This window comes from Jaculus jaculus, chromosome 1 (genome assembly GCF_020740685.1).
Source record: "Jaculus jaculus isolate mJacJac1 chromosome 1, mJacJac1.mat.Y.cur, whole genome shotgun sequence".
Classification (NCBI taxonomy): domain Eukaryota; kingdom Metazoa; phylum Chordata; class Mammalia; order Rodentia; family Dipodidae; genus Jaculus; species Jaculus jaculus.
The window spans coordinates 158753168-158822669 of record NC_059102.1 but is presented as its reverse complement, the minus strand read 5'-3'; the positions used below and the strand labels follow the sequence as shown (position 1 = coordinate 158822669).

Sequence of the window (69502 nt, the reverse complement as noted above, 5' to 3'; positions counted from 1 at the left end):
GACTACATAGTGAATTCCAGGTCAGCCTGAGCTAGACTGAAACTCTACCTTGAAAAACCATAAATAAATAAAATTAAAAACAAAAAAAAAACATAAAATAAAAAGCAACAGGATGCTGGACATGGTGGTACACACCTTTAATCCCAGCACTTGGGAGGCAGAGTAGGAGGATCACTGTGAGTTTGAGGTCACCCTGTGAATGAATTACAGGTCAACCTGAGCTGGAGTGAGATCCTACCTCGAAAAACCAAAAAACAAACAAAAAGCAGCAGAAACATCTACATTGAAAGCCAGAGCACTGGGTTGGCTCAGTGATAAGGAGCATGCCTATGAAGCCTAAGGATCCAGGTTCAATTCCCCATTACCCACATAAGCCAGATGGACAAGGTGGCACGTGCGTCTGGAGTTCATTTACAGTAGCTGGAAGCCCTAGTGTGCCCATTCTCTCTCTTTCTCCCTCTCTAATAAGTAAAAAAAAAAAAAAAAAAAAAAATTGCCAGACTTAGTGGTGCACACCTTTAATCCCAACACTTGGTAGGCAGATGTAGGAGGTTCACCTTGAGTTCAAGGCCACCCTGAGATGAGATAGTGAATTCCAGGTGAGCCTGAGCTAGAGTGAAACCTTACCTCAAAAATCCAGAGAATGCAGTTTCAAAGGGGAAAGTAGGGGGAGGGAGGGCATTACATGGTATATTTTTTATAATCATGGAAGTTGTTAATTAAAAAATAATTGGAAAAAAAACCCAGAGCATTGTCAAGTGTGGTGATGCATGCACACCTGTCTTCTCAGTGATCAGGGGGGTGGGGCATCTTGAGGATCTTGAGTTTAGGACAATCTGGGCTACATAGGGATATACAATCTCAAAAAAGCAAGGCTTGGCCGGGCGTGGTGGCACACACCTTTAATTCCAGTACTTGGGAGGCAGAGGTAGGAGGATTGCCAAGAGTTCGAAATCACCCTGAGTCTACATAGTGAATTCCAGGTCAGCCTGAGCTCCTCGGAAAACCAAAATAATAATAATAAATAAATAAAAAAGTTTAAAAATATAAAGCAAGGATTGGGGTGTGGCTTAGTGGTAGAGTACTTACGAGCATGTGCAAGGCCCTGAGTTCAATCCTCAGCACTGCCAAACAAGAGCAAACAAAACCCCAATACCATGAGACTTAAAGGACCACATCAGAGCAAAACATCGCCCACTTAGGTGAAAGCCAGCCTCAGCAGGAACCTGGCAGTAGGGGCAGAATCTGCCTCCTTCCTCCTCTTGTTTCCTCCTGCCATCCCCAGGAGCTCTTTAAGATCATAAAACCAGCCTGGTATGGTGGCACATGACTTTAATCCCAGCATTTAATCCCAGGCTGAGTTAGGAGTATTGCTATGAGTTTGAGACCACCCTGAGACTACATAGTGAATTCCAGGTCAGCATGGTCTAGAGTGAGACCCTACCTCGAAAAACCAAAATAAAATAAAATAAAGTAAAAATAAACATATAAATATATAAAATAAAATAAATAAATAAAAAGCATAAAATAAAAGGCTCACCTCTTTAGTCCTAGCACTCTGGAGACTGACGTAGGAGGATCACTGAGTTTGAGGCCAATCTGGGCTACAGTGAGTTCCATCCAGGTCAGCCTGGGTTGAAGTAAGACCCTGACTTAAAAATAAAATAAAATGAAATGAAATAAAATAAAATAAAATAAAATAAAATAAAATAAAATAAAATAAAATAAAATAAAATAAAATAAAAGTGTAGCTAGGCATGGTGGCTCAGGGTGTTTTTTTTTTTTTCTTCCTTGGTCTTGTTTTATTTCAATTCTCTCGTAACACAGACACGAGCTCAGGTATGGGGTTTGCGCTGGAACCGCCAAAATTAAGATTAAAAACCCCAGCGACTTGGACCCGATAGTGACCTTGGCGGGGACGCCATAGGTGGCCGCTGAACCCCCCCCCACTCCCTCCGTAGCCCTTGGCCCGAAAGTCCCGTCCACCCTGGTCATCCGGTGCCCAGGTGGCGCGGCCTTGCCCGCACATCTACTACCTGACTTGCCCGTTTTTGCCCAGGATGCGCAAAACCAACCCAAAGCCACCCCGGACGCCTCACGCGCCGCGAGGCGCAGTCCACGAACCGCCGCGCCTGGCTTGGGTTTTTAATCCCAGCACTCAGGAGGCAGAGGTAGCAGGATCGCTGTGAGTTCGAGGCCACCCTGAGACTACATAGTGAATTCCAGGTCAGCCTGAGCTAGAGTGAGACCTTACCTTGAAAAACAAAACAAAACTAACTAACTAACTAAATAAATAAAAGTAAAAGCACAAATATTTATAAATAAATAATAAACAAATGAACCAGGCTTGATGGCATGTGCCTTTAATCTCAGCACCTTGGGGGCAGACATAGGTGGATCGTGGTGAGTTTGAGGCCAGTTTGAGACTACATCATAGAGAATTCCAGGTCAGCCTGGGATAGAGTGAGATTCCTATGGGGCCCTGAGGAGTCTACTGTGTCCCCTTCCCTTCCTCTAGGCTCCTCCCTGCCAGCTCACCATGGTCAGCATCCTGCCCTGTCCTTTACATACCTTGAACCTGCCCTGTGGCCCACTATTCCCTTTACGCCAAACCTCTGCTGTCATGTTGCCTCTTCTCCCAGAGAGCCTCCCTGATTGCCTCATTTGAAGACATCCTGCCATGCATGTGTGTGTGTGTGCATGTGCGTGCCTTTCACATTTCAGATATCATTCATTTGCCATACAATTTGCCCTCTTAGACTGGAGAGATGGCTCAATCATATGCATTCATGAGAACCTGAGTGCAGATCCCAGCACCTATGTAAAAATTCCAAGCATGAAGAGATATAAAGGGAAGAGAAAGGAAGGGAAGGGGTGCTTAATAGGATAGTTTTGTATATATGTAAGTAGAAAAATAGGTTAATGGGGGTGAAAAGGCCCCAAGGGAAAGAGATTGAGTAAAGGCAAGGTGGAGGGAGGGCTAATCAAAATCTAAGAGGATATAAATAAATCATATGGAAACCTACATTTTTGGACAATGGAACATGAACACTCAGGAGCTGTAGATTGTTGCTAGAAAACTTTCAGTGCCAGGGATGGGATACCTTCCAGTGAGTTGTTGGCCAGGGAGGTCCCTGATGCCCCTAAAACATTATAGGCCATTACCGAGGCCTTTGGTTTCCCACCAGGAATAGATAGTGTAGCAGACAGCTTCAGGTTCACTGAGATGAACTTCCAGACCAGGCACAGTTATGGAGGAAGGGATATTTATTGACGCTTATAGATCCAGGGGAAGTTCCATAATGGCACCTGCCTTTATAGGCCCAAACAGAGAGAGAGAAGTACAAGCCTAAAGGTCAAAAGCCACAGCACACTTCAGAAATTCCAGCTAGGCACACTTTGCATATCTTTAGATTGAAATCTGAAACCCACCACCACACCTAAAGACCCACCCAGTGACACTGCCTCCAGCCAGGTGGCTGCAGAATGCAAACTACAAACAATAAAGAACTGAATATATTGGGGGCCATCTATTCAAACCACCACAGATATAAGACCCTATTGCTGAAGACTCCACTTACTTGGGCTGAAAACACCCTCCATGTAGACCAGCTGACAGAAAGCTAGAAGAAGCCATTCTGCATGCAGTTTAATGGGAGAAGGAGAAATCATCAGTGAAGATACTCATCAGTGGACACTGCAAGCCTTATATTTGGCCAGCCAGGCCAAATGAGCCAATGGGTGCAATAGTGGCACGTCTGTCATAGTGGAAACCAACTGCCCTCTAATTGGACTAGAGGCCTGCTCCATGGGAGGGAATACATCCCTGATACTGAAAACTTTAAACATGAGCCCTAGGGGTGTAACATCTGCTGCTGTCTGGCTAAATGTATATATTATGCTTATCAAACGGCCCAGTAAGCACTTCTGTTAATGTTCATACCTGTATATTAATGCTACTTACTCTCACTTTTGGTAAAGAACCTTCTCTGTTCAGATGGCAGTGACCTTGGGATGACTCAGAAGGCATCATGATGCTGGAAAGAAGTGACAGGAGGGCTGGAGAGATGGCTTAGCGGTTAAGCGCTTGCCTGTGAAACCTAAGGACCCCGGTTCGAGGCTCGGTTCCCCAGGTCCCACGTTAGCCAGATGCACAAGGGGGCGCACGTGTCTGGAGTTCATTTGCAGAGGCTGGAAGCCCTAGCACGCCCATTCTCTCTCTCTCCCTCTATCTGTCTTTCTCTCTGTGTCTGTCGCTCTCAAATAAATAAATAAATAAAAAATATAAAAAAAAAAAAAGAAGTGACAGGAGTGCTCAGTACTGCAATATCTCTATCACACCTTCCAAGGCTCAGGGTCTATTGCGGAAGAGGTGGCAGAAAGAACGTAAGAGCCAAAGGAAGGGTAGGACTCCTTACAACGTGCTCCCCCAGACACAAAATGGCCTGGATATCCATGACCTCACAGTGCCTGACACTACCTACACAAGACCATCATAATAGGAGGAAAAGATCATGACATCAAAATAAAAGAGACTGATTGAGAGGGGGAGGGGATATGATGGAGAGTGGAGTTTCAAAGGGGAAAGTGGGGGTGGGAGGAAGGGCATTATCATGGGATAGTTTTTATAATCATGGAAGTTGGTAATAAAAAAAATTGAAAAGAAAAAATTCCAAGACTGGTGGTGCCTACTTGTGATGTCAACACTAATGGGACAGAGACAGGAGGGTTCCCAGAGCTTGCTGGCTGGCTGGTCTAGGCTCATCAACGAGCTCTAGGTTCAGTGAGATATCTTGTCTCAAGAAGAAAAATGTGGGGGGTGGAAAGATGGCTTGTGAAGCCTGAAGGCCTGGGTTCAGTTCCCCAGTACCTAGGCAAAGCCAGGTGCACAGAGTAGTGCATGCGTCTGGAGTTCATCTGTGGTGGCAGGAGGCCCTGGCCCATTCATTCTCAATATCTAGCTCTCTCTCTATGTCTCAAATAAATTAAAAAAAAATTAAATAAAAATGTGGGTCTTGAGAGATGGCTTTGTGGTTAAGGTGCTTGCCTGTGAAGTCTAAGGACCCAGGTTTGATTCCCTAGTACCCACATAAACCAGATGCACAAGGCGGCACATGCGTCTGGAGTTCATTTGCAGTGGCTAGAATGTCCTGGCGTGCCCATTCTCTCTCTCTCAAATTAAAGAAAGAAAGAAGCTGGGCGTGGTGATGCACGCCTTTAGTCCCAGCACTCGGGAGTCAGAGGTAGGAGAATCGCTGTGAGTTCGAGGCCACCCTGATACTACATGTGAATTCCAGGTCAGCCTGGGCTAGAGTGAGACCCTACTTAAAAAAAAAAAAAAAAATAGAAGAGGAAAGGAAAGGAAATGTGGAGAGGGATAGAGGAAGACACTTGACATTGACCTTTGGCCTCTGCAAGTGCGTGTGCATATATGCACACATAGTGCACCTGCACACACATGTGTCTACATACATACAAATGTGCCTACACATGCCACACATATGCAGAAAAAAAAAATCAGCCTCTTGAAGCTCACAGGGAGGTGGCTTTCAGCACACCTACAAGATTGGGCTGACACCGCCACCTTCAAATTTCAGGCGTTTTCCTGAGGAAAAGGCCTGTGCCCGTTAGCATCTTCTCTCACCCGCCCCCTCTCCCCAGTTCCCGATGGCCACGCACTTGCCTTGTGTTCCGTGCATATGCTTGTCCCAGACATTTCATGTAAATGGAATCAAGTAGGTGGCTTCCCTCACGTAGTGTAATGCTTTCAAGTTCTGCTATGATGTGGCATCTAAGTGATGTGTGCAGGCCGCACTATGTTGAACTGGTGCCCAGTCCATGGTGGCATGGGTCCGGTGTGTGCCCTGTGTCTCTTCTTTTCGGTCTCCTGGATGGGCTGAGGCCTTCTGAGAGGGAAACGACTGACTGTGTGCATTCCTGGCTATGCCTCTGGGACGTTGGCACATGCTGGTTTCTGGAAATAGGTGCCTGAGAAAGGTCTCAGCCTGGCACTGCCATGGGTTCCCCCGGGACATGACCCGCCTGTTTACTTCCCAACTCCTGCTCTGCCCAGAGCTCCTGACCTACGAACGCTTGTGCAGAGGAAGGGAGCCTGGCCTTTTTTTTTTTTTTTTTTTAAATTTATTTGAGAGCGACAGACACAGAGAGAAAGACAGATAGAGGGAGAGAGAGAGAATGGGTGCGCCAGGGCTTCCAGCCTCTGCAAACGAACTCCAGATGCGTGCGCCCCCTTGTGCATCTGGCTAACGTGGGACCTGGGGAACCGAGCCTCGAACCGGGGTCCTTAGGCTTCACAGGCAAGCGCTTAACCGCTAAGCCATCTCTCCAGCCCGAGCCTGGCCTTTTGAAGCCCCCGATCCTCCTGCCTACCGCTGGCCTTCTGGGCAGCCCAGTCGGGCCTGCCTCTCCCACAGCCCCTACGCATGCCTCCCAGGCCTAGAACCCTCAGCCCTCTTCCCCACCCTCGTGACTTCTCATTCCCAGCATAACAAGCCAGTTGGGTGTCCCTGGTTTCATGGTGAAAGGAGCCCAAAATAACAAGTACCACCCAAGCCTGGGAAGGAACTGGTTTTCCCAGGGGTGAGCCCCCAGGGTAGGAATGTGGGGATTTATCCCCCAGCTCCGGACTCTGGGCTCAGTGCCTGGCGTACATGTTCTCCTTCCAGACCTGGGCCAGCCTGGGTGTCCACTGGGTGATGTTGGACAAAGCTCGGGACCCTCTGTTTCCCAAATACAACAGAGACGCCGTTGCTGGGCAGCTCCTGGGCAGAGTGTGAAGGCTGAAGTGTGACAAGGGATTAGAGAAGGGAATGTGATTTTATTTTATTTTTTTTCCAGACAGAGTATTATGAAGCACAGATTGGCCTTGAACTCACTACACAGTCAAGGATGACCTTGAATTTACAATCTTTTCTGTCTCTACCTTTGAGTGCTGGGATACCCATTGATCACCACACCTGGTGTATGCATTGGTGGGCATTGAACCCACAACTTCATACATGCAAGGCAGGCACTCTACCAACTGCTACATCCCCAGTCCGTGTGTGTTTGTGTGCATGCACATACACGCATGCATGCACGTATGTGGAGGTCGGAGGACAACTTTGGGTGCTGGTCTGTGTCCTGACTCACCATGGATGTACTGAGATTACTATTGTGTCTGGCTTTATGTGAGTGCTGAGTAACCAAACTCAGGCTCTCATACTTGTACAGCAAGCACTTATTTTTTTACCCACTGAACCATCTCCCCAGCTCCTTATTAAAAAAAAAATATATTGAGCTGGGTGTGGTGGCGCACACGCCTTTAATCCCAGCCCTTGGGAGGCAGAGGTAGGAGGACTGCCATGAGTTCGAGGCCACCTTGGGACTACATAGTGAATTCCAGGTCAGCCTGAGCTAGTGAGACTCTACCTCGAAAAACCAGAAAAAAATTTTCTTGAGCCGGGCAGTGGCGGCACACACCTTTAATCCCAGCACTCGGGAGGCAGAGGTAGGAGGATCGCTATGAGTTCAAGGCCACCCTGAGACTTCATAGTGAATTCCATACCTCAAAAACCAAAAGAAGAAAAAAAAAATTTTTTTTTTGAGGTAGAGTCTCCCTCTAGACCAGTCTAGATCAAAGGTGTGTGCCACCATGCCCAGCTTTTGAAAGAAAAAATATATTATTGGGCTGGAGAGATGGCTCAGTGCTTAAGGTGCTTGCCTGTGAAGCCTAAGGATCCAGGTTCAACTCCCTAGAACCCACATAAGCCAGATGTACATGGTGGCACATGCGTCTGGGGTTCATTTGCAGTGGCTAGAGGTCCTGGCATGCCCATTCCCCCTCTCTCTTTAATAACTAAATAAATAATTTAAAATATTTTGACTTGAGCCGGGCGTGGTGGCGCACGCCTTTAATCCCAGCACTCGGGAGGCAGAGGTAGGAGGATTGCCATGAGTTCAAGGCCACCCTGAGATGACAGAGTTAATTCCAGGTCAGCCTGGACCAGAGTGAGACCCTACCTCAAAAAAAAAAAAAAAACAAACCAAAATATTTTGATTTATTTATTTTTAAAGAGAGAGATAGAAGAGAGACAGACAGAATGGGCATGCCAGGTCCTCTTGCCACTGCAAACGGACTCCAGATGTATGTGCCATTTGTGCATCCAGCTCCATGTGGGCACAGGGAAATTGAACTCTGGTCATTCAGCTTTGCAGGCAGGTGCCTTAACTGCTGAGCCGTCTCTCCAGCCTTTACTTTGTTTTGAGAAGTATCTTCCTCTGTAGCCCCATGCTGGCCTTGAACATGTGCCTCCTGCTTCAGCCTGAGTCCTGGGATTACAGACTAGATTTGGCTAGATAATGTGATTGTTTTTGTTTTTGTTTTTGAGGTAGGGTCTGGCCCAGCCTGACCTGGAATTCAGTATGTAGTCTCAGGGTGGCCTCGAACTCATGGCAATCCTCCTACCTCTGCCTCCCGAATGCTGGGATTAAAAGCATGCGCCACCACACCTGGCAATGTCTCACTCTGCATCATAGGTTGACCTGGAACTACCTCAGCCTCCCAAGTGAAAGGATTATAGGCATGAGCCAACATGCCTGTCTGATAATGTGACTTTTAAACACCTCTTGACTATTTACCCAGAGATGGGTGTGAAGGGAAGAGGAGTGATTTTAGAAATCACTTGAAACTATCATAAAGAGCTTTGTCTCTGTTATTCAAGAGCTCCTAGGATAATTCCTGGTATGCAGTAGGTGCCCAATAAGTACATATGTAATTAACGATGATAAATAATAATAAAACTAACTGTACAGAGAGCCATGTAAGCCTGTACTTGATGCTGGGGCAGCCAGACAGGAAAGCCAGCTCCCCTGTGTGGTAGGGGCTGGTGTAATGCTCCAAGTGGCAAAGTGTACCGGGAAGTGGCCATGATGCCTCCCCTGGGCTTTCTCTGTCTCCAGGAACACCCGCTGGGCTGTATGCTGGCTGCTTTGGTGTTGGGTTCCTTTCCTGGAGGGTCCCTTTCAAGGCCAGGAGACTGTGATGTGGACTTGTGGACACTTCCCCAGCAGTGCTGGGAAGCTAAGGGCGTTTCCTTACATTCCAGCTGCATTTGACACCATCTCCCAGGCTCTCTGGAGAGGAAGTTGGCAGTCACTGGCACAAGCCTCCAGCAGTGGCCCTGGGAGGACCCACAGCTGTCCTTGGTCTGAGCCAGAGAGTCAATGTACCTCCTCTATCTGCAACACAGGAGAACAACTGCAGCCTCCAAGGCAGCCTCCAAGGCAGACATGTGGTCCTCTGGAGACTGTACCCTGGGACATGATCTTATGGAGCCACAGAAACAATGGTTAGCATAAAGTCTTGCAAAGGCATGGAGCCTGTGATTCCAGCACTTTGGAGGGTGAGACAGAAGGATTGCTGTTAGTTTGAGGCTAGACTGGGCTACATAAAAAAATCTTATCTCACCGGGTGTGGTGGTTCATGTCTTTAATCCCAGCACTTGGGAGGCGGAGGTAGGAGAATTGCCATGAGTTGAAGGCCACCCTGAGACTACGTAGTTAATTCCAGGTCAGCCTGGGCCAGGGTGAGACCCTACCTCGAAAAAAAAAAAAAAAAAAATCTTATTTCTTAAAAAAAAAATCTAAAAGGCTGAGGAGATTGCTCAACCAGCTGTTAAAGGTACAAACTTTTTATTTTATTTTACTTTTGTTTTTTGAGGTAGGGGCTCACTCTACCACAGGCTGACCTGGAATTCACTATATGGTCTCAGGGTAGCTTCAAACTCATGGCGATCCTCCTACCTCTGCCTCCTGAATGCTAGGATTAAAGGTGTGTGCCACCAGACCCCACCCATTTTTCCATTTTCTTTTCTTTTAGGCTTTTCCATGTAGGGCCTCGCTTTGCTGATCTGGAATTCACTACATAGTCTCAGGGTGGCCTTGGTCACAGGTGCCACCATACCATGCTTATTTATATATATAGGATCTCATTGTGGATCCAGGCTAGTCTTGAACTTGTTTATTCTGGTTTCTGGCCCAGAGCTTCTAACACACTTTTTTTTTTTTTTGAGTTAGGGTCTCCCTCTAGCCCAGGCTGACTTGGAATTCACTATGGAGTCTCAGGGTGGCCTTGAACTCACGGCAATCCTCCTACCTCTGCCTCCAGAGTGCTGGGATTAAAGGTGTGTGCCACCACGCCCGGCTCCTGAGTTTAATTTTATTATTTACTGGGGAGGGGACTATGGGCACATCAGGGCCTCCTGCCACAGCAAACTACAGACACAGGCACCACTTTGTTCAGCTGGCTTTAGGTGGGTTGTGGGGAACTGAACTCTGGCCAGCAGGCTCTGCCAGTGCACTTTAGCCACTGAGCCATCTTCCCAGCTCCCATCTCTGAGTTTATACTAATAAAGGGGCTCTTGGAGGGTGAGGCCTGATTGCCATGGGGACGAGCCATGTGACTGGTGGGTTGGAACTTTTGGCCCTCCACACTCCCACTTCCACGGAGCTGGAGATTGGGCTCAGCCATCCATGACGGATGATTTATTTATCGCATTTACGTAACAGGGCCCTCATTAAAAAAAACAAAAACAAACAAAAAAAAACAAACTCTGATCAACAGAACACAGAGAGCTTCCACGTCGATCTAGAACACATGGAGTGCGGCATATGAAGAGAGGGCAAGGACACTCCTGTCCAAGTACACGCTAGGCCCCTCTATGGGCTGTTCTTGAGCCCTCTGCTTTATAACGAGTAATAGTTAAGTAAATGTTTTCCTGAGTTCTGTGAGCCATTCTAGCAAACCGTTTAACTTGAGGAGGCTTTGTGGAAACCCTCGGCTTCAAAGCCAATCAGCCCAAAGTCCAGGAGGCCCGAGGTTGGCTCTAGCACCTGAGCTGGTGGGTCTGTTGATCCCGGCAAAACCGTGTGGAGGAAACGAGCCAGTTAAAATCAGTCTGAAGAGGACTGCAATGGTAGTGGTGGATGGGACCCCCAAAAATCAGGAGGTAGAGGGATAAGAACTGCAGCTAGGTGAGCACGGATTGACCTGACACGATGATAATTTTAAAGGCACGGTGGGCACGTTCAGCCTTGAAAATCATGAGGACCCGTGTCTGTCTGTCCATGTGGGTTCCGCAGGGCTCAGCTAGGGCTGAGGTGCGCTGCACATGAAAATCATCATCTGGGTCCGACTGTCCTTCCTCCTCTGCTCCTCTTCCCTGCCCCACCTCTGGACTCAGCACCTTGCAAAGCCCACATCCTCCATGCATTCACCAGGGAATTATTAGATGAGCCAGGCAATCTAGCCATGACCGTCTGGAGGTCTGAGCCTGGAGGCCTGGAGCGTTCCTGGAGAGCCAGGGGTCTCCGGTCCACGTCAGAAGGCTGAGGAAGCTGGGTTCGGATGGCAGCGAAGATCAGCAACAACAGGGTAGCTACTCTCACCAGCCAGAGGCAAAGGCTGTCAGGGAAAAACGGGGTGCCTTTCCCTGGAACCTCTTTTTTTGTTTGTTTGTTTTGTCAAGGTAGGGTCTCACTTTAGCCCAGGCTGACCTGGAATTCACTATGTAGGCTCAGGCTGGCTTCAAACTCATGACGATCCTCCTACTCCGCTTCCCAAGTGCTGGGATTAAAGGTGTGCGCCACCCCTGCACTGAAACCTCCATATATAGGCTACCACTGGAAGGGCTGTGCACTCTGCGGGAGGAGCTTCCCCCTCGGTTAATCCTTCCTGGGAACACCCTCACAGACTTGCCCAAGAGGGGTGTCTGTTACTTGATTCCTGATCTGATCAACTTGCCCATAGAGATGAACTGTCACACTCCATTGGGGAGGCCTGTTTGTCTGATGTCTAGGGCACTGAGGGGGCAGAAGATCTGGAATCTTGGTTTTAGGACAGCTTTGCCACAACCTGGACAGAGGACTGAAGGAGGATGACTTCTGTTTTCTGGGCTGAGGAAGAGGGCAGTGTGTGCGCGTGCGTGTGTGCATGTGTGCGTGTGTATGGTGGTGGTGGGGGGGGAGATATTGGTAGACCAGGAAGGAGAGAGGGAAGCAGAGTAGGGAGAGGCTATCAGAGATCAGAGGATGCTGTAGGCATGTCTCATTTGGACCAGGCAGGCAGAAAGTCCTGCAGCTCATCCAGCTTCCACACAACTTCCAATGGGGGAGACGTTGGTAGATGCCATCCCAAGCCAGGCTCAGCCTCCTCTTCCCTGTGCCAGAGGAGGGCCAAAGCCCCTTCTATCCCAGAGAGCCTATTAGCAGCAGGGGCGGGGGGGGGGGCATGGTGCCTGCACCCCTTCCTCTCCAGACATGGGAAATGCTGTCATAGCTTCTGGATTCCTAGACCAATGAGGAGGTCTGAGGATGGACAACATCCTGGTCACCGAGTGGCCAGATCACTTTACACATGGAGAACCAAGGTTGGGGGAAGGATTTGCTGTGCCCAGGCTCTCACAGGCGAGCCCTTCTAGGAGTGGAAGCAGCAGGACCAGCATGCTTGCCCGTTTGTTCCCTGTTGTACCCACGGAATCTAGAATAGCCCCTGCTATGACGTGGGTGTTCACTAAATGCTTGCTGGGCTCGCTGGGTTGATCCTCACAGAGCAGCCAGACCTAAGGAGGGTGCTGGAGCCAGGGCTAGGACCCCAGCCCGGGCACCCTCAACATGAGGTGGGCCAGGCAAGATCCCTTTCACTCTTCATAGGAGGCTTGGGTCTTGTATGAGCCCACTTCACAGAGGATGAAACTGAGGCAAGGAGAAGAGTTGTGACCTGCCTGAAGTCACTTCAGAGGTCGGGTTGGCATCTCTGCTCTCAACCCAAGGCCAGTATTGCTCCTCAGTGCTGCATCCCTGAGCCAGGGTGTGGAGAACCACAAACAGGGATGGCCAGGCTCATGTGAGGACAGGGCCCAGGGCCCGTGGAAACTCTCTCTCTCCTTCTGGCACTTGTGAGTACTAGATGACAGACTTCGGGTGTGCTGTCATGGACACAGCTTAGATGCCATCTGTCTCCACACAGCGGGACATTCAGGGCTGAATTAGAGACAGACCCAGCGCCCTCTTGTGGGGCCTCGCTGCTTGCTATAGTTTATTTCTATCGCCCCTCTGTGACTGCAACAAGGCCCCTTCTGTGACTGTGACAAGGCCTCCCTGTGAAGAGGTTCCCCTGTAACAAAGTCCCCTCTGTTACAAGGCTCCCCTCCCCCATGACAAGCCTCCCTTTGATGAGATACTCCCTGTGACGAGACCCCCCTGCCCCCCGTGATGAGGGTCCCCTCTGTGACAAGGTCTGCTCTGTGACGAGATCTTCCCATGATGAGGTGTCCCTCTGATGAGCTCCCCCTGATGACGAGGTACGCTCTGTCACAAGGTCCGTCTGTGACGAGGCCCTCTGTGTTGAGGTTCCTCTATGACAAGATCCCCCTGTGATGAAGCCCCCCCCCCCAATAAGGTCCCTTCTGTGAGGAGGCCCCTTGTCACAATGTCCCCCATGACTGGTGTCCCCTCTGTGATGGGACCCCTCTGAGACAAGGTTTCTCCTGTGACGAGACCCTCCTGTTGTGAGACTCCTCTGTGACAATGTCTCCTGTGAGAAGGTCCCCTCTGGGATGAGACCCCTTTGTTACTAGGTCCTCTTTGATACAAGGCTCCCTGTGACAAAGTTCCCCCTGTGATGGGAGGGGCCCCCTATTGAGCCTTGTCTGTATTCAAATCAGGCTTAGTGGCATTTGCTTTTGACTCAGGCCTCTGAAAGTTCTAGACGCTTCTGGGGAATTTTTTAGTTGCCAGAGACACCTTTTTGTGGCTACATGCACCCATTATTTCCTTTATCTTGGGGCTGGGCATGGTGCTCAGTCAGTGGTATGGTTGCCCACCATGCACGAATCCCTGGCTTTGATTCCCAACACAGCACAAACCAGGCATGGGTGCACGCCTGCGGTTCCAGCCCCGGGGAGGTGGAAGCAGAAGGACCAGAAATTCACAGGAGTTTGAGGCCAGCCTGGGCTACAGGAGACACTGTCTCAAAAATGAATAAATAGGGCGGGAGAGATGGCTTAGCAGTTAATGTGTTTGCCCACAAAGCCAAAGGGCCTCTGTTCGATTCCCCAAGACCCATCTAAGATGGCACATGCGTCTGGAGTTTGTTTATAGTGGCTGCTGAAGACCCTGGCGTGCCCATTCTCTCTCTCTGTCTCTTTCTATCTCTCTCTCAAATAAATAAAATAAAAATTAAAAACTTTTAAATATTTTTTCAATGAATAAATGAATGAGTGAATGAATAAATAAAAATAACTAAAATGGTCTTACTTCTGTCAAGGTCTAAAAGCAAACTAAAACGAGCAAATGAGCATGTGGTCCCACCCTGCTTCCCTCCATCTCTCGGGGACGAGCACGTTCCTGCCTTCTGGATATCTGCTGACTTAGGGGTCAGAGCCAGAGCTGCCGCCCCGTCCTCTTCTGAAATGCTGGGGCCCCCTGCAGGCTAGGCAACCTCTGAACCAGAGTCATATCCCCGGCCCCTTTGTTGATAGTTCTTTTCTGTGAACTTTGGGGTGTCAGTCCCCTTCTTCCACCTTCCTTATTTGAGGCAGGGTCTCTCTTGTTTGCCACTAGGAAGGCCAGTCTAGCTGGCCTTAGAGCTCCAGGACTGTCTTGACTCCACCTCACATTGCTGTAAATTCCTTGGGAGCCACTCTGGATATGGCTTTTTGTGGGTGCTGGGGATGGAAGCACCTTTTAACTAGCCCCTCATCAGAATTTCTTTGAAAGAGAGAGAGAGGAGAAAGAGAATGTGTGCTCAGGGCCTCTTGCTACTGCAGACACATGTGCCACTTTGTACACCTGGTTTTACATGGGTACTGGAGAAATGAACCCAGGCTGTCAGGCTTTGCAAGCAAACACCTTTAACTGCTATGCCATCTCTCCAGCCCAACCAGCTCCCACTTCTCACCCCACCCCTCTTTTTTTATTTTTTGTTTTTGTTCTTCAAGGCAGAGACTCACTCTAGCCCAGGCTAACCTGGAACTCACTCTCTAGTTAGTCTCAGGCTGGCTTTGGACTCACAGTAATCCTCCTGTCTCAGCCTCTCAAGTGCTGGGATTAAAGGAATGCACACCAAGCCTGGCTCTATGTTTCTTTAATTTAATTAATTAATTTTTCTCTTTTTTTGTTTGTTTGTTTGTTTTGGTTTTTCGAGGTAGGGTCTCACTCTGGCTCAAGCTGACCTGGAATTCACTATGTAGTCTCAGGGTGGCCTCGAACTCACGGCGATCCTCCTACCTTTGCCTCCCGAGTGCTGGGATTAAAGGCGTGCACCACCATGCCCGGCTCTATGATATTTTTTTTTAAATTATTTATTTGAGAGCGACAGACACAGAGAGAAAGACAGATAGAGGGAGAGAGAGAGAATGGGCGCGCCAGGGCCTCCAGCCTCTGCAAACGAACTCCAGATGCGTGCGCCCCCTTGCACATCTGGCTAACGTGGGACCTGGGGAACCGAGCCTCGAACCGGGGTCCTTAGGCTTCACAGGCAAGTGCTTAACCGCTAAGCCATCTCTCCAGCCCTGGCTCTATGATTTTTTAAATTGACTTTCACTCACTGATGTTATGACCCTGGTTACCTCAGGTCACATGGCCAAGCAAACAAAAAGCTCAGAAGTGAAGTTGCAAATTGCCTGATCTTTTTTTTTTTTTTTTCTTTGAGCTAGAGTCTCACTCTAGCCCAGGCTGACCTGGAATTCACTATGTAGTCTCAGGATGGCCTCAAACTCATGGCGATCCTCCTACCTCTGTCTCCCGAGTGTTGGGATTAAAGGCGTGCGCCACCACACCTGGCAATTACCTGATTTTAAAGTAGGTAGACATCCTGGGTCACTGGTGGGCCCAGTATCATCACGGAGTCCTTAAATCAGAGAGATCCCTAGAGGTTCCTGGCTGGAGTTAGCAATGAGCTTCTGGATCTGATGGTAAAGGTACAAACAACAACAGACACTGGACTTCATGACAATTTAAAAAGTGACCAGGAGTGGTGGTTCATACCTTTGATCCCAGCACTCAGGAGACAGAGGTAGGAGGATTGCTATGAGTTCGAGGCACCCTGAGACTACATAATGAATTCCAGGTCAGCCTGGGCTACAGCGAGACCCTGCCTAAAAAAAAAAAAAACAAAAAACAAAAAACAAAAAACACCAAAAACTGAAAAAAAAAAATCTCAGGCTGGAGAGATGGCTTAGAGGTTAAGGTGCATGCCCGTAAAGCCTAAGGACACAGGTTTGATTCTCCAGGTCCCATGTAAGCCAGATGAACATGGTGGTGCGTGTGTCTGAGGTTCGTTTACAGTGGCTGAAGGCCCTGACATGCCCACGCTCTCTCTCTTGTTTCTCTTTCTCTCTCTCTCAAATTAAAATAAATAAATATTTGGGCTGGAGAAATGTCTTAGTGGTTAAGGTGTTTTCCTGTAAAGCCAAAGGACCCAGGTTTGATTCCCCAGGACCCACGTAAACCAGACGCACAAGGGGGCACATGCATCTGGAGTTTGTAGTGGCTGGAGGTCCTAGTGTGCCCATTCTCTCTCGCTCTCCCTCTCTCTCTCAAATAAGTAAAAATGATAAAAAGAGAACAATAAAAAATAAAATATTAAAAAAAAGAAAATTTAAAATAAAAAATGCTCATATAGAGATGGTATCCATAAAAAGATAACCTGTAGAATTAGGAAAAAGATTTGCAAGTCATATTTCTCTCTTTTATATTTTTATTATTTTCTCTTTTAAAAAAATGTTTATTTTTATTTATTTATTTGAAAGTGACATACAGAGAGACAGAAAGAGGCAGAGAGAGAGAGAGAGAGAGAGAGAGAGAGAGAGAATGGGCGTGCCAGGGCTTCCAGCCACTGCAAGTGAACTCCAGACATATGCGCTCCCTTGTGCATCTGGCTAACGTGGGTCCTGGGGAATCGAGCCTCGAACTGGGTCCTTAGGCTTCACAGGCAAGTGCTTAACTGCTAAGCCATCTCTCCAGACCTATTTTTATTATTTTCAAGGAGAGAGAGCAAACATGTTAGGACCTCTAGCCTCTGCAAATGAATTCTAGATGCATGTATCACTTTGTGCATCTGGATTTATGTGGGTATTGGGGATCAAACCCTGGTTGTTAGGCTTTGCAGGTGAATATCTTAACTTAAACACTGAGCAATCTCTCCAGCCCCATATTTCTGTCTTTGAAACAGTTGCATGGAGCCCAAGGTGGCCTCAAACTTGTGTAGTTCAAGTTGACCTTGGACTCCTATTTCTCCTGGTCTCTACCTCCCAGGTGCTGGGATTATAGGCCCGCACCCCCACACCTGGCTTTGCTCTGTCTGATAAAAGATTATTATCTAGAATATGTAGAGCACTCATAAAATTCAACAATAAAACTCCAAGCAATCTTGCTCAAAAGTCTACAGAAGGACTTGGCTAGATTTTCTCATGGATGACACACAGGGACAATTACGTGAACGGTCACCCCACATCACTGACTCTCAGCGAAAGGACACCCCACATCACTCACCATCAGGGAAAGGCAAACCAGGACTGTGGTGAGATACTACACCATTCCCATTAACATGGCTAACATGGAAAAGCAGAAAAGAGTAATTGTTGGCAAGCATGTAGAGACCTTGACCCTCTTGTGCGCTGGTGGGAATGCAAAGTCATACCATTACTGTGGAAAACAATATGGTGGGTCCCAAAAACTTCAAAACAGAATTACCATATGAAGCTGGGTGTGGTGCACACGCCTTTTTTTTTGGTTTTTGGAGGTAGGGTCTCACTCTAGCCAGGTTGACCTGGAATTCACTATATAGTCTCAGGGTGGTATTGAACTCAACAGCCATCCTCCTACCTCTGCCTCCCAAGTGTTGGGATTAAAGGCATGCACCACCACGCCTGGCTGATGTGTGGGTTTTCAACTTGCTTGTTTGAGATATCTTTAGGAAAACATGCATTATCTCTGAAGGCAATTTTGTCTTTATCAGTTGCTTTGACATTTCTTGACTTTCAGCAAAGGCAAACGGGATCCTAGGGCTCGGGCTCGGGGAGTCTTTCCCTCCTCATGTGCCCTTAACTTTCACTCTTTCTATCCTGCCTCAGCTACAGCAAGAGAATATGAAATGTCCCTCACAGTCTCATGTTTGGGTCCTGGGGGCTCCGAATAATCAGTGCATTAATCTTTTGATGGATTCATGATAGAAGCACGGTATTGGTAGGTCAAGTGGAAAGTAGAAGATGGGGCCTGGTTGGAAGACATAGGTTACTGCGGGGTTACATCTTGGCTTTGTCCCTTCCTGGATTCATATTTCCTTTCTGTTCACTTCTTATCTTTTCCACCCATCCCCCCCCCCACCACTCACAGCTTTGTTAAATAGCACAGGCTGGTCTCAAGCTCAAGGCAATCCTTCTACCTCAGCCTTCTCAGTCCTGGGATTTAAGTTGTGGGTGACCATGCCCGGCTTTTTTTTTTTTCTTTTTTTGACAGCTTCCATAATTATAGACAATAAGCCATGATAATTCTCCATAACCCCTATTCGACCCCTCTCAAATCCACCCTCCATCAAATGTCCTCTCCTTTTCAGTTAGTCTCCCTTTTTTTAAAATTATTTTTGTTTATTTATTTATTTATTTGAGAGTGACAGAGAGGAGGAGGAGAGAGAGACTGAGAGAGAGAGAGAGAAAGAGTGGGCACGCCAGGGCTTCCAGCCTCTGCAAACGAACTCCAGACGCGTGCGCCCCCTTGTGCATCTGGCTAACGTGGGTCCTGGGGAATCGAGCCTCGAACCGGGGTCCTTAGGCTTCACAGGCAAGCGCTTAACTGCTAAGCCATCTCTCCAGCCCTAGTCTCCCTTTTTTAATAGTCTGTTTATTTTATTTGCAAGGAGAGAGAGACAGACAGACAGACAGACTGAATGGGCACACCAGGGCCTCCAGCCACTGCAAACAGACCCCAGACACATGTGCCACTTTGTGCATCTGGCTTTATGTGGGTACTGGGAAATCAAACTCAGGTCTTTAAGCTTTGCAGGCAAGAGCCTTAACTGCTGCGCCATTTCTCTAGTCCCAGTCTATCTTTTCTTTTTTATGTCACCACTTTTTCCTCCTATTATGAAGGTCTTGGGTAGGTAGTGTAGGCACTGTGAGGTCATGGGTAGTCAGGCCATTTCGTATTGTAAGCAGTCCTACCCTTCTTTGTCTCTTACATTCTTTCTGCCACCTCTTCCAACATGGACCCTGAACTTTGGAAGAGGTGATAGAGATGTCTCACTGCTGAACACTCCATTGTCACTTCTTAGCACTATGGTGATTTGAGTCATCCCAGAGCTCACTGCCATCTGAAAACAGAAGCTTCTCTAACCAAAAGTGAGTGTAGCATTAACATATGGGTATGAACATTAAGAGAAGTGCTTACAGGGTAGTTTAGTGAGAATATGTTGTGCATTTAGCCACACTGCAGCAGGCAATACCCCTCCAGGGCTCATGACCTGCCCAGCCATGGGATTTTTGATTAGGTTTTCAGTACCAGTCATGTATTTCTTCCCATGGAGCAGGCCTACAGTCCAATTAAGAGAGTTTAGTTTCCCCTATACCAGACATGCCACTCTTGCACCGGTTGGTACATTTGGCCTGGCTGGCCAGTCTTAAGGTTTGCAAGGTCCACTGCTGTGTACCACTGTTGATGACTTCTTTTTTCCCAGATGAGTGTATGCATCCAGCTTCTTGTCAGTTGGTCCACAGGGAGTAGGTTTCCAGCTCAGCTCCAGCTTGATTTCTCAGTGACCTGCATCACACATGTGGAGTCTTCAGCAATAGGGTCTTACCATCTGGAGCCTTGGCAATGGCCTGTAATATTTTGGAGGCATCAGGGACCTCCCTGACCAACAACTCGCTGGAAGGTATCCCATCCCCATCACTGAAAATTTTCTAGTAACAATCTATGGCTTCAGGGTGTGCCATTTATACAAAACAGTGGGCTTTCATTTGTTCTATTCAGAATATTTTGAATTTTGATTGACCCTCACCCTCACTCTTCTCTTAATCTCTTCCCCTGGCCTTGCTTGGGCCATTTTGCTCCCTGTAATCTGTTTTTCTACTTACATATATACAATACCATCTCCTTAAGTCCTTCCCTCTCCTCCTTCCCTATAGCCTTTCTCTAGCTTACGGGCCTCTGCTACTGATTTTGGTTCCAGCTCACACACAAGTCTAAACATTTGTAGGTAGGATCCACATATGAGAGAGAACATGTGATGTTTGGCTTTTTGGGCCTATGTTACTTCACTTAGTATAATCCTTTCCAGACCGTTCGAGTTTCCTGCAAATTTCATTTTTCTTTACTGCTGAGTAGAACTTGTGTAAATGTACCACATCTTCATTATCCACTCATCAGTTGAGGGACACCTAGGCTGGTTCCTTTTCCTAGCTATTGTGAATAGGGTGACAATAAACATGGTTGTGCAATTATCTCTAAGGTAGTAAGATGAGTCCTTAGGATATATGCCTAGGAGTGCTATAGCTGGGTCATGTGGTAAATCTATTTTTAGCTGTTATGACATTTTTTAAACAGTCTTGCTCTGTAGCTCTGGTTAGCCTTGAACTTGCATTGATCATTCTGCTTCTGTCTCCTGAGTGCTGGGATCACAGGTGTGCACTACCATTCTTGGCTTCATCTGAGTTCTTAATTAAAAAAAAAAGATTTTATTATTTATTTATTAGACAGAAAGAGAGGGAGAGAAAGAGACATAGTGAGAATGGGCACACCAGGGCCTCTAGCCACTGCAAACGAACTCCAGATGCATGTGCCACCATGTGTGGTGGAGACCTGGAGAATCGAACCTGGGCCCTTAGGCTTTGCAGGCATGCACCTTAACCACTAAGCCATCTCTCCAGCCCCGAGTTCTTAATTTTTTAATTAATTAATTTATCAGAGAGAAAGAAAGAGCATGGGCATGTTAAAGCCTCTTCCTGCTGCAAATGAACTCCAGACACATGCTTCACTTTGTGCATCTGGCTTTAGGTGGGTGCTGGGGAATTAGGTCCTAGATTTATTTATTTAAAAATATTTTAATTTATTTGAGACAGGGAGAGGGGGGGGGTAGGGAGGGATGGAGGGAGGGAGGAGAATGGGCACGCCAGGGACTCTAGCCACTGCAAACAAACTCCAGATGCATGCGCCCCCTTGTGCATCTGGCTTTATGGTACTAGGTGAGTATTAGGAAATCAAACCTAGGTCCTTAGGCTTTGCAGGCAAACACCTTAACCGCTACATCATATCTCCAGCTCTAAACTTTATTCTTTTCCTTTTTTTTGGGCTTTCAAGGTAGGGTCTCACTCTAGCCCAGGCTGACCTGGAATTCACTATGTCATCTCACGTGTCATCTCAGAGTGGCCTTGAACTCACCTTGATCCTCCTACCTCTTGCCTCCCGCTAGTGCTGGGATTAAAGGCAACCACGCCTGGCTACCTGAACTTCATTCTTTTCTTTCTTTTTCTTTTTGTTTTTTCGAGGTAGGGTCTCACTCTGGTCCAGGCTGACCCGGAATTAACTCTGTCATCTCAGGGTGGCCTTGAACTCATGGCAATCCTCCTACCTCTGCCTCCCGAGTGCTGGGATTAAAGGCGGGCGCCACCACGCCCAGCTCTTGAACTTCATTTTTTTTTTTAAAATTATTTATTTGAGAGCGACAGACACAGGGAGAAAGACAGATAGAGGGAGAGAGACAGAATGGGCGCGCCAGGGCTTCCAGCCTCTGCAAACGAACTCCAGACGCGTGCATCTGGCTAACGTGGGACCTGGGGAACCGAGCCTCGAACCGGGGTCCTTAGGCTTCACAGGCAAGCGCTTAACTGCTAAGCCATCTCTCCAGCCCTTTAACTTCATTCTTAATTGTATTTAGTTTTCCTTATTTCACTATCAGAATTTTGTGGGTGGGCTTTGAGGTCATACCGTGGTATCCAGTGCCCATGTGCATCAGAACAGCTCAAATAATTAGGACATTCTTGGGGCTTGGGCTGTAGTTTAGGGGTACAGTAGAGCTCCTGCCTAGCATATGCAAGGCCCTCTGGAAGCAAACAAAAGAAACATACCACACACACACACACACACACACACACACACACACAAGCAACAACAACAAAAAAAAAGCAAAACAACAACAACAACAGAAAAAAAAAAAACAACCCAACCCTTACCAAAACAAACCGCAACACAAGACCCTGGGACTCTGCCTACGAGTTTCTGACTCTGGGTCTGGCCCCAGGCCACTGCTGGTCCTCGATGGAAGGAAGCTGAGCTCCACCCCGGAGTGGGCGGGGTTTGGAAGCCCCGCCTCCGCGCACGAGACCGTCTTTCTCATAGGCTGTTGGGGGGAGTCATCACGGGCGGTCTCTCCGCCTCCCGCCGCCGCGCCTGCGCCGTGGTGCTCGCGGGGCTCCCGCTTCTAGAGGGTCTCGTCCCGGGGCTGGCAAGACCATGGCGACGGAGTCAGAGCCCCTTCTGAGTCGGGCCCATGGCAGCGAGTACCCGCCGGGGTCTCTCTCATGTCGCGGCGTCCAGGTCGGCCCTGGTGAGTGGCCGAGGCCCAGGTGAAGGCGAGGGCTGGCCGGAGATCCGCCGGGTCCTGGCTGTCCTAAGCAAGCAGTAGCACTTTCCTTTTTAACGTTTCTTCTTCCTTGTGCCTCTTGTAGTCTCGTGTAGCCTAGGCTGGCCCTGAACTGGTCCTCCTGCCTTCCCAAGTGCCAGGGTCACAGGGGCGCACGCACTTCCCCACCTGGCTGTTTCCCACAGTTCCCAGCTAGCCACCCAGCCCAGGAGTGGCTTTGGAATCCTGGTCCCACTGCGGGGGACTGAGGCAGGTGTCCTGAGGCCATGGTGTTCCTCCGCCTACCCCCTGCCCTGCTGCCCTGGCCTTCTGCCATTCTCCTGGCCCTTCCTGTTTATGGTCAGAGAGATTACTGGGTCCCCGGAGGGCAGTGAGAGTGGAGTCTGTGTCCTGGTCCAGGGGCTTAGGTGCTGGCTTGGAGGCTGATTGGTCTCATTGTCCAAAGGGGGAAACTGAGGCCTAGAGCAGATCTCTGCCCAAGGTCACAGCCACGCCTGACTTCTGGCGTGGTCACTGTCAGTGTCACACTGGGTGTGTGGGCCTGGCCACTTCCCTCTCTGGGCTTCGCTTTCTTCCTCTGTCTGGGAGGGGCTTGGGTGGGCAGTCCCCATAGTGTGTGTGGCCATCTTTGGAATCCTGGGGAACTGGGGCAGAAGATGAGGAATCTGGAGGTTGACTAGGCTATATGTTCATCTGCCTCCCCCCTAGGTTCTTCATTGCTTCCTGGACCAGGCCCCTCAATAGGAGTTCGGGGGGGGGGGGTCGGGGAACACAGGCTTTGTGTCGGGACATGTGGGGCCGATGCCTGCTGGCTGTATGATGTTGGAAGCATAGCCTGAGTCTGAATCAAAGGGGGATAGTAGAAGACTGGAGAGGACATGTTCTGAAGACAGGGCCTGGCATGCTGTACTGTTGCTGTCCAGGGTAGCAGTCCTGTGATGTGGGCAGGTCCTGGGCCCTGGCAGGATGGGCATGTAGCAGGCGTGGTCTGCTCCATGGAGACAGCATCCAAGGCCAGGCAGTGGGGCCCTTAGAGGGGCTCTCTGGAGGGCTCTTTGTCCTAATGCTGTGGCCTCGGCGAGGGCTGCTGAGAAGACAGACAGCAAGCCCTGTGTTTGCAGCTCCTCAGCCGGGCTGCCCTTGAGAATGGCTCATTCGGCCTCCACTGCAGCACCGTGTGGGCTTGGAGGTGGGCCCTGGGCTCCTGGGGTTGTTTGTCCTGGGTTTGGACGCTCTTGCTACTCAGCAGGGAGCTACTGCCCCCAGGACCCAGGGAACCCTGAAGTCAGTCCTGCTAACTCAGCTTCACCTGACTGGCCCTGGCCAAAGGTTGGGGAGAGTGCTTTGTCTTGTTCCTGAGTCAGGCAGTGAGCCTTGCTCTGGTTGTGAAACGGGATGAGGGATTACCACGTGGGCCAGGCTCTCTGTGTTTCCAGAGGGTTTATCCTCAAAGCCCAGGAGCCCCTACCCGTGCACCTCCTACTGGGAAGGGTCTGGGCGCTGGAACAGGCGCTGAGGGGATTGGGGTTTGCCTGGGGTCCCACAGCGTGCTTGGCGGGACTATATGCAGGTTGTGCAATATGGAGGGTGTAGTAAAAGGCAGAGTGACTTTACACGTGGGTGTTTGGAGACCATAGGCTGTTGTTCCGGCCTCCATCTTGCTGCTTCATTCTGACCTGTTGTGGACCTCGTGTGCTTGGCAGAATCTGCCAGCCTTAGATGGGGTGGTGGGTGTGGATGTGTGATTGCCACTCAGAGTGATGAGCTCAGGGCAGCATGATCTGCCCTGGTGGAGCCTCCTGGATCCATCCATTGGGCAGTGGTGCCCTGGAAGAGACAACAACGTGGGTGAGGGCTTGGAGGCTCTGGAGAGCCAGGCCCAGGCAGGGGTGGAGACAGGATGTGTAAGCGGCAGGGGAGAGGGTACGTGAGAGTGGGATGCCTAGCTGGGATGGAGTGTGGACCTGGAGTACCAGGGGTCCCCAGAAAGCTGTGGCGAGTTCTCTTCGTCTGGTCTGGCAGAGTAGGAAGGATGCCATAGGGTGGGAGGATCTTCTTCCAGCACCCGAGGCCCTGAGTCTTCTGGGTTAGCAACCGGAAGCCGGGTAAAAGGAACCTGGTGTCGCAGGGCCCCGAGGTGCTGGCCCCATGCCCGTGATGGCTGGGGTGTGTGAACATGAGCCTTGGCTGGCTTCTTATTTGAGGAGCTTGTGTGGCTCATTGCTCTAGGTTCCCTCCGTGTCTTCCCAGCAAGGTAAGGGCTCCTGAACCCCTGCTGCCCAGGCTGTGCCTTGCCCGCTGGGTCAGCCGGCTCTCAGGTCCGCCATGCTGGGGATCTTAGCAGTTCACAGGTCATCCCACCTCACCTGTCACGAGATCTCAGCCTCCCTTGAAATGTCTAGGGGTCCTCAAGATGAGCCTTGTGGTGGTACAGGTGGGGAAACTGAGGCCCAGGATGAGGAAGGTGTTGGTCTAGGTGGCACAGCGTGGCTGGGACTGAGCCAGGAGCAGGCACAACTCTGGCCACTCCTTGGGCTCTGCCGGCCCTTCTGTCACTAGGCCTAAGCTCAAGCACCAGAGCAGGTGGCTCCCTGCCGCGGGATGGGGGGGGGTGCCGCCAGGCTTCTTGCCTTTGGCAGCTGTGTCCTGACTGAGCAGGGCATGTCACTGTGTTGTTGAGATGAAGCTGTGGGCCTCCAGAGGCCAGATTTTGGGAAGAAAAGAAGAAAAACAAATTGAAACAGAGGCTGAACTCATTTCCAAGCCTGATGTTAGTTGCTGGGGCTACACAGGCCAGGGTCCCCCAGGATGCCACTGTGTTTCTGCGGCAGGAAGTGGACCTGAGCCTTGTGCCTCCCAGCCCCCCCACCCCCGTGTAGTTTTGTGCCTCACTTTTCCCTGATTTTTTTTGTTATTGTTGTTTGTTTTTGTTTTTTTTTTTTTTAAACTTTTTTTACTAACAACTTCCGTGATTATAAAAACTACCCCATGGTAATACTCTTCCTCCCCGCCACTTGTCCCTTTGAAACTCCACTCTCCATCATACCCCCTCCCCCTCTCAATCAGTCTCTCTGTTATTTTGATGTCGTGGTCTTTTCCTCCTCTTATGATGGTCTTGTGTAGGTAGTGTCAGGCACTATGAGGTCATGGATCTCCAGGCCATTTTGTGTCTGGAGGGAGCACGTTGTAAGGAGTCCTGTCCTTCCTTTGGCTTTTACATTCTTTCCGCCACCTCCTCTGCATTAGACCCTGAGCCTTGGAAGGTGTGATACAGATATTGCAGTACTGAGCACTGCGGTCATTTCTTTCCATCACCATGATACCTTCTGAGTTGTCCCAAGGTCACTGCCATCTGAAAAGAGAAGATTCTCAACCAAAAGGAGAGTAGCATTAATATAAGGGTGTGAACATTAACAAGTGCTTACTGGGCAGTTTGATAAGCATAGTGGTGAGGGAACCTTATGGTCTTTGGTGTTTGTTAAAGAGTCAGGGTGCTTGCCTTTGGCTCAGTTGTATTTCCTGTGTTTGTGTGAAATTGTGTTCTCGCAGTATTAAAACATGTATTAGGTGAGAATAGCATTACCCTTTAGAATCAAGGATGCTGGGCTGGAGAGATAGCTTAGCGGTTAAAGCACTTGCCTGACAAGCTTTAAGGACTCATGTTCGACTCTCCAGATCCCACATAAGCCAATTTGTACAAGGTGATGGGAGTATGCAAGACTGCACATGCGCACAAGGTGGCACATGTATCTGGAGTTTGATTATAGTGACTGGAGGCCCTGGCGTACCAGTTCTCTCTCTCCTCTTTCTCTCTCTCTCTCTCTCTTGCATTAAAAAAAAAAAAAAGGCTAGTCTTTTGGGCTTTCCTCAAAAAAAAGAATCAAGGATGCTGGTGCCACCCAGGAAGCAAAGACAGGTGGACCAGCAGCCTCTTCAACTGAGCCCAGCCAAGTGCCAGGCTGCAGAGGCTCCTGCACCCTCACATTACACTTCATAGTAGCCATTTAGGAGCCAAGCCGGTGACTGCTGGCACTCACTTGGAAGGGTGGCCACACTTGCATGTTCCATGCCAACCAGTATGGGCTGGCTTTGAGCCCGAGTCTGGTGTTGGGCTCTGCAGAATACTGCTGCCTCTCATGTGTCCTCACTGCACTGTCTCCTGGGCAGCAGTGGTCATGGGGGCAGAGCTGCCCCTGCTCTGGGCTTGGTGTGCTTTTTTAAAAAAATTATTTATTTACACACACACAGAGAGAGAGAAAGAGAGGGGGGGGGGAGGGAGGGAGAGGTGCAGATATATAAAGAATAGAATGGGGGCTGGAGGCCTGGCTTAGTGGTTAAGGCTAAGGTTTTCTAGCAAAGCCAAAGGACCCAGGTTCAATTCCCCAGGACCCATGTAAACCAGCTGCACAAGGTGGCACATGCATCTGGAGTTCATTTGCAGTGGCTGGAGTTCCTGGCACACTCATTCTCTCTGTCTGTCTGTCTGTCCCTCTCTCTCTCTGATTCTCTCAAATAAATAAATAAAACTTAAAAAAAAAAAAAAGAATAAGCCGGGCGTGGTGGCGCACGCCTTTAATCCCAGCACTCGGGAGGCAGAGGTAGGAGGATCGCTGTGAGTTCAAGGCCACCCTGGGACTACAGAGTTAATTCCAGGTCAGCCTGGACCAGAGTGAGACCCTACCTCGAAAAACCAAAAAAAAAAAAAAAAAAAAAAAAAAAGAATAGACAGATGTGCCAGGGCCTCCAGCCACAGTAAAGGCACTCCAGGTACATGTGTGCCACCCTGTGTATCTGGCTTATGTGGGCACTGAGGAATTGAACCTGGATCCTTAGGCTTTACAGGCAAGCACCTTAACCACTGAGCCATCTCTCCAGCCCACCATTGCGTTCTTTATCTGGTTGGGACCTTGGCCCAAGGTCGAGGGCCTTTAGTTGCAACCACCCACTGTGTGTTTCCATCTTTGAGAGCTAGTCCTGTAGGGGTAAGACTACCCAACTCTGCTTGCTTACTTAGCATGTCTCCTTTGCCCACAGCTGCCACAGCCAGGCACGACCTCTGCATAGACCAGGCTGTGGTCTTCATTGAAGATGCCATCCAGGTGTGTGGTGGTTACCCAGCCACATGGGGGTCTCCTCTGCCACCTCGTTCCATGCCGTCCTGGGATAGAGGCCTCAGCAGCTGGCCTGTGGGTTAGGACCCCTGTGATGATGGGCCTCTTGGCCTGGCTGTCCTCTTGTCCTGTCTGATGGTGGTCATGGAGTTCACTTCCTGTGAACTGAGGCCTGTCCTGGGCTACCCTGAACTAGGTTGGGGGTGGCATCGGAGAATGACACAGCCGGCCTGGGGGAGGTGGGCCGGCCTTGCATGGAGAGGAGGGCACCTCACACTCAGGCTGAAGGCACACATGGGGAGCCCTGCAGCTTGTGGCAGTCAGAGCCTGCAGGGCCGGGGACCCCCTGTAGCCCATGTCCTGGGTTGGGCCAGTCTCTGGGGAAGACGGGAGCGCTGAATTGGGCCGTGTGTGTGTGTGTGTGTGTGTGTGTGTGGTGTAGGGCCGCAGGTTAGGACACACGTGTAGGACTGAGGGGACCCTGCTCACACCCTTGTGGGTGTCCTTTTGCTTTCAGTACCGCTCCATCTACCACCGCATGGATGCCAGCTCTATGTGGCTTTACCGGCTGTATTACTCCCGCGCGTGCCAACGGTGAGCGCACACCCATGTAGACCTTGGGTTCTACGGGCCAGCATGGTGGAGTTGGGCTGGCCCCACACCTGCCTCAGGGGCCAGGTGGGCTCCCCCTCTCATGGGCACTAAGGCACCCCTATTTCCTCTTCCAGGGAGGAGCCAGCTGTGGATGGAGGGTGGCTGGTGGTGAGGGTTTTCTTCTCAGAACACTGGGCCAGCCCAGGCTGTTGAGCTGTGGGCAGGGCGGTGCTGTTTGACCAGACACGGTGACCACAGGCGATAGAGAAGCGTTATTTGACCAGCCTGGTGGCCGCAGCCGGGCAGAGCAAGCTTCTGCCATCCATCCCTCGGGGGCACGGGGCACGTGTTCCGGCCCTGAGGTCAGCTGCCCCTCACCCTTTGACGGGAGTTGTCTCCTTTCCAGGGCCCTGGGCTTTGCCATTTTCTTGATCCTGGCCTTAGCTTTTCTGGAGACCCCATCTTCATTTACGAGGACCTCAGACGTGCGCTACCGCTCCCCACCCTGGCAGCCGCCGTGCGGCCTGACTGAGTCCCTGGAGGCGCTCTGCCTGCTGGTCTTCCTGGCCGATGTCTCTGTGAAGGTAAGATGGGTGACTCGGCCCCGAGTGTCTTTCTGACATGCCAGGCTGGCTGTCTCTGTTCTTGCCTGGGTGCTTGGCCCTCTGAGCAAAGGCCTTGTGGCAGAGGCCACGGCTTTCCTCCCCTCCCAGTGAAACTAGGTTGTGCTGTTGGGGCCGGGCAGCCTGGAGGGTACAGTGGTCTGTGGGAGCAGTCGTGGGCCTGATCCTTGTGAGGGGAGACCTTAACTTCATGAGAGGATATTTGGTCTCCCCTCACAGCCCACACTGCCATCCCCTAAGAGGACAGGAGTTGGTGTGGAGAGGCCTACACAGTTATGTCTGACTCTGGGTCCTTGTGCTGATGATTAGCCTCTCTGTGCATTTAAGCTTGTGGGTCATATCTGTCCAGAGGCCTTAGTGACTTTCCAGTGACGTGCAGTGGGCCTGGGTCTCCCCGGGCCACAAAGTCTGCCATTATTATTATTATTATTATTATTATTATTATTATTATTATTATCATCGTTTTTTTTTTGAGGTAGGGTCTCACTCTGGCCCAGGCTGGCCTGGAATTCACTATGTAGTCTCAGGGTGGCCTTAAACTCATGGCGATCCTCCTGCCTCTGCCTCCCGAGTGCTGGGATTAAAGGCGTGCACCATCACGCCTGGCAAGTCTGTTCTTTTTTTGTCAGCTATTCTGGAACTGCAATCCTATGGGCTCCCAGACCCACAGTGCTGGAGGACACCTGTGGCTTTCTTGCTTTCTGTCAGCCCAGCTGCTTTGTGGCCTGGGCTCGGTTACCATGCTTCTTGTGAAGCCCCTGTGGCTTCTCAGTTAGATGATACTTTTGTCTGGTACCTTGCTCTGCGGTCCCAAGGGGGAAGGGGACCCTGTTGCCTGAGGAGTGTGGCGGCACGCTGGTGTTTGTCTTTAAGAATGTGTGTGAACGTGCGATATTATAGGCTCCGGGCCATTTCTCATTTCTTCATTTTTCCCTCTAATGTGGTTTGGTAGGCCTGGGGTTTTTCAGCTGGAACTGAAACTGGTGATAAATTGTCATTTGCTGGTCTGAGTGGCTGTCATTTTGGGTGCCTCAAGGTGAGAGAGAGCCCAGGTGTTCATCCATAGGTTGGTTGTGTGACCTCTGAAGGCTGTCCTGATGGTGGGACGGGATGTGGCAGTATGAGGCAGACCCACCTCTCAAACTGTCCCACTGAAGTGGCTGGCCACGCCCAAGCTCAAGTCTGTCTGATGCCCTGTCTTCTGAAATGTTTTCCTGAACCTTCCTGCTTGTGCTGTACACAGTGGTGGTTTAAGTAGACAAAGCCTCTTGTCAGCAGCGAGGCAGTCCAGGAAGGCTCTGTGCCCCTCCTGAGGGTGCATGGCGAGTCGCAAGTGTGTGCTTCCGCACCCGCTCAGCGCCTGCTCCCCCCAGCGTCGGGTGGATAGATACTGCTCTGCCCGTTGACCCCCCTGTGCCATCTGGCTGCGGGCTTGTGTTTGTGCCCCTCACTCGCTGTCACTCCTCCTTGTCTCTTGCAGTGCTACCTGGTCGGGCGGGCCCAGTTTCAGAAGAACCTATGGTTGCTGGCCTACCTCGTGGTGCTAATCGTGTCCTTTGTGGACTGGTCTGTGTCCCTGAGCCTCTCTTGTCAGGAGGTAGGTGGTGGGCCAGCTCTGAGACGGTGGGCCCCTGTGGGGGTTGAGGTGTGGGTGCATCTGAGCCCCGCAACTACGCGGTCCATCGTCCACATCTGAAGTGCTTTGGCTCCCACCTCGCTGGAGAAGGCCAAGGATTCCCTTGGGATGCACCCCTGTGGTGCGAGAGGGCCCCGAGGCAAGGTTCAGGTTGTTCCAATTCTTGGTCCTGTGTGTTGCCCTGAACTCACTTGGCAGGGTCTCTCACAGGACCTCCCTCTGCCCGGTAACACCCAGAGCTGTTTAAAGTCTGATGCTAAGAAAACCCATTCACTCAGCTGCCTCAGTTCTGACCACAATATCCATGTTTCTTCTCTCTCTCTTTTTGGTTTTACGAGGTTAGGGTCTAACTAGCCCAGGCTGACCTGGAATTCACTATGTAGTCTCAGGGTAGCCTTGAATTTATGGTGATCCTCCTACCTTTGCCCCCCAAATGCTGGGATTAAAGGCGTGCGCCACCACACCCAGTCTTCTTTCTCTTCTTAAAAAATTTCAATGATTTATGCTTTATTTATTTGGAGAGAGAGAGATTGAGAGATTGAGAAAGGATGGGCATACCTGACCCTCCTGCCACTACAAACTCCAGATGCATGTGCCACTTTGTGCATCAGGCTTTATGTGGGTACTGGGAAATCAAACCTAGGCTGTCAGGCTTTGGCAAGCAAGCTCTTTAAGTGCTGAGCCACCTCTCCAGCCTTAGCATCCATGCTTCCTGAAAGCACTGGGAGCCCTGAGTGGGAGAGCAGGGCAGGGCAGGGCAGGTTTGATGTCAGTGTATGGCCAGGGTGTGCTGGGGAGGCAGAACCCTGCCAAGTGCTTTAGTAGAGAATCCCATAGAAGGACTTACACAGGGATTGAGGAAACCAGTGGAGCATAGAGAGCAGGTGGGGAGCTTCTGGCACCTGGAAGCCCAGGGGACGGCTGTAGAGCTGGCACTCTGTCCTGTGCCCTCTGGGTGGGTGTTGCCTGGGAGAGCTATAGCAAGGCTGGGAGCCATAGGTGCTTTCAGTGGGACAGCCAGTAAAGGAAAGGGACAGTGCCCATGTCCCACCTCCCCGGGGTCCCCTGGCAAGACCCTGGAAGCCTCTGTGAGGGAAATATGAGTGGTGTCCCTGCCTCCACAGCCAGCAGAGGTTGGAAGTAGATGGGGCAGAACCCTGAGCCGTTGGCCATCGGCTGCCTCCCATGACTGTGTGTGGCAGCGTCCTTCTCCTTGGATAAGATGCAGCCCTCCTCCAGTCGAGGAAGAGGCGCCCATGCCCCCCCCCCCCCCCAGGCTGCAACGAGGTGGGCCACACCGGCATTTCTCACCAGTAGTCCCTGTGTTTATGGCCTGACCAGAAAACCTGCACCTCACAGGCTCGGTTGTTAACCTGATCTCCACCATGGATACTTAGGTGACTTTGGGGGGTGGGGGATGACAGAGGGCGAAGGATGGAGGAAGAGCCTTGTTGAGATGTGCAACTATGTTTGAACTGGTGAGAGAGCTGGCACGGAGCGTGCACAGCCAGAGTGGCCAGGGCCATCTGAACCTTCTGTCACCCCCTGCTGTCCCTACGCCCCTTCTGATCCTCGTTGTAGCCACCCACCGCTATGCCTGTCTTTATGTGGTGCTGGGGACCCAGACTCAGGGCTTTGTGCACACTAAGTAGGAGCTCTGCCCACTGAGCTACATGCCCCCAGCCCTCTGCCCTGCCTCCTTTGGATGCCTGGAATGTGTTGAGGCTCAAGGTCTGTCAGGAGGGCTGAGGGCATCTGGGAAGGCTGGAGAGCCTTGGGGTGCTGGGCCATAAGACCACTGCTGCTGCCTGTGGGCAGTGTGGGAAGGGTCCACGAAGCCAAGGGGCGCCTCCTCTTTGGGTGTGTGTGGGGGTCCAGGGTCTGGGCCAAAACCCTGATCAGTTTTCTGGTTGCCGTTCACGTTGTCTTCTCAGTTTGTGCCAGACACTGGTCTCTTCAAAGGGGGGTGAATGCAGCCCAGGAAGACCGGTAGGAAGGGTCCCTGGGGAGGCCTGCGCTGCTCGGGTGCTGGCACCAGGTTCTGAAGGGAGCTGCCTGGCATCTCCCGTAATTCCAGAGTGTGGTGGGTGTCATGATTGGGCAGGATGGGGGCTGAGGGTGGGGCACAGGGCCGGCCCAGACGGAAGACTAGGCTGCTGAAACCGACAGGCCAGTGATGAGCAGGCTCAGGATGGGCTGGGGTGCACCCCAGGGCAGCACCTGTTCCCTCCCCTGGTGTCCAGGGACCCGGATGGAAGGTGCGGGTAGGATGGAAGGTGCGGGTAGCGCGGGCCCAGCAGCTGCCCCTGCTGTCTTGCAGCCCCTGCGCGTGCGCCGCCTGCTCCGTCCCTTCTTCCTGCTGCAGAACTCCTCCATGATGAAGAAGACCCTGAAGTGTATCCAGTGGTCGCTGCCACAGATGGCCAGGTGGGTGGGCTCTGGAACAGAGTCCCCTGAGACCCCCCAGAGGCCCCCACAAGAACTCGGCCCGAAGGGCTAGAGGACTGAGGGGTGGCCTGTGAGCCTTAGTCCCATGCAGGGTCGGTGGGAAATGTGTGGGCTTCCCGTTCCGGCACCTCCTGAGACGCCCTGCTGCAGCTCCGAACCCCACCCCCAAAGTTGTGCTGAGCCCTCCCGATCCCCCCTGAGCGGCCTTTGCTTGCCTCCTGGGGTCCTGTCGCGCCCCCCACCCCAAGTCTGTTCCTGCAGCTTTGTCGAGTGCCGTGTGCAGCAGCACCAGCCTAGCAGCCCTCAGGGCTCCTGTCTCCGCAGAAGCTTGGGCTTCTTGGGGCGTAGCTCTGTTGTTTCTCAACTCCTCCTGCCCCCCTTAGTCCCTGCCAGTAGAAATGTCACCTTGCCCCTCCCTCTGCCTTGGGTCCCTTCCCTGGTAGCTCACCCCGGGTGACTTCTGTCTAGCCCAGGCAGGTGGAAAGAGCTTCTCTCCAGGGTTTCAGTCCCCAAGGCAGAGATGCCACTCTTTGTCCCAAATAGAGGACTCAGCCAGGGTGGGGGCCACGTCTGTCTCCAGTGCCAAATACTTCTAGGCTCTCCAGGGAGAGGAGGGGTGGTATGCCAGGCTCTGCCCCAGGTGCCCCATAGCTAAGCCCATGGCAGGATGGTGCTCGTGGGCTGTCCCCACGGCATGTGGCCCACGCTGTGCCAGCTGAGCGTTGTCCCTCCCCAGCGTCGGGCTGCTGCTCACCCTGCACCTGTGTGTCTTCACCATGTTTGGAATGCTGCTCTTCACTGTGGGCGAGAAGGTGAGGAGCGGGCCGCCCTGCTGTAGTGGGCTTCCCTGCCCTGGGGTGGTTGTGCTGGGCTGTCGGCTGTCCTCAGCCCCACAGAGCCTTGCTGAGTGGCTGAGAGTGAGGGCTGACTTAGGCTTCTGCCTGAGACATGGGCCAGGAAGCTGGAGACGGCCCGCCTTGAGTCCCCTCACTTCTCCAGGCTCTGTCTTCATGTGGCCTGTGTTCCCACTTCCAGGACCCTCATCGGCCCTGGTCTCCTGGGCTTGGGCTGTTCTCTGTGCCCACTGCCTCTTCCCTGTCCACACCACTGGCAGGCACTAAGGGTGGCTTGAAGGTTCCTCTCCATCCTGTCTGTGCCCTGCCAAGGTGCTACCCTCCCTGGCACTGGTCCTTCCTTCACGTGTAGCCCTTCTTGGCTGGGCCTCTACAGTGGCTGCAGGGAAGCCCCTGTGTGTCCTCGTCTGTGGCCTCTGACATAGAGGCCCTGCCCTGCCTAGCCCCAGCTGAAGCTGCTGCCCAGAGTCTTCCTGTCACGGGGAGGTGTCCCCCGCCATCCCTGTCTGGGCGTCTGCCGTGGGCTGCCCCATTCTTTGGCTCTGTGTGTCTTCACATCCAGTCAGGATTGTGTCCAGGCCAGAGCCAATGTCCTCCAGTCTGCATCTGTTGTCTCTGTCCTGGAATGTAGTCAGTGTGCGGTCAGGGCTGTGGGCATGAGTTTGAGATAGAATGGTTAGGCTCTGCTGCCCAGGAAAGGTGCCTTCTAACCCAGGGGGCTTTGGTGGTCCTGAGTATGTGTGAGGCACCCCCATGTCTGTCGTGCATAATAAGACTATACCAGTGTCGGGGTGTGACTGGGTGCCTGTATGTGTCTCCGTCACGTGTGTGTGTGGTGTGTCTGTATCTGTGCATGCGTGTCTGTGGGTACATGTGTATGTTGTGTGTGTCTGTGGATATGTCTAGGTGTTGTCTCTGTGTGTATGTGTGTTGTGTCTGTTGTACATTTGTGTGTCTCTGTGCATGCTCGTGTGTATCTTCATGTCTGTGTGTGTGCATGTCGGTGTGTGCAGATCCAAGGAGGGCAGGGGCAGTGGGTGGGCTTCTGAGGTGGGACCCCTGCATACCCACAGGCCCTTTGTGTGACTGTCCATGACACTGGCCACTGCTGTTTCCCAGATCCCAGGTCAGGTGGGCAGTCCGCATGTGGGTCTGAAGGAAGCCGGAGTCTTGGTCTCTGCCTAGGAATGCTGGTCTCTAACTGCTGAGCTTCCGGAAGGGCTGGCTTCTCTTACAGGCTTGAATTTCTGCCCCACGAAGGCCCAATGGAGTGGGGTGGGGCTTGTGTAATTGAAGGTGACTGCCATTGAGTCCTGTTCCCTGCCCTTGGTTACAGCTGGGAGGATCCCCTTGTGGCTGATCTCTGCTGAGTTCCTTGTTATCAGCCATCAGGCCCCTGGCCAGGTTGGCCTGGTGAACAGATTGGGAACCTGTAGCTGGCGGTAGGAGCCTGTTATGTGTCCAGTGGCTGTGCTCAGTGTTCTTAAGCTCGTGTTGGCTGAGGATGCAGCATCTGCTCATGCTTCTGCCCCTTTAGCAAGCATCATTCAGAGCTGGCCTGTTCGGCACCTGCGGTCTTGCTCACTGTGAAGCTCCTGAGAACCAGGGTTGTTTTTGGAGGGCTTTTGATCTCCAGCAACAGTGGCATCCCACCTTAGAGACCATATCCTGGGTCAGGGCTCTCACCATGTGCTGATGGTGAGCTGAGTGGAAACTAGTTTCCCAAACCCAGGGTGACCTCTGCTCCCACAGGCCCTGGCTTGGCTGGGAGCCCTAGGTAGGGTCAATCGGGCTTGCATGGAATGGAGTTGATTTGCAGAGGTGCATCAGGAGGCCTGCTAGGAGAGAGACCTGGTGAGGAGCCACCTGCCTTGGGATTGCTCTGGAGGTCAGGGCGCAGTCCCCTGATTCTACTGCCACTGCTGGGCTCATCAGCTGAGTGGTGTTTCCCAAGGCATTTGCTCTTCTCTGTCCTGGCTGAAGCTTGGCTGCCTTGTCCTCAGCACCCTGTTATGTATGTGGATCTGCCACTGGGTCTCCCAGCTATGACTTTTTGTGGCCTCACCATCCCTCCACCCACAGTGGTTTGTGGCATGTTAACTACCATTTGGCTCATCTGCCCTCAGAACCTTATGTCTGGGCAGATATGTGGCAGAGTCATCTGTAGATGTGGATGGCAGGTCCCGGGGTTAGTGCTGTGACCCACACCTGGCCCATGGGGAGGAACCGTAGCAGACGGCTGCTTGCCAGGGCTGGTGGCAGGGTTGGCTCTTTGAGCACCAGGGGAACTTGGCTTTGAAGTCATCTTAGGAGAAAGGTGGTTTTGTATGCTTCCTGCGTACCACCTGCCATACTGTTCACTCAGCGAGCCCTGTAGGGAACACCCGTCTGGAGCTTGGTAGGCATAGGGTGGCCCTGGGAACACCCCAGATCTCAGTCTGGAGTGCAGGTGTTCCCTGGCAGTACACTGTTTGCTGCCCTCTCTGACTAGTCCCCCCGGAGGGCAGGGTGGGCAGCTCAGGTGTGAGTGCTATAGGAAGCCATGCTGTGAGGACGAGGTCTCCTGAGTGTCTGCCACAAGTTGGCCTTGGCCCCTCAGCCTCTGGAGCAGTGAGGGCTCTCACAGGGGCCCTGCCTGAAGTTCCTCCCCCACTGTTCTGTGGCTTTGGCGTCACTGTACACACAGCACCTGGAAGAGTCAGGCCACAAGCAGGTGGCCCACCCTGTGTCGTTGCTTGGCCACCCGGCTATGATGCTCTTGGCTAGGTGGTCCAGGATTTTTCCTGAGATCCTGGCCACTGAGGTCAGATGCCTGCTTATGTGCCTGGAGTTCCTTCCTGTCTGGGTGGGAGCACAGAGTTGCTGGGAAAAGACGGGGAGGGGCAGGTCGGGGCTGCTGACTCCCAAGTGTGTGGTCCTGGACGCTGGGTGAGAGCCGCAGCTGTGGGACAGAGGCCCAGATGGATGCCCAGAGCCTCATCTTCTCTCAGGACGAAGTGCAGGACAAGGAGAGGCTGGCTTACTTCCGGAACCTGCCAGAGGCGCTCACCTCTCTCCTGGTACTGCTGACCACTGCCAACAACCCTGACGGTGTGTGTGGAGCGTGGGCTGGAGCGGGGGCGGGGGGGCGTCAGTGACCCTGGCCTGGGAGGATTGGTTTGGGATACTGAGCCATGGAGCCCAGTGGGAGCCTATGAGGCCTTTTTGTCATCAGGGTGGGTGACATTGGGTTCCTTCTTCTCTTCTTTCCCTTCTCTTTTTTCTTGTTTTTTTAAAATTTATTTATTTTGCTTTTCCTTTTTCTTTTCATCTCACTCCTTTGCTTTTCTCGTTCCCTTCTTTCTTGGCTCCCTTTGTCTCGTCTCTTTATTCCTTGGAGGAAGCGGAAGGTGAACGGAGTTAGGTGGTGATATGGCGATGGTCACTGGTCCCTCTGGTGGCCTATTTGGGGTCTAGCCACTCTCGCTCTCGCCGCCCAGTCCTGGTGTGAGGTGTGTGCCGCTCTGGAGCTTCACCTGTGAGAGACTCTGGGGTCTTCGCTGACTGTGCCTGGTCCTCCAGCTTCCAGGTCCCCTGGCTGCTCAGCTGTGGGCTGCAGCCAAGACAGGAGGCTGCAGTTATGGCCTGGCCACTGTGGCTGGCGCCTTTGTCTTGGGCCCAGCGATGCTCATAACTGCAGAGACCTGCCCCGAGGGTAGCCTGGGATTCCCCTGTGTAGCTGGCCTATAGCGCAGCTCCCACCTATCACTCTAGAGAGAGCTGGGTGGTCTGGGGCGTGGTCACGGGAAGGCCAGTTTCAGCTCAGTGTAGGGATGAGCTCCAGACCTGCAGAGGTGAGGTTGGAATTTGAACAGCTCCCCCAAGCGCAGAGCCCCTCTTGTGACAGAGTAGATGGTGCCAGGCCATGATGGAAGTGGGGCAGTGCTGAGCTGTCTTTTCAGTTTCTTTGCTATTCTCCTTGTCTAGTGATGATTCCTGCGTATTCCAAGAACCGAGCCTATGCCATCTTTTTCATAGTCTTCACCCTGATAGGTAAGTGCAGAGGGGTCTGTGTGGGGCCTGGGCCAGGATTTATCCTAGTGACAGATTTCGAGAGTGGGTCTGTGTTGACCTCTTCAATAACTGCACCTCAGCCTGCGCCAACCCATGGCTCTGCCTCGGTTTGTCATCCCAAACCTTCACCTCAGCCTGCCCTTAACCTGTAACTTTACTTCAGTCTGTTTCCCACCGTCTCATTTTACTTCCCCTTGCCACTCCATAAGGTTACCTTAGCCTATCCTATCCCATAGCTTCCCTGTAGTTCCTTCCTTACCATAGCTTTACCTCCGTCTGCTTTCCACCTCCGCTTCCTCTCATCATGCCAGGCACCCTCTACCCCGGATGGCCTGTGATCACCCGTGACCCGTCTGTCTTGCCACCTGTGGCTGGGCATGCCCGGCCATGCCCCATTGTTAGACAAGGGTGCAGACCGTGAGGAAGAATTGACGAACACTCCGTGACACCCTCCTTGCTGGCGTGCCCAGGCTTGCTGAGTCCGGGGACGGTTTTGGGAACTGCTGCTCCAGGCTCTGCCCCCATGGCCTTTGACTGAGGACTTTTCCTCCTGTAGGAAGCTTGTTTCTGATGAACCTGCTGACAGCCATCATCTACAATCAGTTCCGTGGCTATCTGATGGTGAGCCGTGCCACATCCCTGCTGACTGTTGGAGCTGGCCCTGGAGACCGGGCAGGGTGGGACCTAACCTTGTTAGCCAGGCCTTGGACAGAGAGTGGGGTAGCTGCCTCCTGTGGATGAGCCAAGATACTCTGCTTGCTGTGGGTACATTTGGCAGCACAGCTGTTCCCTTCCCTACCCTCCGTCACCCAAGAGGGAAGCACCCATGGTGCTTGATCTGCACCTGCCTGTGGAGAGACAGGACCCCAAATGTACAGAGGCTTATGCTATGAGCCGTGGTCCTTGGCAACCCCTGCCTACCTTGGTTGGGCGCCCTTCTCTGAGGACTGTGCCCTGGAGTGCTTGGCTATTCTCTGATGGCCAAGGGGTGAGGGCGGCTCCACAGGTTGTGGGGTGAGCTGCTCATCCTTGGAAACTCTCCAGGCTTCCTCTTTGCCCATGGGGGAGGGAGGGCCGGGCAAGGGAGGGGCTGAGTGGCGAGAGCAGCTCAGAGCCACTGTCTTCACAGAAGTCCCTGCAGACCTCCCTGTTGCGGCGGCGGCTGGGGACTCGCGCGGCCTATGAAGTTCTCTCCTTCGTGGCCCGACAGGCTGGAGACACCCCTGAGGCGTGAGTGCTGGCCGGAGCCTTCTCTCTCTGGGCACTGGGGGCTGGTTCTGCCTAAGAAGGGGAGCTGGGCACTCTTTAGGGATTTCCTGAGTGCCCCCTGCAGGTAGGCACCAGGCTCTGTTCCACTGGGAATCATGCCGACTATGGAATTTTCAGTGTGCTTGCCTCTGAGTCTACTTGTGCCTGAGCCAGGCGTCCATGTTGCCCTGTGGGCTGAGAGAAGATGAAGGCAGACAGCTCAAGGGTGTCCCCGAGAAGGCTGTGGCCCTTAGAATTCAGGCAGTGGACGCTTGTCAGCCAGGGCCCTTTACCCAAGCAGCAGGGTAGACCTGTAGCCAAGAGAAAGCTGGTGGATCTGGGCTGCGTTGACTGGGCTCACTGGGGTGGGGTTTCTTTTCCCCACAGAGTTGGGGTCAAGCCCCAAGACCTGCTGCAGGTGCTTCAGAAAGCCGAGCTGGGCAGCTCCCACAGACAAGCCATCATGGAGGTAGCTGCTTTTCTTGGGGCCAGCGCCGGCACGGCCTGACTGGGTGTGGGTCCACCAGCCCGGCGCTCTCGGCTTGTGGGCTTGGGTGAGGCTCAGCTCTCCCTCCTCCACTGGCTAGCCTGCGCTCTCCCTTGCAGAAGGTGCACGCCTATGACGGCCGCCCGCTGTTGGCTGTGGAATTCCAGAAACTCTTTGATGAGGTCGATAAGAGTGTGATCAGAGAGGTAACTAGGCTGTTTTGGGTCCAACTGCCCAGCCCCAGGCCACTAGGGTGAGTGAGGCTCTCTGTATTTTCCACTGCTTGTAATGACCAGTGTGAGGACTCACCTGCCCACATCCTGGCCCCTTGAATGGGCAATGGGAATCCTTTGACTGGAAATGAAGGTGATTTTGTTGGCCTGGAGACATTCACTATCCAGGGAAGGGGCCTGGGCCAGGCCTCACTCAAAGAAACCTTCCACATGGTTTCTCCTTTTCCCAGACCAGCTCCTCTGGATGTCCGTCTCTGGGGGTTGGGGAGGGTGTTCCCAAAGTCTGCTTGACACTTATGTGCCCTTGTGGGGGAGCCTCAGCTTTCCCCTGAGCCCTGGTCAGTGGCCAAGGCTGCCTACCTTGGGCTCTGTGGGTTTCTGGGCCAACAGCAGCTGAGCTGTCCCAGGCAGGCTGAGTGGTGGCAGAGGGACCGCCATTCTAGCCACCCACACTTGACAGTACCAAGCAGGATTCTGGTCATGGTTAGGGTCAAGGTAGAGTCAGATGTCCTGCTGGTCTGACTCCTGCCACAAGCGTGTGACACAGCTGCTCAGGCTGCTTTAAGACACAGCACAGCCAGACAACTTGACAGACCTTTGTCGCCCCATGTGCTGGAGGCTGCAAGCCCACAGTGCCACAGGCCTGGCCGCTCCTCCTGAAGCCTCTCCTTGGCTTACCATCGGTGACTTCTCAGTGTGTCCTTGTGTGTGTGTGTGTCCCACAGTCTTCTTATAAGGACACAGTCTTGTGGAATAGAACCCATCCTGAGAGTCCCACTTTCACTTCATCACTTCTGGAAAGGCCCTGTCTACAAATGCAGTCCAGCAAGGGCTTCAGCATGGGAATTTAGGGGATCAGAGTTTAGCGTGTCTTGTCTGGTCAGCTTCTGTGGTCTCAGGCCCCCGTCGCAGGTGGCTTCCTTAAAATCTCGGTTTTGGTAGGTCTCTCCAAGCCACCTGGAGCCCGAGTTCTGGTTGGCATGTGCCTGCCACTGTTTTCTTTGGGGATGCCTCCCCTGGAGCAGGGTTCTCTGACTGTGTCTCCACATACCCTTGGGGCACTCAGATAATGTTAGTGGTGTCTCAGCAGGGGATGCTGTATATATTCAGACCATTGGGCCCCTGCTTGGGACCCGGTTGACAGGGCAGTGTTCTCTGACTTGTCAGGGGACATACACAATGGACGCTGTTAGGTGCCGGCTTTACAGAGACTAGGGATGGGCCTCTCGGGGCTGGGGCCTGGGAGGTGCTGCATTAGGCTGCGTTTCCTGGTCTGGGCCAGAGGTCTGTGGCCCAGGAGGCTGCTGTCTGACATTCTCATGGGGTACGTGTTGGCCCCTCAGCCCTCTTCATGTATAGTCAGACATAGGCAAGGGAGCCGGTCCCCAGCAAAGCCCTGGCTTCTCAGGGTCTCACCCAGTGGTGCCCGCTGAGTACCTGCTGACCTGTGGGAAGCAGAGTGGTGGCTGTCAAACTTGACTCTGCATCCTCCCAGCTCCAGAACAGGATGGTGTCCGCAAATATGCCACCTGCCATGCTGTTGCTAGATGACCGTGTCTGTTACCTGGAGTGCAGTGGAGCAGGCTCATGCTGGGCACAGGGCTGTGGGAGGCCCAGCACTGACTCCCACTTCTCCTTTGACCCCTTGTTCCTAGCGCCTGCCTGCTCTGTGGTCATGGGGGCATGTGGTGCCTGAAGAGCTAGTGTCCAGAATTGGGGTTTGAGAGGATCTTGGGGTCCAGAAGTTTTGAGAGCTATGGAGCCTTGCCCTGGTTTGATGTCACCTTCCCCCACAGATGCTGAGTGCATCAGGGGTTGTATTTTATTCTCGAGGGGCAGATGTTTTGAGGTTACTAACATTCGGGGCAGGCTGTGGCTTTGGATCAGCCCCTCCAGAGTGATACCCTAGGGCAGGCTGGTTTTGTGGGAACTTGAGTGGTCACTGCCTGGCACCAGTCTGGCTTTGCCAGGGTCCTGGTCAGTACACACAGCAAGCACAGAGAGGACACACGCAGCTTCTGAAAGAAACCCGTCAAGGATGTGCCTTTTTAGTTACCAGTGTAGTCTCCATTATGGAAGACCTTCTTAGTGCCCTCCTCAGAGGCAGCCTCTTTGTTCTCTGCTGTTCAGGCATTGTGTGGCTGCATTGTGTTAACGGCTCCAGCATGCTGGGGGAGCTCTGTCATGGTCAGGGTGTTGGCGTGCATGCAAACAGAAATGGAGCTACAGAGGAAGACGAGATTCAACACAAGGAAGTGCTGCCAGGGTGGCTCTGTGCGCAATGGCCAGTGCAGTGGACTTCTAGAGGAAGTGCTGAGTGATGAAAGAGTTGCTGTTAAGTAGAAGTACAGTGCCCTGGGGTTGAGGGACAGGGGCGAGCAAGGGTGAACTTAGTAGGGGACCCTCCCCAGCTGGACTCAGAGCTCTGTGAGGTGTGCTGTGCGGTCTGTGGCAGCCACCTTCCTTAGTTGTCTTTGATCTCATGGGGAAGTGTCTCAGGAGGGCACAGACTTACAAAGTGTTATGTCTTTTTTTTTTAATTTAGTTTTTGACTTAAAAAATTTTTTTTCAAGGCAGTGTCTAATCCAGCCTGACCTAGAACTCATTCTGGTCCCAGGTTGGCCTTGAACTCACAGCAGTCTTCCTACCTCAGCTCTTTGAATGCTGATACTAAAGGTGTGTTCCACCACACCTGGCTGTTTAAAAAAGTACTATGTTGTGCTGCAGAGATGGCTTAGTTGGTAAGGTGCTTGCCTGCAAAGCCAGAGGACCCAGGTTCAATTCCCCAGGACCCACATATGCCAGATGCACAAGGTGGCACATGCATCTGGAGTTTGTTTGCAGCAGCTAGAGGCCCTAGTTGTGCCCATTCTCTCTCTTTTTCTGTCTCTTTCAAATAAACAAACAAATAAATAACTAAATATTTTTTAAAAGGGCTGTCGTGTGAAGTGTCAAAGTTTCTGGTTATTGCCAGATTGCCCTCTATTGCTGTCCACTCTGTCTGGTCACAGTCCCCCATGGAGACAGTATGCCCAATTTGTTTATTTTTATTTATTTGAGAGCGACAGAAGGGGGGGAGGGAGGGAGGGAGGGAGGGAGAGAATGGGCGCGCCAGGGCTTCCAGCCACTGCAAACGAACTCCAGACACGTGCGCCCCCTTGTGCATCTGGCTAACGTGGGTCCTGGGGAACCGAGCCTCAAACCGGGGTCCTTAGGCTTCACAGGCAAGTGCTTAACTGCTAAGCCATTTCTCCAGCCCTAGTATGCCCAGTTTGTTCCATGCTGTTTGCATAGTACATCAGCTCTACGTTCTTTTTCACAGGGCGCTGCTCTATGGTAAACACTTGGCATGCATTTTAGGCAGCATGTAGTACAGGCAATACACATGTAATTTAACATGGTTTACTTCCTGTGTCCGTGGAAAGTTAGGTCATTTCTCCCTCTTTTGCATGTATGTGTTTGTGTGATATGTGTATATGTGTTCATGTGTGTGTGGGGTGCATGTTTGTGTGCAGGTGTGTGCTTTCATGTGTGTGCCTGCATGTGGAGGCCAGAGGTCAGCGTCCGGTGTCATCTTCTATCACTGTCCTATTTCGAGGCAGGGTCCTTCCTGAACCCAGAGCTCACTGATTTGTCTAGACCACCTAGCCAGCAAGTTGCAGGGGTCCTTCTGCCTCTGTCTCCCCAGTGCTGGGATTACAGGTGTGTCCCACCACTCCCGGCTTTTACCTGGGTGCCAGGGATTTGAACTCAGGTCCTCATGCTTATGCCATAAGCCCTTCACCCACTGAGCTGTTTCCCCAGCCCTCTCCCTCTCTCTCTGCGTTGTAAATGCCACGGTGATGGGCCTCATTGTGTATAAAACGTTCTGCCTGTGGATTATCTCCTTAGGCTAGATAGAGCAGGACAGGAAGTGAGGCAGGAAGAAGTCAAGCCCCGGGACAAGAGGTAGGCCGCGGCGCAGCGCGGCCCTGAGTGTGCCGGTTCCCTTCCCAGCACCCGCCGCGGCCCCAGTACCAGTCTCCTTTCCTGCAGACCGCCCAGTTCCTCTTCAGCCACTCCTACTTTGAGTACCTGGGGAACCTCGTCGCCCTGGGGAACCTTGTGACCATCTGTGTGAGTGGGGCTTGCCTAGTGCTGATGGGGGAGGCCCTTCCTTCCCAACCCCTTCCCTTGGCCTGGCGGCGTGTCTTGTCGCTGTGGACGTCCCTGCTCCCCAGCGCTGTGGCCCGCCAGCATGGTGAGCCGCCTTCTCCTCCATCTTTGCAGGTATTCCTGGTGCTGGACGCGGACCTACTGCCCAGGGACCGTGACGACTTTGTCCTGGGGGTGAGTGCCAGGGCCGTGGACTTACTAGGCTGTCAGCTCTACCCAGGGGGTGAGAAGTGAGGAGAGACAGGAGGGCGGAGGCAGGTTGCCTGGTGCGAGGGGCTGTGAGCTCTTGTGCGGCGGTGGTTCCGCTTCTGTGGACAGAAAGAGGCTTGTGGGGACCCAATGACTTGCATGGGCTCCGGCTTAGTGGATGGGTGGCTGAGGGTCCTGTGGAGAGTGAGGCAACACTTGTGACTCGTCTTCCAGGCTGTGTACCTTCAAGATTTGAGCTTTGTCTCTGTGCAAAAACAAAGCAAGAAACAAAACCAACAACCAAAAAAAGAAAAAAAAAAAAAAAAGGAAAAAAAAACCCACTCTATTACTAACACTTAAAGGTCATACCAAATTCTTTAGGAATTCAGTTTTTCCACTTTGAACTTTAGGCAAAACCACATCACTATTCCATTGTAACTTTCTGCCCATGCCTTAGCAAAGGATGTCTTCAAATCTACAGAATCATGTTCTCAGAGAAACTAAGTTGACAGTTAGGTGAGAGACAGCTTGTTTGTCAGATTAAAAAGATGACACATCCTGACATGTTCATATTAAGTGTGAAGTTAGGCATGTGGCATCAGAAGTAGAAAACCATTGTCCTGGCTGGGATTTACTTGTTTGTTTGTCGTCCCTTACTGAGCCTGGACTCTGCCAGCTTTTCACGAGCTCTGGTGGCTGTGGGTCCCTTGGCCATGCCCGGGTGTTTATGTGTCCTAGGAACTGAACTCAAGCGCTCTCTCAGGCCCTCGTGTTTGTTTAGGAAGTGCTCTTAACCACTGACCTGTTTCTGTAGCCCAGAAGCTTCTTGTTTTCTTGATGTTGGGTCTCTCTCTAGCTGGGATCATGAGTTTACATATTGGGGTGTCAGTCCTCATTCCTGACAAGTGTCAGGCCCAATTCAGCCCCTGCTGTTCCTCTCTCTCTTTTTCCTTCTCCTTCCTTTCTCCCTCCCCCCTCCCCTTCTCTCTCTTCCACCTCCTCCCCCACTTTTTTCTCCTGCTTTCTTTTTCCTTTCTTTCTCTTTTCTCCTTTTTCTTCTTCTACCTCCTGGTTCTCATTCTCTCTTTCCCTCCCTCTCTCCCTCCCTCCTTTTTTCCTTCCTCCTTCACTTCCTCTTTCCTTCATTCCTTCTTTTCTTCCTCCTTCTCCCTTTCTTTTCCCTCCTTTCATCCCTTCTTTCCCTCCTCCCTTACTTTCTTCCTTTTTCCCTCCCTTCCTCCTTTCTTCCCCTCCCTCCTTCCTTCCCTCCCTCTCTCTTTTCTTCTCCTCCCTCCCTCCTATTCTTCTTTCCCTGTAGGATTTCACTGTAGCCAGGCTGACCTGGAACTCACTGTGTAGCTCCCGGCTGGCCTCTCACCCCAGTGGCCCTCCTAGCTCGGTGCTGGGAGTAGCGGCCTGAGCCTCCGCTCCCCGCTCACATCTCCCTTCTTAGGAGGCTTTTCCAGCTGCAGAGGCAGTGTGATAACTGGGACCGTCTCAGTCTCATTGTGGGTAATGCCCTCCCCCTGCCATCTTCTGCCCTCCTCCCCTCACGTCACGACTGTTAATTCTTCCTGCCTTTGTCACCTACGTATGAGTGACAGACGCACTGGCTGCCCCAGCATGAGCAGGACCCAGGCTGCATGCCTGGGGTGTGACTTCCTGTGGGTCGTTCTGTGTGTGTCATTCATCCCACCCCTCCTTTTTTGAGGTAGGGTCTCACTCTAGCCCAGGCTGACCTGGAATTTACTAGGTAATCTCAGGCTGTCCTTGAACTCATGGCGATCCTCCTACCTCTGCCTCCCTAGGGCTGGGATTAAAGGCGCGCGCCACCATGCCTGGCTCATTCAGCCCTTTTTAAGCTATTCATATTTCACTTCTTGGCTGAAGCCACCTTCTGTGAGGATCCCTGACAAAGCCCTCAGCCCCAGGTATTAGGGGCAGGGTTCATGGGCAGGACTGCTGTGTGTGGCATTCTGCTGCCCTATTGGCTGGGGGTCCTGCATGGCGCTTCAGGTGAGCATTGTCAGGATCTGTGGAGTGCCAAATGCCTGAGGGACAGGGTAAGAAGCGGAGGTTTAAAGGCCATCTTAAGCACGGGGACAGGATCCTGGAAGGGTGGTTGTAGAAGGACGATGTGACCCACAGGGCTTGGAGTTCTGAGCCGGTTCCTAGCATGGGTGCGTGGGCTTGGGTGGGCCGGTGGTGCCTGGCCCAACTCTGGGCTCTTCTTTTGCCCCTTCAGATTCTCAACTACGTCTTCATCCTGTACTACCTGCTGGAATTGCTGCTCAAGGTCTTTGCGCTGGGCCCGAGGGGCTACCTGTCCTACCCCAGCAACGTGTTTGATGGCCTCCTTACCATAGTCCTGCTGGTAAAGTTAACACATGGCCTGGCTTTCTCCCCGGGGCTGTGCGGGCTGGGCCTGAGGCTCTGTGCGCTGTCAGGTGTCCAGCTAGAGGAGCCCTGAGAGGAAGTGGGGCTCTTGGCTTGAGGGAACTGGAGTGAGCTGCCTGATGGGGAATGCCGGTGGCTGGGCTCCCACTGCCACAGTGCTGTAGGGGTTCAGGCAGGGTACCCACCTGTCGCCAGCCAACCCAGCCCCGGGCACAGCCCTCAGTGCTATTTTGCCTTCGGTCTGGGAGAGAGAGGGTCTCAGCTATCTAGGTGCCCTTGGGAAGCCATGAACTTCCTTTCCCCAGTTTCTGGGAGCGAGGGGCTCACCCTTGTGTGTGTGGGGTATCACAGCAGTGTCCTAGAGTGACCACTTCTGATACTGCATAATCAGCCAGTGGACTCTTGGGACACGTGTGGAAAGAACTCCTGGACTAAGTAGTTTCTCATTCCTGGATTTCTAAGACCAGAGTGTCCCAGCTACTGAAGTCCAGCTTGCGGAGCCAACTAACTTAGGACTGAGCTCTGAATTGCCCCCCAAACCCCCTGTGATTCTGCTGCACACTGCCTGGGCTGCTGCTGCTGGATGATGTTTTCTCTGTGGTTCCAGGTTTTGGAGATCTCCACGCTGGCTGTGTACCGATTCCCACACCCAGGCTGGTATGTGAGCGAACCCGGGGATGGCACCTGAACAGTGCCTGTCTTGCCTCACCCAGGAACAGGTTCCAGTGACACATGGGTTCTAGGCTGCTGCTGTGGGCTGCTCTGCCAATAGGGCTGTTAAGCTGTGGGCTCAGCCTGCCCAGGGAGGAGGGGTGTGTGGGAGTGGAGCCCACTCCTCGCTCAGATGTGCCCTTTGCATTGCTTGTGTCCCCGGGGGCTTGCTGAGTAGCTCGGTTTCCCTCTGAGCACCCTCCCCAAGTGGCGGGGGCCCCCATCACCGCTGTGCAGCAGGCCTGAGGGATCCACCGTCACTGACGTCAGGCCAGGCCCCTCTGCTGGGATGTGGGAGGTTCTCTTGTCACTCCTGCCCAACACGTGGCCTAGGCCTGTCCGCGCACTCAGTTCATTTCCCGTAAAATGATGACCCTAGGCTTGGGCTTGCTGTGCCATCTTGGCCCCATTCTGGGCATGGGAAGGAACGCCTACATATAGCCCCTGGGGCTCAAGGCATGGCTGGTGGGTGCTGGATATGTGCCCATGCCCTTGCTGGTCAGGCTGCTCCGTGAGGATCTGACAACCAGTGGCTTGCTGTGTGAGGCTCCTGAGAGCCATGGCTGGGCCCGGAGCACCGCCAGTGCTGACCTGGGCTCCTTGCCCTGCTCATCCTGGGGTGATGTAGCTGGGAGAGGCTCGAGGGCCCGACCTGCATTTGTCCTGGGGGTCCCTGTCAGGACTCCTCGTGGAGATGGGCAGGGCTGGTCCATTCAGGTGCCAGGCGGGCGCCCGGTGAGCAGCGCTGAGCTCTGAAGCCGTGCTGCCCTGCACCTGTTGCCTGCTGTTCCGCTCGCCAGTGTGCCCGGCATGCTTCCTGTGCTTCGCTCATTTCCTGGGGACCTGGGAGGGTGGCGGTCCAGAGGAGAATGGCTGAAGTGTAGCTAGGTTAGGCTTGGTCGGCCCTCAGCCCCGTAGGAGCTTTCTACCTTCTGCGTGCTCACGGCGCCCCAGGGCTGTGCGCCCTGCCTCCGGCCTCTCCTTCCTTGCTGTCCCTGTCTCCACAGGAAGCCCGAGATGCTGGGCCTGCTGTCGCTGTGGGACATGACGCGGCTGGTGAACATGTTCATTGTCTTCCGCTTCCTCCGCATCATCCCCAACATGAAGGTGTGGTTCACCCCCGTGCTGCGGACCCTAGGCAGGGATTTGGGGAGCAAGGACCATTCCTCTGACCGTGAGCTCCTTGGGGCACACCCTCAGGCCTCTATTGCAGTCCTTGGACTCTGGGACGGGGCCACTGAACCACAAGTCCAGGCCCACGCTGCTTTTCAGCCTCCAGACCCCAGAGACGCTTGCAGGCCAGAGTGGTCTCAGGGCCTCAATTTTCAGGCTCTGCCAAAGGATGCGTGCAGGGACTGTGAGACAGTATGGGTGTGTAGTATGTGAATTTGGGTGTCTGGGTATGAGGGTATATAAGCGTAGATGTGTGAATACAGGCATGTGGGTGTATGGGTGGCTTGGGGTTTGTGTGTAGGGGTGACAGTGGGGTGGGGTGGCAGGTCCAGATGTGTGAGGATGGTCTGAGGTGAGTTTGGAAGCATGTAGCTTGGATCCCAGTCAGGGCGGGTGGAAGGTGCTACTGTGCACCTGCGAAGGAAGACTCAATACCCTTTTTGTCCACAGCCAACGGCTATGGTGGCCAGCACCATCGTTGTCCTGGTCCAGAACCTGCGGGCATTTGGTGGGATCTTGTTGGTGAGTCCAGGGTGCTGGTGGCGGCTTGCATGGACTGGTTCTGTTTGGGCTGAGGAGAGGCTGGGCAAAGCTGCTTTGGCAAGGAGACCCCGGATGTGCAGTAGAGGCCCGTCATGGGATCAGGATGTCAGGCTTGCCCCTGCCTTCCAGAGGGGGCCTATGGCTGCTCCGCTGGTTCCTCCCTCATGTCGGGGTCCTCCTGGTCACTGTCCAGAGTCTCATGGCTTGTGGATCACGGGCCACAGTAAGAAACTCGTAAGGAAACTATGAGGCCCCACATATGGGGCCTGATAAAATACAAGGCCACAGGTCCCCACAACCCACACAGATGCCAGCCTGTGGGTTTAGGTGATTCATCTTAGGAATATCAGGGCTCATGGCCATATATGCCAGGCAAAAGCCAAGGTGTTCCTGGACCCTCCCAGGGGCCATCCTGCCGCCCAGGAGAGGGGGCCTGGGTTCTCTCTGTGGGAGCAGGCTGATAGATGGAGGAACCTGGAGCTTTGGGAGCACGTGCCTGGCCCCTCTGGCCTCCTGGCCCTGCAGCAGAGGGCCTGGTCTGGCCTCAGCCCAGCTCTGGCTGACACCCTGATGGCGCAGCTCTGCCTTGTAGGTGGTGTACTATGTGTTTGCCATCGTTGGAATCAGCTTGTTCCAAGGCACTATTGTCGCTCCTCCTGGAAACAGCAGGTGAGGTGGCTGACTGCCCAGGACTGTCTCTGAGGTGGGCAGAGGCCTTGGTGGACTCAACTCATGAGGAGAGGAGCAGCCTCCCAGCTCCTTCCTCCCTCTCCCCCCCCGCACCTCTCCTGGGTGTCCTGCCTCAGGTCAGTCCCGAGCACGGCCCTTTCGCTAGCGTCCGGCTGTGCGAGCCTTGGGCGGGGGGCTGGGGCGGGGCCAGGGGTGAGGTGAATGTTGTCCGTTGGACCTGGAGTCCAGTGTCATGGGGCTCCAGAAGGCCTGTGCTCATGGACCCTCCCCTGTGGATGGCATGACTTCTTTTTCTTTGTTGCTCCTTTCCCTCAGGGCCTTGAGAGATCTATACTGGGCCGGTGGACGAGGGCAGGGCTAGGCTGTGTTAACCTAGCTATGTGGGCCCCTAACCCCTCCACTGAGCCAGGATTATTGTGTCCCCAGCCTGGGCCCTGCCAACAGCTCTGCACCCTGTGGAAGCTTTGAGCAGCTCGAGTACTGGGCCAACAACTTCGATGACTTTGCTGTGAGTCCCGTGCCTTGCTCCTGGGCCCTGCTCCCCTCGGGTCCCCCCACCCCCGTGCCACCTCTCAGGTCTTCCTGGACACCCTCTGCTCCCCTGTAGGCTGCCCTGATCACGCTGTGGAACGTGATGGTGGTGAACAACTGGCAGGTGTTCCTGGACGCGTATCGGCGCCACGCAGGCCCGTGAGTGCCTCTGCGCAGAGCGGCTGACGGTCCTGAGGAGAGAGCAGGGCTCTGAGCCGAAGGCTGCCTCTGCTGTGTCCTGGCAGGCCTCCGCCCCCACCCCCACCCCCACCCATGCTGTGTTGGGTGCTAGCCAGGCCTCTAGGCTGACTCGATTACGTGAGGACCAGATGATACATGTTTGCTTGGGGCCTTTGTAAAATTCTGCGGGGCTGCTGGGCATGGTGGTGCACACTTTTAATCCCAGTACTCGGGAGGCAGAGGTAGGAGGATCACTGTGAGTTCGAGGCCACCCTGAGACTACACAGTGAATTCCAGGGCAGCCTAGGCCAGAGACCCTACCCTGAAAAACAAAGCAAAACAAAACAAAATTTCTGTGGGGCTAAAGCCTCAGGGAGACAGGGATTCATTCAGCTTGGAGCTTTGAGAATTCTTGCCCCATGGAGGGGCCTGGGTTTGGGGCCCATTGTACCTGTTGCTGGCCGAGCTTCCTTGGGTGGTTCCCTGGCTGCTGCTAAGCCTTGATTTCAGGGGTAGTGCCACGTTCTGGATCATGGAGTCACAGGCCGGATCTGAGGAGGACGTTGCAGGCGCATGTCAGCGGCTGTTTGTCACTCCAGAGTAACCTTCCTGGCTCATGGTGGCCACCTTGCTCTCCGCAGGTGGTCAAAGGTCTACTTCGTACTGTGGTGGCTGGTGTCCTCTGTCATCTGGGTCAACCTGTTTCTGGCTCTGCTTCTAGAGGTATCAAGAGTCCCTTTACAGGCCACGCTAACGTCTGACTGGCAGGGCTGGGCTCAAGGCTGCCCACGGGCCTTCTGGAGCTCTGATGGGCAAGTCTGTGCTAGGTGTGACTGGCTGTGGGCGCAGGCTCAGTGAGCCTGGCCAGGGGCCTCAGTGTCTATGCCCAGGCTCCCTGGACCTCTCGGGAGCCAGTGGTGTTTTCAGTGTGGGTCAAGGTTAAAGGAGGGCGTTGGGCATCTCGGTATCACAAGGGTGTGTATTTCCTGGGCCCTGCACCCTGCCATCCAGGGCAGACTTTTTGCTTCCTACAGTGACCTTCACTGTAGGTTGGGAGGGCAAGACTTGTTTATGTGGCTGTTCACGTGGTGCCCTCCCTCCCCTCGCCCCAGAACTTCTTCCACTGGTGGGACAAGCAGCCTGTTGCTGAGATGCAGGAGACCACCTACCAGATGTCCGTGGAGCTCATGTTCAGGTACAGGTCTGGGGAAGGCCTCCAAGCTATCAGCCACCGAGGACTGGAGCTGATGGAGGAGGGGTGGCTGGCCCCTCTGTCAGGGGTCGTCTTGGGCCACGTGGTCACTCATGCTGTCGCTGAGTGGGCGAGAGATGCTCACAGCTATCACGAGTGGGGCTTCCTCTGCCCTGCCGGCTCATGGGGCCTGCTCTGGGTCCAGTATGCTGAGGGGGCCTTCTGCGTCCTCCAGTGTCCTCTAGCTCTGTGTGGTCTTGTGGGGACCACACCCTCAGGTGGCAACAGGGAACTTGTCTTCCGCTGGTAAAGAAAAGTGACTCACTCCGGGACCACCTCCCATGGTCCTGTCTGTCTGCGTCCATGCATGATGGCATAGGCTGTGGGCATCTCTGCTGGTCCTGGCAGCTGGAGGGAGAAAGGCCTGGGCCCCAAGGCTTTTCACTTCCTTTCTTTTGCTTCAGTGGTGGGTGGGCCCCGGCCATGTCCAGGGCTCCCCTGGGCTCCCATCAGCATGTTGATAACGCGCACGTCTTCCTGAGGCTGGACCTGTGTGCCCATGTCCTCACCTTCCTGTACACACAGTTTTGAGTGTGCTTGCTGGTTGGGGTGCTGTGTGGGTGCTGGCAGGCCTTCCCCACAGGTTCTGTTCACCCTGACTCTGATGTTGTGGTGTGCTTTGTCCCGTCTGCAGGGACACCCTGGAGGAGCCTAAGGAGGAGGAGCTGATGGAGAGGCTGCGCCGGCACCCACACCTGCAGCTCTGCAGGTGACACCAGGCTGCCTCCTGGCCAGAGTGGCAGGACAGATGCTGGCCAGGGGCCTACCCTAGCCATGGAGGCAACAGCCACACAGGGAGAGACGATGCCCGCGATGGACCACTGCACAGGGACCAGTGGGGGCTGAGACGGGCTCAGGCCCTGTTGCTCCGCAGGGCCTGCTGTGTGGGTCTCTGTGGCCCGAGCCTCCGCAGGAGGGTGGCAGCACTTCAGGACAGGGTCCCTAGTGCGCCGCTCTTCTGGGCTGCTCCCGAGGCCGAGGAGGGTGAGTGTTCAGGGACCTCCAGTGCTGCACTTTCTCCATGCCTTTGCTGGCGGTGGCTCTGGGGACCGTAGCCCAGCGCAGGTGAACTGCAGGTGTCTGGGGCATTGAGGTTGTTTGCTGGAGGTTTTAGAAGAATGTTGCCTGTGTTTTACCACTCCATGGTGCGTGTGAGTATGATTGGGTCTGGTTCTCTGGTTCGGAAAGGTAGCGACTGCCACTCCTAGGTTCTGTCAGGAATAAGCTCGTCTACCTTTCGCACTGGTTTGGGTCCAGTTCCTCTGGAGCAGGGCTGCCGGGGAAGGATGTCCAGGTTGGGCACAGCACAAGGACACCGGCTTAAGAGGTGTGTCCCCATACGTGGCCTTCTGCCCGTGGCAGGGAGCACCTCGTAGTGACGCACAGGAGGCCGTGGCCTTGCTTTGTATGTCTGGGGTGTGTGGCGGTGGGGGGCTGAGGTGTGGGAAGCGAGCATCTCAAGGCAGGCCACACTGTCACTTGACTCACAAGATCCAAAGTGACCAGTGGTTCTTCCAAGTGCCACCTCCAGCAGTTGGTGTTGCAGGTTCTAGAGATGTTCTCATGCAAGAGAAGCTGAGATCAGAGGGAAGTCTGCTGTGGACCCTGACGTGGGGTCAGGCTTGGATGGGAATCCGCTACGGGCTGTGCTGGAAGAGGGGTTTGAGGAAAGCGGGATTGGGAAAAGACCTTCAAAAATGCCACGAACGTGCAGGGCCTGGGTTGGTTGCGCCAAGGTTGGCAGAAGTGCAGTGCCCTGGTGCATGTGACAAGCATCTGGTTGGTTCCAGGGCTTTTCTGAAATCCTGGGTACTTTCCTGACACTCCCTGGTGTGGGGCCCTTAGGGGCCAGGAGGACACTAAGAGTTGCCCCTCTACAGACTGCCTTCCTGGAGGCTGGTTTGGAGTCATCGCCCAGCGGGTCTTGGTTGGGCTCCTCACCCCTCCCCCACCCCTGTACGTGAGCCCTGGCTGTGCCTGCTGCCAGGTCACTGGCTCTGTTCCCAGGGCTTGGGTGCCACCTAGTGGCATTATAGGTTCTTGCCATTTGCAATGCCTGGGGCAGCCCGTAAGCGGCTCCTTGCTTTAACCCAGGCCAGCTGGTGTGTTCACGTCTTGGCATCTCTGCACCATTCCAGTGCTGGCCAGCACTGTCCTGTCCTGTGTGCTGGCTTTGGAGCAGAGACGCCATGGTCTGTGGCCCCTCCATCAGGGAGTAGGTCAGTTTGGGCAGCTGTATGGGGCACAGGGAGGAAGCAGCCCTTTGAGTGCTTGGCCCAAGCCATCACCAGGGCGTGTGTGGAGGGGCTGGAGGGACTGTAGTGTGTCAGGTCTCCTGGCTGTTTTGGAAGTCCCTGTGTGTCCACACAGCTCGGTCCCCCCACTTGCTTCAAATGACCAACTTTGACCACACTATGATTTTGCTTGGCTGTGGGCCAGGCTGCTGATGTCCCATTTGAGAAGGAACATGAGCTGTTTTGGGGGGGTCCTTGCAGCAGCTCTGTGGGCTCGTGACTGCCACCTCCCTGCTGTAGTTTTTCTCCACATGGGCCCTGTGGGTGCTGAGGCAGCTGAGGTGACTTGCTGGCTGTGAAGGGGGTGAAGCAAGTCATCGGCAGATGAGCAGGGATATTGATCGGCAGTCGAAGGAACTGTCATGGTGGGGTTGTGTGTGTGGGGGGGCAGGGGTTGGTGGTTCTCTGTACCCAGGGGTCAAGTGCAGCACAGGCTTGAGCAAGAAGCCCAGCTGACAGCCCCCAGCAGTGTCACCTGAGAGTGGACAGTGACACTCAGGGTCTCTTTGTGTCCCCTCCCCATAGTCCATGTCTTGTAGGCAGCTGGCCAGGGTCCAGGGACGGTGCCCTGTCTGTTGCTGGGGCTGGGAGCATAGCGTTTCATGTGGGCTCCGTCCTCCTGCGCAGTAGCAGGCTCGTCTCCCCTGAACGGCCCGGATTGGGTTTCCAGCCTTGAAGATAATTGGTGGTTCCTCTGCGCAGGTTAGGGCAGCTCTGTGCGAGGGCACACCGCACTTCTAGAAGTTAAGGGGGCGTGCCACTCAGGTGGTGCCCCCACATCAAAGTGCCCAACAGATGCTGGGGGAGTAGTGCAAGGCAGGCCTCTCCCTGCCCTCTAACCACACTTTGAGGGCCAGAGTTTTTCTTCTAGGTCATTTGGTCGGAGACTCACTGGGCTGTGTATACACACCTGTGGGTGTTGGGGGCCAGGGGAGGAGGGTGGGGACGGGGCTGGGTGCTGCTCCTGGTTCACAGCAGTTGGCTAATCCTCATGAGGGCTGGGCCCTAGCAGCACCTGTCGCCAGGTGATCCAGACCCGCCTCTGCCTCTCCACCATGCCACTTTCACCTCCTTAAAAAAAAAAAAGGGGGGGGTCTTGTAGCTTAGGTTGGCCTCAAAGTCACTATATAGCCAAGGGTGACCATGAACTTCTGCCCCCTGCTTTCACCTCCAAGTACTGAGGTTACACATGCCCACTTTATAAAAACGTGGTGCTGGGATTGAACCTAGGGCTTTGTGCGTTTTAGGCGAGTAGACAAGGACACTGCCAACTGAACCACACCCCAGTTCTGGCCTCTACAGTTTTAATTTTTTTATTTTAGAGACAGAGAGAGAGAGAGAGAGAGAGAGAGAGAGAGAGAGGGAGAGGGAGAGAGAGAGGGAGAGAGAGACGGACAGAGACAGAGGGAGAGGAGAGAAAGAGGGAATTGGCGTGCTAGGGCCTCAGCCACTGCAGTCAACTCCAGACACTTGCGCCACCTACTGGGCATGTGTGACCTTGTGCTTGCCTCACCTTTGTACGTCTGGCTTATGTGGGATCTGGAGTGTTGAACATGTGTCCTTAGGCTTTGCAGGCAAGTACCTTAACTACTAAGCCATCTCTCCAGCCCTGGCCTCTACATTTTGATCAAGCCAGTAGGTGCATTGATCCCATTGGTTAACAGTGAAGTCTGTGGTGAAGACCACCCATAGCTGAGCCAGGTCTGAGGCCTGACACCTGCTAGGTGCTGGGCACGAGTGTGACCCAGCACCTGCCAGGCTTGAGCAGGCATCAGTCTCAGGAGGAGGGCTGTTGTGACAGTCCTGGGTCCTGCCTCAGCAGTTTCTGGTTGAGGTGGTTGGGAAGGGTCTGGGGGCCTGTAGTTCTAGGTTGGGAAGTCATACCTGGAGGAGGAGCTAAGGTCCCTCTTGTCCTCTCCAAGCAAATGTGCAAGGAGCACCCACAACTGTCGTAAATCTCTCCAAAGCAGCCTTGGAGAGGTGCAGTTACCGAGGCCCCATTCTGGGATCTGATGGCCCAAATGGTCCTGGGGGCAGTGGATTCAGGGAAGGGCTGGCTTGGTGCTATTGTGGTCCCCTCCCCTCTCTGGCACAATTTGTGACTTGGGCAGCAAGGTCTTGGCAGGACATTTCTCTCCTACCCCATGGCTTTTGCTTAGGGTCTATGGGCATGAGAGTGTGGCTAGACCTTGCCCTGGACAGGGGCTGGGACTTTAAACAAAAGCCTTTGTGGCCATGAGAGGGCAGAGATGGAGTCCCATACCTTAGCCAGTACCTGAAACAGCATGGGGCACCTGGCCAGATTCTGAGCCCTGCCAGTGGACTCCACCCCACCCGAGGCTGGCATGAGCTCCTGCTTCCCACCCAAAAGGAGAACTAAGGACCAGTCCTTGATGTGGTTGGGCTTGGGGGAGCCTGGTGACCTTAGGAAAGACAGTTCTAGGCCAAGGGTTTCCTTGGAGCCAAATTGAGAGAGACTGGGGCATCCGTGACTGGATGTGTCTGGGAAACCAAGCCCAAAAGCCTTGTTTCTCAGCAGAGCTGGGCGGGGGGGCATGTGCTCTGACCACGTGGCTCACACAGGCACTGGCCCCTATGCGGGGCTGACCCGTGCTGCTTGGCCCCATGGGAAGCGGGGTGGGGCATAAGCCTGGTGGCTGTGGGCAGGCATCTGAGTCTGTCCTTAAGGACCTCAACTCTGTTTGCAGCATTTATTTATTTATTTATTTATTTTTGAGGCAAGCCCAACTGACTGGCCTTTTTTTGTTATGCGAGAGAGAGAGAAAGAGAATTGGGTACCAGGATCTCCAGCCACTGCAACAGAATTCCAGATGTGTGCACGCCTTGTGTGCATATGCCACGTTGTGCACTTGCTTCACTGTGTGTCTGGCTTATGTGGGACCTGGACAGTCGAACATGGGTCCTTCAGGCATCGCAGGCAAGCATCTTAACCACTAAGCTGGCTCTCCAGTCCTCCTTTTTTTTTTTTTTTTTCTGAGGTAGGGTCTCCCTGTAGCCCAGGCTGACATGGAATTCACTCTGTATTCTCAGGGTGGCCTTGAACTCATGATGATCCTCCTACTTCTGCTGAGTGCTGGGATTAAAGGCGTGCACCACCACGCCCAGCTTTTTTTGTTGTTGTTGTTTTCTTTTGAGATAGGGTCTTGCTGTAGACCAAGCTGATCTGGAATTTACTATGTAGTCTCAGGGTTGCCTTGAACTCATGGCCGTCCTCCTACCTCTGCCTCCCAAGTGCTGGGATTAAAGGCATGTGCCACCACATCCAGCTTCCTTATTTAAAAAAAAATAATGTTAATCTACTTATTTCTTGAGAGATTTTTAACGCATTGCTTTTTTTTCCATTTTATTTGAAAATGGAGCGAGAGAGAGAGAAAGAGAGAGAATGGGCACACCTGGACCTGTAGCTACTGCAAAGAAACTCCAGATGCATTTGCCACTTTGTATGTCTGGCTTTACGTGGGTACTGGGGAATTGAACTTAGGTTGTTAGAGTTTGGAGTCAAGTGCCTTAACCACTGCACAATCTTTCCAGCCCTGTATTCTTTTTTGGTCTCACTCTAGCCCAGGCTGACTTGGAATTCACTCTGTACTGTAGTCTGAGGCTGGCCTTAAACAGTGATCTTACTACCTCTGCCTCCTGAGTGCTGGGATTAAAGGCATGTGCCATCATGCCTGGCCCAGCTACAAGGTTTTTAAAAATATTTTTAATTTATTATTTGAGAGAAAGAGAATGGGTGCGCCAGGGCCTCTAGGCACTGCAGATGAGCTCTAGACCCATGCTTCACCGTGTGCATCTGGCTGATGTGGGTTCTGGGGTCCTTAGCCTTTGCAGGCAAGTGCCTTAACCGCGATGCCATCCCTGTAGCCCGAGAAGCACAGCTTTGTGCTCAGGATGGCATGTGGGCATAGGCTGTTCCCTTTCTGCCCCTGACTTGATGGAATAATTTATGCTGAGCTTCCTGAAAGTGGGGACACGCACGCATGCACGCACGCGGTGGAAAGAGAGAGGGAGAAAGCAACAGGCAGCGGTGGAGGGGAGAGAAGGTTGGCCTCTGTCCCTGCAGACAGGACTTCAGTGCCATCGTCTGGGCTGTGGTGGGGGCCCTGTATGGCCATAACCAAGAACCCAGTACGGGCCAGGGGTAAGGTGGGCGGGGCAGGTTGGGGGGGGAGGAGCAAGGTCTTGACAGGAGCCCACCTGTCCTCCCTGCCCTGCAGTGGTGTTGGCGAGAGGGGAGGTCAGCACAGAGGCCTCGCTTTCCTGTGGGATCATAGCGATATTGAGAGCCCACACTGGGACCTGAGGCTCATGAATAGATCTGGCTTCTTCCTCCTGCCACACCTACCTACCTACGCCCACATTGGTGTGACACCTGTCTCAGTCCCCAGGCCTGCTGAACACCCATGCCATTCCCTGGTGCCTTTGATGGGTCCCAGGACAGACCCGTCTCAGGGTCTCTATGTCTTCCACCCCAGTGGCACTGCCATCTCTACCTGCTTGGTCTTTGGCCATGCTGGCTGCACCCCTCACTCTCACCCACCCTGTACCCCACACTGCCACTACTTTGACGCCCCCTGCTACCCCTGGGTTTGGTATTGAGGGTGTGCAGCCCCAATCTCTCAGGGTTCTCAGATACCTCCATCATTCCTGTGTATGTTCTGGTGTCAGAAGGACCCTGCCTTGCATTTCATGTGGTGGTGGAAACATCCCATTTCAAACCTGCTGCTGTTGTTTGTAAGGCTGCAGAGGAGAATCTGCCAGCCTCCTCCTGGAGGTGGCTGTGCAGGTGCCCAGCCTGAGTCTTGTACCTTTCTGTATTTGCTTGCTGCCTTAAATAAACTTGAACGTTCTGGAAGGAAGAGAGGAGAGAATTAAAGCTGAGATATGTGACGCAGGGTCTTTGCACATCTGCAGGATGGGGGCTCTGTTTTTAAAGGAAGCCACCACATTAAAGAACAACTCAGGGTTATTAGAACCCCCAGTACCCCGATGGAGTAATGCATGTGGAATTGCAGACTAAGGATGGGAGCCAGCGTCATGGCACAAGTCTGTAGTCCCAGTGCTTAGGGGTTCAAGTCCAGCCTCAGTCACAAAGCAAGTGTGCAATCATTCTGATCCCCATGACCCTATTTCAATAAAGTAAGGACAGAAATCTAGTTGGCTTTTATGGATTTTTGGAAAACCTTTTCTTGAATGGAAATCTAGTTTGCTTTTATGGATTTCAAAATTTTTTAAAAATTATTTATTTGCAAGCAGAGAGAGAGAAGAGAGACAGAGAAAGAATGGGTATGTCAGGGCCTCTAGCCACTGTAAACGAACTCCAGACATATGTGCATCTGGCTTACATGGGTCCTGGGGAATCAAACCTGGGTCCTTTGGCTTTGTAGGCAAACACCTTAACTGCTAAGCCGTCTTTTCAGCCCACTTTTATGGATTCTTTGCTCAGTTCCAGTGCTATGCTCAGCGGGTCTGGCCAAGGTTGGGCAGGAGGGGCCTGTGGCCCAGCCCCTCTTCCAGGCGGTCTTTTTTGGTTATTGGTTAGAACCTCCTCCCCGCAACGCGTCTCTGTCCTTTCCACACAGCTGGGTATGGCAGACCCAGCTGCTTCAGCTCAGGAAAGCAGCCTGTAAGGTTGTTGGGTGGTACCAACACAGAGCTGCCCACCTTGGTGGGGAGAGTTCTAGACACCATGAGGTAGCCGCCTTGGACATGGCTCTATCAGCCTCAGTGGTCTGGGGAGCCCTGGAGGAGGCCCACTGACAGATGGGTGGGTCTGGTCATCAACTACTGTCCTGTGAAGGGGCTCTGTCCTGAGGCTCGTCAGAAGGGGTACGTGTAGTGTCTGACATTAGGTGATGGCTGACGGGGGTCTGCGCTAGAAGAGGAGCGCGCGGGGCCCGTGGTTTGCTCAGGGCTCCAAGCAGCTGTGCTGATGCACGTCTGGGGACCTGACCCTCCCTACCTCGCAGCAGAGCTGAGATGCTCCCTCCTTCTGGGTCTACGCACAGGTGCTTGGACCTGGGACTCACCTATTTCAGGTGAGGGTGCCAAACAGCCTCCCTCCCCCAGGTGAGTTGTGCACCAGAGAGCAGCAGGCACCCTCGTGCAGACCCAGAGACCAAAGAGGGTGTTAATGCCCAGTCTGGTCCCCGTGGGGCCTGGTGTAGGCTGGTATTCTTGGCACCTTCTAAACCCACAAAACGCCCACAGAGCTGGCTAAGGTGACAGGAAGTGTGTCCTTCCTAGGGTCCAGCTGGCAGTAGGATGGGAACCTGGAGGTAATTTGCATACAGGTGAGGCTTGGCCACAAAAAGAGGGGCAGATCCAACACCTGGAGAGGCCCTGCCACGCGGTTCCTGGCCTTGGCCAGTGGAGGGCAGCAGAGCTCCAGTGGTGGCAGGCGTGGGGCACAGGCCCTTGGCACACTCCCTGCTTCCCCAGTTCTAGTGCTTTGCCCCCCTAAATCTTTCTTCCCTCCTGTCTCTACAAAGACTGCCTCTTCCTCTCGGCAGCCTTCCTTGGCCCCAGGGCCTGTGCAGGAGTGTCGTGGCTCTCTCCTTCTCCAACTAACATCGCCCTTTCATTGCTGATTTTATTGGCCTAAGAGACCCGAGGATCTGTGTGGTAGTGGGCACGTGTCCCTGAGGCTGACCTGGGGCCCACTGTTGACATTGGCTTGGTGCCAGGCTGCTGGCCTCAGTGGGAAGAGGTGTGCCGATGTGTGTGGGAGGAGGATGAGACCCCTCACCAAGTCAGTTGCTCCCTGAAGCACGAGGTACCAAGACCCACTGGGCGGGCCTGATATGGTCCCCATGCCTGCCTTGCCCACAGTTGTGGCGGGCGCCACTCGGCCACCCCTCCGAGGGGTCTTAGTCCCCCTGAAATGTGAGGTGACATGCCTGACACCTCCAGTGGAACTCTGGGTGCTGTTGGTGGGCAAGCTAGATCCACCTTGGGTGACCTGTGATGGCTTTAAAATTTTTTATTTTTATTTATTTGAGAGAGAAAGAGGCAGAGAGAGAGAGAGAGAGACAAAGAATGAGCATGCCAGGGCCTCCTGCTACTGCAAACAAACTCCAGATGCATGTGCCACCATGTGCGTCTGGCATATGTGGGTCCCGAGGAGTTGAACCTAGGTCTTTAGGCTTCGCGGGCAAGCGCTTAACCACTAAGCCATCTCTCCAGCCCCCATGGTGGCTTTTAAAAGAGCCCGTACTTCTGTGCGTATTCGGTTCACCACTTCTAATTTCCCCCAGAAATCTGGCTGTCAGGTGCACTCTCCCAGGCCCATGGTTGGAAGACACACTCGGACCGCGTGAGGACAAAGATCCCACTTTGCAGGCTGCGAGCTGGGGCTCAGCTGGGGCTCAGGTGGCAGAAGCAATGCTGGACAGCTCCCCTCGGACTTGGAAGTGAGCAAGGAAACTGAGGCTCAGACATGTGGGACAGCGGCCAAGTGGGCTCCACCTCGGTCTCTTCAGCGTGACCGCTGCCAGACCCTGTCCCTGAGTGTGCAGGCCAGCTGCTTCCCCCCTTGTCTTGTGTGGTACATTTTAGGGGTTCTCAGTCATGTTCCCCCCTTGCTGGAATGTGAACCCCACCAAGACCAGGGCTTTGTGTGATTCATGGCCAGGTCCTCTGTGCCCAGGGCAGTGCTGGCATTTAGAAAGGTGCCCAGACAGTATCTGTTGGCTGAGTGGTGGTCTCCACTGAGCAGCCTCAAAGACTCTCGCTGTGCTTTTGCCTGTGGGAACAGGGGGACCCCAGCATGAGGTGTGGGCCTGTTGCGACCCACCCTCTGTCCCTTAGGGATGCTGCAAAGGGGAAGGCAGGGCGTCTAGCCCCACTGTGGGAAAATGGCCAACTGCCTGTGGGCTGGGCTGGGGTTGGAGAGGATCCTGGGGTGGAAGGGGCCTGCCCAGTGGAGGCGCGCTCATGTGTAGTGTGCCATGCACACTTGGGCACTTCAGGGCTTCATGCCATTCTGGACATGTTTTTGCCCCCCAACATGAACACCTTCCTTTCTGTACATACCAGAATCGCTGGCCTTCAGAAACCAAACTGGTGCTGCCATGCCAACCAAGGGTTGGGGCCTGGCCACGGTTAGAAGTCACCCCGGTGAGGTCAGGGCCTGGAAGGATGCAGTCAGTCTGGCCTTCTAGGCTGCAGTGACGTGACGGGCGGCTTACGCTTGGGGGGAGGTGGAGGCAAGAAGTCACCGGCTCCCCCCAGCCTTGACGGAGAGGCCCGCCGCGGCCCGCCGAGTCCTCTGCGAGCAGTACCCCGATCAGATGCCTTTGGCATTTTTTTGTGAGATGCCAGGAATGTGTTTGGGGGTGCTTGGGACGGATGGCCTTGCTTTCCCCGGTGAGTTATTCTGCTGCATAACTGAAGGGCAGTGACTCCGCGTGACCGCGGCATGCGAGACGCTGATCTCTGCTCCAGCCAGCGGTTGTGGCCGGCGGCCAGCGCAGGGGAACTCCAGGCCGGGGTGGGGGGGTCGGGGAGGGAGGAAATGAAACTGGGGTGAAGGAGAAACCCTTCTTTGGGCTTTGAGGACAGACACATCTTGGTGGAATGCCAACTTTCTTTCGCTTGTTTGTGTATGTTGGTGTGTGTGTGGGGCATGTGTGTGTATATGCGTGTGTGTGTGTGTGTGTGTGTGTGTGTGTGCGCCACAAGTTGATGTGCACGACCTCCAGTTGCTTTCCATCTTATTTATTGCTTGTGTGTGTGGTGTGCGTGTGTGTACATGTGCCAGTGCGGTACCCCACGCGCGCACACCTGTGGCAAATGGTGCTCGCTTGCGGTGGTCAGAGCAGAACGTTGGGTGTCCTGCTTTTGGAGAAACAGCAAGCTCCAGCATCAGCAACAGACTCCTGCTCAGAACGAGAAGAGCAATGGAGGGGCTGGAGAGATGGCTTAGCGGTTAAGGCATTTGCCTACAAAGTCAAAGGACCAGGGTTCGATTCCCCTGGCCCCACATAAGCCAGATGCACAAGGTGGCATTTTCTGTGGCTAGAGGACCTGATGTGCCTTTTCTCTCTCTCTCTCTTTCCCCCTCCCTCTCTCTCTCTCAAATAAATAAATAAAAATAAAATATTTTTCTGTTTCTCCACAAGCTCCTGTGATTCCTGGGTACTGGGAAGTGCCCCTGTGTCTCTGGGGTTGTAAACTCACACCTAGCTGTTAATGTGGATCCTGGAGATTCGGGCACCTCAGGCCCTTATCCTTATGCAGGAAGCACACTTAACTACTGAGTCATCTCCCCAGCCTATTCTTTTGGCTTAAATTAAAATTAAAAAAAAAATACTTATTTACTTAGAGACAGAGAGAGAGAGATAGAGAGGGAGAATGGGTGTACCAGGGCCTCTATCCATTGCAAACAAACTCCAGACCCATGTGCCACCATGTACATCTGGCTTACATGGCTTCTGGGGAATCGAACCTGGGTCCTTAGGTTTTGCAGGCAAGCACCTTAACTGCTAAGCCATCCCTCAGCCCTTGTTTAACATTTTATTGACAACCTCCATGATATACACAATATGCCATGATCATAATCCCTCCACCACCTTTCCTTTCCCCCCTTCCCTGCCCACTCCACTGAATCTCTTTCCAGCTAGTCCTTGTTCTATGTTATTGTTATCATTCCCCCTCCTGTTATGCAGATCTTGTGTGGGTAGTGTCAGTGTCTGTGAGATCATGGATGTCATGGCCACTTTGTATCTGAAAGACAGTATTGTAAAGCACCCCCTTTTTATTGTTGTTTGAGGCAGGGTCTCACTGTAGTCCAGGTTGACCTGGAACTCACTCTGTAGCCCAGGCTGGCCTCAAACTCACTGCAGTCCTCCTACCTCAGCCTCCTGAGTGGTGGGATTATAGGCATGAGCCACCATGCCCACCTTTACCATATTTTTTGAGACAGTGCCTTGCACTGAACCTGAGCTCACTGATACAGTTAGGCTAACTAGCCAGAAAGCCCCAAGAGTCCCCTTGTTTCCGTCTCCCCAGCACTAGGATGCAGGTGTGTGCTGCTGTGTCCAGCTTTTCTGTGGGTGCTGGGGATCCAAACTTGAGTTTATTTTGTATGACCACTTCTTTACTCGTTTAGCAATTTTCCCAGCACAAGAGTTCTGGCTTCAGGGCTGGAGAGATGGCTTAGCTGTTAAACGCTTGCCTGTGAAGCCTAAGGACCCCGGTTCGAGGCTCGATTCCCCAGGACCCACATTAGCCAGATGCACAAGGGGGCGCACGTGTCTGGAGTTCGTTTGCAGTGGCTGGAGGCCCTGGTGTGCCCATTCTCTCTATATATATCTGCCTTTCTCTCTGTGTCTGTCACTATCAAATAAATAAATAAACAAAAAAATAACAAAAAGAGTTCTGGCTTCTATTTTATTATTTTTTTCTCTAGAACAAAATCCACTCCTGTTCCCAACTAGTAGGAAAGTGGCAGTCTTAGTTCCTGCGGCTGGCGACAGCTGACACACACTCCCCTCCTCAAACGTAGGTCAATCTCCTGGGGCCACTGTGGCAAAGCCACACAGCCTGGATGGCTCTATACTCTAGACCCATCCTTACACTCTGGAGGCACGAGCAGAGCCTATGCTCCCTAAAGGTGTTGGGGAGCACTCTTTTTAGCGTCCAGACTTGCTGCTGTTCCTTGGCATTGTCTCTTTCTCATTACTGTGACCTGATTAAGAGCAGTTGGAATGAGGAAGGAGTTGTTGTGGCTCAGGTTTGAGGTCAGAGCAGACAGCTCTGGCAGCAGGAGAATACATCAAGACAGAGGAGCATGGTGCAGATAGCTCTGGCAGCAGGAGAATGTGATAGCTGCTTGCTCACATCTCAGTGGATCAAGAAGCAGAGAGAGAGGGCTGGAGAGTGGTTAAGGTGCTTGCCTGTGAAGCCTAAGGACTCATGTTCGACTCTCCATATCCCACATAAGCCAGATGCACAAGGTGACGCAAGCGCTCAAGGTTCGCACATGTGCACAGGTGGCGCATGCGTCTGGAGTTCGATTGCAGTGGCTGGAGGCCCTAGCATGCCAATTCTCTGCCTCTCATTTGAAACAAAAAAAGGGCTGGGCGTGGTGGCGCACACCTTTAATCCCAGCATTCGGGAGGCAGAGATAGGAGGATTGCCATGAGTTCAAGGGCACCCTGAGACTACAGAGTGAATTCCAGGTCAGCCTGGACTAGGGTGAGACCCTACCTCAACAAACAAAACAAAACAAACAAACAAAGCAGAAAGAAGAATGCCAGTCCTTGGCTAGTCTTATCACCCCTCTTAAAAAAATTATGTTTAGCTGGGCTTGGTGGTGCATGCCTTTAATCCCAGCACTTGGGAGGCAGAGGTAGGAGGATCGCTGTGAGTTCAAGGCCACCCTGAGACTACATAGTTAATTTCAGGTCAGCCTGGATGGGAGTGAGACCCTACCTCGAAAAACAAAAACAAAATTATGTTTTTGGGACTGGGGAGATGGCTCAGCCATTAGAGGCGCATGTTTGCAAAGCCTAGTGGCCTGATTTTGATTCCCCAGTACCCATGTAAAGCTAGATACACAAAGGGGTCCGTGTGTCTGGAGTTTGCAGTGGCACTGGGCCCTGGTGTTCCCATTCATGTGCTCTTTCTAGTTGCAAGTAAATAAAATGTTTTTAAAGTTAAGCTTGTTTGTTTGAGAGGGAGAGGATGAGGGTATGGTTGCACCAGGGCTGCTTGTTACTGCTTGCAAACTCCAGGCACATGCACCTTGTGCATCTGGCTTTATGTGGGTACTGGTGGATCAAACCCTGGCCATCAGGCTTTGCTCTTAGGTGGGTGCTGAGGATCCAAACTCTTCTTCCTTGTCCTGGGATTTCTGTTCTAGGCATAATACTGCCCACGTACAAGGATGGGCCACCTCTGCTCAGTTAAACCTCTCTGGAAATCCCTTCTCAGACATGCCTGGAGGTGTGTCTCCTTGGCGACTCTAAATCTAGTCTGGCTGGCATGTGGCATGTGGCTTGCCATGTGGCTGCGTCTTTCCCACTTCTCCCTGTTTACCACATGTCTGTCCAGTGGCCTTCTCTTCCAAGGTTGCCAATCCCGTTGGGTTTAGGGCCCACCCTTCTTCAGTATGACCCTATGTTAGCTAACCACGTCGTAACTGCAAAACCTAGATTCCCAGATAAACCCTCTTCTGAGGTTGGGCATGATCTGGAGGCACAATAGACTGGCCACAGGTTGTTTTCTCTTCCAGGCAGCCTTTACCCACGGGCAGTTCTTGCCATGCAAAGGAAGCGCCTGCCCTGGCCTTCCTTTGAATGGCCACTTGCTAGATGTGATGGAGGAGGTCAGACGTGGTCTGAGGAATCAGGACACATTGACTGTGGCATCTGCTCTCACTTCAGTCCTGACCCTGCCACCTTGTGGCTGTTATCACACATGCTAGTCAAATGTCCCTCCACCATACCCATGCCAGCTGCGTCTGAAGCAAATGGGGACCACAGGTGGCTCGTGTAGAGGCCGGGAGAGGTGTCCTCAAGTGGCCGAGGTTGGCTCCAGGTCTACCTGCTGTCAGTTGGTTCACACACTTTGGGCCTTCCTGGTGTCATCTGTGGGTGGGGAGTGGTGGCCATCCTCTTCCTGCTCTGCCTGTCAGATGAACTCTCAGATACCTTCCTTTCCCCAGTGGCCTTGTTTGCGCTGTGTTTGGCATTATGAGTGCCCTGTGCCACGCTGAACCTGGCCACTGCAGGCCATGTGGTGGAGAGGGACAATGGGCCTAGCCAGCAGTGGCAAATGCAGGGCTTCTGAGGCTTTCTGAGGCTGGAGATAGCCCGGGGTGGTGTGACACCAGGTCACCCAGCCTCAGGCTACACCTGGCCCTCTCGGTCCTGGGAAGAGGCCGTGGGAAGCGCGTGGTTTCAGTTGCTCGCATCTGACTCCCTACGCCGGCATGGACCGCTTCGTGTCAGCTGGCAAGGCCGCCAACCCTCTGGCTTCCCATTTACTTGGTTGGGGCCTCTGTCACACTGCTAATGACCCCTGAACAAACAGTACAGTGTCCTCAGGGAGCGCCCCTTTTGAAGGCGCCCCACCACGGGTCTTTTGTAACGTGATCCACGGCCATCAGGCTGGGGTTTCTATGGATCGGTGGGGGCACACCTGTGGTCAGTCCCCTGCCCTAGCTTTGCTTCTGGGTAAGACAACTCCAGCCTTGCTCAGCCCACGGTGCCCCCATGGCTCATTCACCTGGCTCTGGGAGCCAGTGACAACCCAGGAAGGGACTTTTGATCTTAGGAGGTTGGCACTTTTGCCAAGAACCCCCCTGACATGGTTGCTTGGCCCCGACCCAAGCTTGCTTCTTTAGGCAGTTCCTTCCAGTGAGCCACTGGGAAACACCTTTGAAAAATGACTCTATGTGGCAGAGCTGCAGGGTGGCAGACCTGGCCTTGGGTTCCTCCTTGGCTACCAGCCTGGGTCCCAGGACGTGGGGCCATATGGCAGGTTCAGAAACGAAGCCAGGTTCTGACATTCCTGTGTGGGGAACCTGGAGGCCCCAATGCCTCCCTCCTGCAGGCTGCCCCTCTCTGCCAGCCTGGTGCCCTCATGAACTTGCCCTGCGCAGCGAGGGTGGAGGGGGTTGGGAGGGGCACGGGTTTCCAGATTTCCCCCTATTTCATGAGTGATTAAGCCAAATGAAGCACTGAAGGGTCTCACCGCAAGCAATAGCACCTTTTTTGGTGTAGCGATGCTTCTCTGAGGCCTCTTTGCCCTGATCTCAAAGCCTGGATGGGAGCTTAATTTATTTCTGTCCTGTTCAGCCAAGCTGATTATCTTCAGTAAGGCCATCGTGAACATTTCCTTGTAAGCTCGTTTGAAGGAAATGTTTGCGCATTAAGCATTTTCCCACAGCTGGGAGACAATGTGTGGTCCTTTGCCAGAGATCACATTTACCGCCGTCCGCCTTCCCAACGCTGGAAGGTGAGCCTGGAGGCTGGCCAGGCCGATGCTGCCAAGAGAACCTCCATTGATCACTATCAGGGTGCCTGTGATTAATATCTGACGTGGCCTCAGGCCGTGCTTGGCCGCCCCCTCCCCACCAGTGAGCGTCTCGCTGCTAGGCACTTGTTCTGCGTGCAGGGTCCTGGGGGGAACGGCGGCAAGGCTGGCACGCAGGAAGCCTCAGGCAGGTGGCCCAAGTGACTGTGCTGTGCTTGGCCAGGGCTGTGTGAACCGGCCGCCCCGGCCCGCTCTCAGCTCTTTGAAGCCCTTCCTATGCCCAGCTCTGTGTGCCCAGCGCGGCCTTCTGCATTTCCAGTTTATCCAGATCCACGAAGAATAAACCACAGCATCTAGGCTTGAGCTCCACTGGCCCTGCCTCCTGGGCCTCCGTGGGAAGGTGCCTCAGGGTGATTCTCTGAGCCTGTGGGCAGTGGGGGAAGGGTGCTTGTCCCAACCTCCTGTTCACCAACTGTTTTGATGGGGAAAGGCCGCATGGCCTTGGGACCCTGCTCTTGCCCACTGAGCATTCAGGGAAGGGGACAGCTGCTGTGTCTGGCTACAAGAGGGCCTAGAAAGGTCCATGGAGAAGCAAGTGGCTGTGTGGGGAGGAGGAGAGTCCGTGAATACTCACAAAGGGGACCGTGGGGACGGGGGTCTGAACATGTGGCTGGGGAAGGATGGTTACTGTGGCTTGAGACCTGAGTGGTAGCGGTGGGACTGATGCCTGGAGGAGCCTCCCTGGCTGCTCTGCCTCCTCCATGAGCTGTGACCGCCAGGTGAGCCGCTGAGCAAATGAGCTTGGTCTCCAAATAGTCAAGATCCTGAGGTGTTTTTTTTTTTTTTTTTTTTTGAGGTAGGGTTTCCCTGTAACCCAGGCTGACCTGGAATTTACTATGTAGTCTCAGGGTAGCCTCGAACTCACGGCGATCCTCCTATCTCTGCCTCCTGAGTGCTGGGATTAAAGGCGTGCGCCAACACATCCAGCAGTTTTGTTTTAAAATTTTTGTTTATTTATTTGAGAGAGAGAGAAATAGAGGGGGAGAGGGGGAGGGAGAGAATAGGCATGTCAGGGCCTCCAGCCACTGAAAATGAACTCCAGATGTGTGTGCCCCTTTGTGCATCTGGCTTACATGGGTGCTGGGGAGTCGAACCGGGTCCCTTCACCTTTGCAGGCAAGCGCCTTAACTGTTAAGCCATCTCTCCAGTCCAGTTTTTAAAATTTTATTTATTTTTAATATTTTTATTTTATTTATTCATTAATTTGACAGAGAAAGAGGGGGAGAGAGGGAAAGAGAGAGAATGGGCACACCAGAGCCTCCAGCCACTGCAAGCGGACTCCAGACGCGTGCGCCCCCTCGTGCCTCTGGCTAACGTGGGTCCTGGGGAATCAAGCCTGGGGCCTTAGGCTTCAAAGGCAAGCGTTTTCGCTGCTCAGCCATCTCTCCAGCCCAAGACCC

The 69502-nt window shown here is 53.2% G+C and overlaps 1 protein-coding gene across 3 annotated transcripts; it reads left to right on the top strand.

The window, feature by feature from the left end:
* Window positions 1-22452: 22452 nt before the first annotated feature.
* Window positions 22453-52887, top strand: Tpcn2 (two pore segment channel 2). 3 transcript variants are annotated; one of them, XM_045142016.1, is made up of 25 exons: window positions 22453-22600; window positions 27671-27735; window positions 28265-28341; window positions 28748-28925; window positions 30445-30561; window positions 32921-33027; window positions 33785-33860; window positions 36893-36992; window positions 37920-37934; window positions 38512-38576; window positions 39085-39185; window positions 39591-39672; window positions 39810-39896; window positions 43920-44039; window positions 44193-44252; window positions 46513-46641; window positions 47272-47321; window positions 48383-48482; window positions 48999-49070; window positions 49684-49760; window positions 50208-50289; window positions 50389-50471; window positions 51134-51215; window positions 51605-51687; window positions 52379-52887. In XM_045142016.1, exons 1-25 carry the CDS (start codon window positions 22507-22509, stop codon window positions 52455-52457), a joined length of 2181 nt encoding a protein of 726 aa, XP_044997951.1. In that variant the 5' UTR covers window positions 22453-22506; the 3' UTR covers window positions 52458-52887. The 3 variants fall into 3 exon arrangements, with proteins under 3 accessions (XP_044997951.1, XP_044997950.1, XP_044997952.1); XM_045142015.1 differs by having other exon boundaries at window positions 37869-37934; XM_045142017.1 differs by lacking the exon at window positions 50389-50471 and having other exon boundaries at window positions 37869-37934.
* Window positions 52888-69502: the final 16615 nt, after the last annotated feature.

Coding starts and splice junctions, on each gene's coding strand:
- Tpcn2 (XM_045142015.1), top strand. CDS start 22,507: ATGGCGACGGAGTCAGAGCCCCTTCTGAGTCGGGCCCATGGCAGCGAG. Junction 47,322..48,382: donor CGATTCCCACACCCAGGCTG/GTATGTGAGCGA, acceptor CTGTCTCCACAG/GAAGCCCGAGATGCTGGGCC. Junction 50,290..50,388: donor ACAACTTCGATGACTTTGCT/GTGAGTCCCGTG, acceptor GCTCCCCTGTAG/GCTGCCCTGATCACGCTGTG.